The sequence below is a fragment of the Meles meles genome, chromosome 6 (assembly GCF_922984935.1).
Source record: "Meles meles chromosome 6, mMelMel3.1 paternal haplotype, whole genome shotgun sequence".
NCBI classification, from domain to species: domain Eukaryota; kingdom Metazoa; phylum Chordata; class Mammalia; order Carnivora; family Mustelidae; genus Meles; species Meles meles.
The window spans coordinates 68,884,149-68,956,237 of NC_060071.1; positions in this window are offsets into that span (position 1 = coordinate 68,884,149).

Consider the following 72,089-nt stretch of genomic DNA (forward strand, 5'->3'; position numbering starts at 1 on the left):
GCAGAATTTTCAGAGGGAGAAGTTTAACAGTGATGTGGTTGCAATTCTCAATCATTAACACACATTGCTGTGCAGCTGGGATGGCCTTTCAGAGAAGTACCAAACTCACAAAGAGACTAGACCTTTGTGCCTCCATATGGATCAGCTGGGGAAGGAGCGTAACCTTGGTCAAAGCAGATTCTTTTAGCTGAGGGCAGTTCCCCGTGCAGAACACAGTTGTGCGTCTGTAGTAGCAGATATATTTCCAGTGGCTGGGGAAATGAGTGTCTTGGTCTTGATCCATTAGGATCCATTTTTAGTGTCACTTGGATCCACTTGTTCTATATAGTAAGTTCATACCACCTGTGAAGATGTCCTCTAGGATCCTGATTAGTTTATTTTCCTGGGGAAACTTACAAAAATAAAATCAGGGGGATATACTGTAGCTCCTGTTGCTGTAGCTGATCTTGACAACACAAATGATACTCATCATCTCCCTATTCCAATCCCTTTCTAGAAAACCCTCACTCTTGTTTGGTACCTCTGATGCTCTAGATGGCTTAACTGAAGGGGGACCCAGGCCCTAATCCATGGGAAGTGAAGATGACTTGGTTGGTTATTTGGTGGGCCTGGAATGAGAAAGATTAGAAGATTAGAGAAAAGTTGTCTGAGGAAGAGGCAGGGGGTTGTTGGCATGAAATGTGTAGATCTTTATATAACATGTTGGTGTCTACCAGAATATGTGAAGCACAGAAGATTGGTACTGAATAACTGACTACACAGAATGTCTTGACTAGTATTAGCCAGCTTCTGTCATTGACCACCCCTGTGCCTGGGCACTTGTAAAAGTAGCCATGATAGCAGGGATGGAGGCGATGTGGTCCCCATAGCATGAGTTCTGCTTGCCAAGACTAATCTACCTTCTGCTACCACCAAATGCCCACCCTGCCAGCAATGAAGACCAGTGCTAAGCCCCTGATCTAGTGTCCTCTGTTGAGGGATCAACTAGTCACTTGGTATGGAGGATAATACTAGATCCTTTCTTCCATGGAAGGAACAGTGATTCATTGTGGCTAGAATTGGTACATATTCCGGGTATGTTTTCTTTCTTCTTCTCAGGGCCTCAGTCAGCAATGAAATCTGAGAACAGAGTGTTTGATATTTCCCCAAGAGACACTCTTAACAGCAAATAAGCTGTAGCCATGAGCTTATGACTAGGAGTCTGAGCTACCACTTCTGAGCCATCACTCAGAAGCTGGTGGCTTGAATGAAACAGCCTTTGAAGTTGCTTCAGCATGGAGGTACCTGGTGAAGATGAAGTGCCATTTTCTAGACTCAGATCTATTCTGAATCAATGACCCTTACTTGGCATTATGTCAAGCAATGGGCCAAAACATAGAACCCATGAGCTTAGGAACCATGGAATGAAAGTTGGGGTGGCCTCATTTACTATCCTAGTTTCCATTTAGAGAATTTGTGTTTCCTGTTCCACAACTCTACATTCTTTAGACTCCTCAGGGATGAGGGTCTTTAACATGGGAGGAGTGGATAAATTTTAGGTGAATCAAGGGATTCAAGATTTTGAATGCCTTGACCCAGATTTTTCCATGCCTTAGGGTTGACTCTTAATCAGAATGCTGACTTTAAGGTAAAGACTTGACTTTTCTTTTTCTTTCTTTCTAGTTTTAATGAATTAGAGTTGAAATATAATATTACATGAATTTAGGTGTACACAATGATTTGATACATATATATATTATGAAATGATCACCCCAATATGTTTAATAATCCATCATCACACATGGTTACATACTATTTTTTCTTGTGATGAGAACTTTTAGGGTTTACTTTCTTAGTCATAGTAGACTTGTTGATGTCAAGAATTCAACCCCTTTTGGAACTCTTCCATTTTCTTGTTATAAGTAAGACCTAGATCTAAGCCTTAGTTTTTTTCCTGCTCTATGCCTGTAGGAGTTAAGTCTCCTTATGTTATGAGGGAAGGCTTCTGGTTTTGATATTTTGCCTTAAGTTGGTGATTAATGATCCAATTCATTGCTTTTTTCAGTGCTTTGCATGCACCCAGCAACCATAAACAGATTCCATAACCTTATAAAGACTACCTCTCCAATGCCTCCTATGTTCATCTGACAGTGCATTCCCTTCTGCTGATAATCCATTCCATTTCATCACTCATAAAAGTTTTAGACAGTTACACCACTACAACAAGTCAGGAACTATTTATACTCCTCTTGCTACCTACCAATAAGGGCTCCTCTTTACCAGCTGGTTAGTGATAGACCTCCAAAATCCATGAGAGTCTGCTTTGTAGGATCATCCCCAGTACCAAATGTTACACATCAGGTTCCCTAGGAAACACTCAGACACTGATATTTTCATCCAGCATGTCTATTTGGGTGTGCTGTCTATGTGAATACATTTTGAGGGGGCCATGGATTCAAAATTGGGCCAAGGGAGAAGCTGAACTGCGATGTAGTTGTAATAGCCATTTTAGCCAATACGGTGAGGAACTCTAAAACAAGGCCATTCAGCAATTTTCCAATTTAGATAGGGGGCCAGTCTTTTGTACCAGCACATTAGTGTGGGTTGCCCCTGAGGTGGAAATGTAATATGTGCAGCTTCCTTCAGTCAAGGGCAATGTCTAGATAGGGACATTGCTGTGAGCCATCAACAGCCAACACCCCTTGTGGCTGGGGAGATGTGTGTCTTAGTTCTGAAGGGGGATTTCTGTGGTATACCACAGCATCTACCACAAGGCTGATGGAAAATTAAGAGGTATTATTCTGAGACAGAAAGGAATAATGCTACAAGGTTGAAGAAGATTCCCTCTCTTTCTGTGATACTGAGCTCCTCAGGCTTGGGAAAGGATCAGACTATCACACTACCAGGTTCCAAGAGTAGACTTGAGCCTAACCTGAATAGGGCACCTTAGAGGTGGCTGAATCTAAATGTTTGGCCACCATGTATCTTTAAGCTGTGTAGTAAGTGTTTTGTGAGTGTTAATATCCCCTGTGTATAGGGTGATATTGCCATAGAGTACACTTGCCAGCAGAATTGTCTGACTTTGAATGGATCACACTGGACACACATTGACCAGCAGGGTATGCAAGACCCTAGATGAATCACTAGGGCTTGAAAGAGCAGTCTTATCCCATGGCTGTTACACTGCTATTGTTGCTGGAAGTTTCACCTTGTGCTGTTGGGCTATGGCTTCCATCATCCAGGCCCTTATCTAAATACACATGGGCCTTGCTTAAGGATTCTGTGTACCAAAATTGGTGGAAGGTCCAAAATTATTTACTTGGGGAGTTGTTTCATTGGTGATATACAAAGAAATGTTACGTTACTTTGAGTGTGGTGGAGTAATTTACCTTACAGCATTAAGATGAATTATCCATGACCGTTTCTGTTGTTCAGAACATTACTGCTTGCCTATAGGGAAGGATCACATATCCCCACCCACTCATTTGGTATCCGTCTCTGCTATATGTGTTGCATGAAGCAAAAAGGCCAATGAGTAAAATGATGGGTATCACTCCTGAACAGAAGATTTAAAACCATTGCATAGTCTACTACTTGGCCATCCCCAAATCCCCCCAGTCCATTTTAAGTAGCTGCATGCCCAGCATGGAGCCCAATGTGGGGCTTGAACTCAGGACCCTGAGATCAAGATCTGAGCTGAGATCAAGAGTCGAATGCTAAACTAACTGAGCCTTGGCCCCCTTTTTTACTGTTTCATAAGATGGGAAATATTCCAGTGAGGGGTTGCTGTGTCAGTCTGGGCCTCAACACAAAGATCCATGGAGCAGAGCCACAGCTGACTCATGATGAAAATACAGAGTGAGGGAGAAGTAAACCTCTGCTGTTTTAGGACACTGAGATTGTTATCAATGCATGATTTCACCCAAACTGACTGTTAGAGTTGAAATTGCCATAGGTTTCATCTTGTGTATGTTCTGTTTGGAGGCTTGATACTTTCACTTAAAAAGGACTAAGGAACACCAGACTGTGGTAATTCTCTCTCTGGAAGGAATATTGCTAAAGTACAGTTGGCCATTGTATCTCAGATTCCTCTAATCTGGTCATTTTTAGTGTTTTGTTTTGCTTTTATTTTTGTGAAACAGCAAAGGCCAGGAGAGGAAAGGAGGGACATAGGGAAGCTGAACTGGTTCAAAAAAAAAAAAAAAAAAAAAAAAAAAAATCCCTGACTGGAGCTGTGGATGGGTGGGGATAATAGCAGCTCTATAATTAAAAAGAAAAAAAGATAAATTGCCAATTCTGAATTTGCATTTTTGGGAGATATACGTTATTAATTATCTTGAAAGTAGCATTGCAAGTAGTCTGTTCTGAAGTTCTGATAGGATCAAGGGGAAAAACATAAGGCTTTCCTGCTCGGAGCTCTACACTTAAAATTAGTATGCATTTTGTAGATCTAAACACACACACACACACACACACACACACACACACACACACACACAATCAGTGAAGTTAAAGATTTTATTTTCTTCATTGACGTTTAATACTTAAAATAGTAACACAAGCAGTCAAAGTTTTTTTTTAATTTAATTTTTTCAGTGTTCCAAGGATCATTGTTTATGCACCACACCCGGTGCTCCATGCAATATGTGCCCTCCTTAATACTTTTAAAGAAGATTGTTGTGTTTGCCTAATTTATATCTCTTATAAATTTTTATTTTTTTATTGTGTTATGTTAGTCACTGTACAATACACTATTAGTTTTTGATGTAGTGTTCCAAGATTCATTGTTTATGTATAACACCCAGTGCTCTATGCAATACATGCCCTCCTTAACACCCATTACCAGACTCACCCAATCCCCCAACACTCTCCCCTCCAAAACCTTCAGTTTCTTGGGAGTCCACAGTCTCTTGTGGTTTGTCCCCCCTCCGATTCCGCCGCCCCTCACTTTTCCTTTCCTTCTAATATCTTCCATGTTATACCTTATCTTCCATAAGTAAGTGAAACCATATGAGAATTCACTTTTTCTGCTTGACTTACTTCATTCAGCATAATCTCCTCCAGTCCCATCCATGTTGATGCAAAAGTTGGGTATTCATCCTTTCCGATGGCTGAGTAATGTTCCATTTATATATGGACCACATCTTTTTTTTTAATTTTTAAAATTTCTTTTCAGTGCACCAGAATTCATTGTTTATGCACCACACCCAGTGTTCCATGCAATACGTGCCCTCCATAATACCCACCACCAGCTCACCCACCTTCCCACTCCCCACCCCTTCAAAACCCTCAGATTGTTTCTCAGAGCCCATAGTCTCTCATGGTTCATCTCCCCCTCCAATTTCCCTCAACTCCCTTCTCTCCATCTCCCCATGTCCTCCATGTTATTTCTTATGCTCCACAAGTAAGTGAGACCATATGATAATTGACTCTCTCTGCTTGGCTTATTTCACTCAGCATAATCTCTTCCAGTCCCGATCATGTTGATACAAAAGTTGGGTATTCGTCCTTTCTGATGGAGGCATAATACTCCATCGTGTATATGGACCACATCTTCCTTATCCATTCATCTATTGAAGGGCATCTTTGTTCTTTCCACAGTTTGGCGACCGTGGCCATTGCTGCTATGAACATTGGGGGTACAGGTGCCCCTTCTTTTCCCTACACTTGTATTTTTGGGGTAAATACCCAGTGGTGCAATTTCTGGGTCATAGGGTAGCTCTATCTTTAATTTTTTGAGGAATCTCCACACTGTTTTCCTAACTTACATTTTTAATTTTGGGGCAGGCATGGGGATTCTTGTTGGTCCATACATCTTAAATTTTATATAAATATAAAAGTATGATTAGCCAAAAGTGACCTACAACTCTTTATACAACTCTTAATCTAATAGCCACCATTTAAAATATACTTTTATGTGAGTCACTGTTCTAAGTATGGTATAGGGTCTAGAGGTGATAACAAGATGGATAGCCTCAGCTGGAAAATGAAGCTTTGTAGACCACTCCCTGGTTTGTCCAGTGGACAGTTTGTGGAGAGCATGCACAACATAGAGAAAATAAAAATAAGTGATAGCTAATATGTACCCTGACTTAACGCTTCTTCACACCTGAAGTACCAGTTCTTAGCTTTAGTTTTTCTACTTTTCACATGGAGAAAATACTAGCGAAAATTCACTAAGGTCAGTGTATTGAGACAGAAAAAATATACGTGTTCTGTGTCTTCTGGCTTCCTCCTTTCTCTCTTTGGTGCCCCAGCAACCCCTGGCTGCTCTTCCGCTTTTGGAATTGGATGTGGCAGGCAGAATTCTAAGAGCCCAAGATTCTGCTTGTGATATACATGCCCTGTATGTACCTTCCTCTTGCGCATGGACAGAACCTGTGAATATGATGGGGTATCATTCCCATGATTTGTTACTAGCCCACTAATTTTGGTTAATCAAGAGGAAATTACTCTATGTGGGTTTAATCTGATTAGAGGAGTCCTTTTTTCATTTGTTTGAACATGGTTTTTATTTTGTGAACCTAGTATTTGCAGTTTGATAGCCATACTCCCTCCAGTTTGACTATTCACTTTACAACCAAATTGTGATAGGTACTTGGTATTTCTTTATGTAAGTTGAGGGAGTATATCCCTTGAATAAAAAAAACACTCCAGAAACAAATATATAGATACATTATTTATCTACTAACAGTGTTTACTGTAAATGGAAATATCTAAGAAAAAAATAAGAAAACATGAAATGACAACATGTGGTTTCTGGTCTATAACAGACCTAACTTCTCGGCAAAGCTCATCTATGTAGATAAATACATTTTAATTTTAAAAATATGCATTGCTTCATATGAAACCTGAAATGCTGCTTATCTTGACTCAGTCTGGTACCACCATTAAACTGGTTAAAAATATTCTGTGATCCTGAAGACACTGTTGCTTGTCCTGGCCCAGGGTCCTCCAATTAAAGCTCAGAGGTTACCAAGGCCAGCTGGGCTATTGGAAATTACCATCTCCTATCCTTTGCATCTGGAGGGAAGCTTGTCTTTGGCCAGAGTTGGGACTAATAATTCAAACCCTGAGCATAGACATGGGGTTCAGGAAGAGGATGGGCATGACCTTGTTGAGGTTCAGGCAAACAGGTCTCCCCACCCCCTGCCATGGCAGGTTTTCTGGAATAGACCCACCGGAGGGCTTAGTGGGTATGAGGGCTGCATGCCTGTCATGTTGATACTGTCACAGTCAGACTTGGAATGAGAGGATTTCTGGAAACACGCCAATGGCAAGGTACAGAGATTCAAAGCCCCATGACCTGCTGTGTCATTCTTAAGGAAATAGCCATCAGTCAGGTGAGGTTCCTTCACAGGTGGTGAGAGAAACAATTAAGGTGTTTCCTTAAAGCTCACTTCTCCCAACCCCACTCTGAGACCAAACCTGAAAGACAAAAAGCCCTATATCCCCGGGGTCCTACCTGGGTCAGACAAAGGAGAGAGTGAACATTTTCCCTTGTGTGGGGCACTGCTCCAGCTGGCTCCGGCAGTCCTGGGCGTGGGGCCAGTCAGCTGGTTGGCGCCGCTGGAATTGTCTGCAGCAACATTTGGTCGCATGGAGCCAGCGGTGTCTGTTTTCGTGGAAGACTGGAGGCCAGAGTTGCATATAGACCCGTCAGGCATTTTTGGGGATGCTGACTTGCCTTTCTCAAAAACTGAAGTTTGAATTTGAGGTATCAGTACAGTAACAAAGCCCAAAAGCTTGGCAGTGAACTAAAAAAAAAAAAAAAAAAAAAAAATCTGCAGTGCGTTAGAAAGTCCTGGGCTCAGACCCCTTTGCATACAGCTAGTGTGACTTAAAGCTACATCAGGGTCAGTGGTGCCTCATCCAAGAGCCTGGTCTCAGTATCAACTCACAGGACCCGTCACTCCTACTTAAATCACTACACAGGTGCTTACAGTCTGTGGTTGGTTTTCTTGGACTTTCATTTTGCACAGGAACAATTAATGACCTGTAAATGGTGCAGATTAAGGCATACCTATGTGGCTGCCACAGGAACACAACGCCAGAACAGCCTGCGTGTGCAAGGCAGTCCTGGTGGGGGCGGAAATAAAGCATCTAATAAAAGGGCAGGTATCGGTCACTGGTTCTGGGCGTCTTTTCCCAGCCTCACCCACCCATACACTTTCATCCGGTTCTGTGATCCATCTTCCCTCGGAAAACATCAGTAGGGTCCTTTACGAGAAGATGCGGCACCAGATGCTTCCGGCCTCGAAGGAGCAGGCTGCCACACTGTGAGGAGGGAAGCTTGGCAAAGACCCAAGAGCGGTCTCTAGGAACTAAAATAGTCCCCCACAAACAGCTAGCAAGAAAACAGAGACCTCCGTCCTCTGGCTACAAAGAAATGAATTCTGTCAACAAGCCAAAGGAGGATGGAAGCAAATCTTTCCCCAGTCAAGCCTTGAGATAAGGATGCAGCTGGCTGACACCTGGATGTCAGCCTTATAACACCCTGAACAGAAGAGCCGCAGAGACGGAGATAACTTTGACCCACAGAAACAGAGATAACTGTGTTTTATGAAGCTAGGTTGTGGTAATTTGTCATACAGCAACGGAAAAGTAATATAAAATGAGACACACACTGCAGTGCATGGGATCTGGTCTCCCAAGCTGAAGTTAGATGACAACCCAGAAGAACAGGGGAGTCAACTCCCTGGGGTGGGGGGCGTGGGAGGAGTTTCGACAATGGGGAAAGGAAAGATGGGAGGAAGAGGAGAATGAATTCCTAAATTCCCTCCCTCCACTGGCTACTGTAATTATCGCTTTTAATATGTAACTTTTCTAAAGAAGCCCTGGGTATGTGCCGAGGGAACGCACCTACTGCTTATCTTGCTTTGTCTTTTCCCAGCCTGTTGTGAGTAGAAGCCAGTGTGGGAAGGCGTCACATCACGCTTTGCTCCTTTCTTTCCTTTTCATCCTCACCAATATGTCTTGTATCTCCCAAAGAAGATATTATCACTTTAACCCTTCCCCAAGGTTCTGCTTTCCTAAGGACCTGGGCTAAGTCAGTCACGATTAAGTGGCAGATCCAGAATTTGAGTCCAAGTCTGACCCCAAAGCATAAATTCAGGATACCATATTTCACCTTAAGGAAGTTAAATTTTACAGGTGGAAAATATGCACATGGTAGAGGCAGCACACAATTTCTATGCTAAGGACAGCTCAAGGAGACGTGGGATAGGGGTTTTGGATTGTTTTGTTTCAAATAGAGTTGATCTGTTAGAGGTGTAATTTCTGGCTCTTTCATGAAGTTCCATTTAATATATACACATTTGGGAACGAGGCCCTCTGTCGCATATGTGATACCAGGTTACTGTAATGTTTATTGCTAGTACATCTTGGGGCGGTAATACGAAGAGTCGGTTTTTCACAGTGGAGACCATTTCAGTCATACTTTTTCTTCTCTGTTCGGGGGTATTTGTTTTTGTTTTTGTTGTCAATACATTTTCTGAGGTTGAACTGGGGCCTTGAACTATTTCTGAGATGCTCTCTTCTTTGAGTGGCGTTCAATGAGCCTGAGGCAGGGTTTGAGGCAAATAAACAGAAACCGCACCCAAGTGCATTTTTAACACTGAGTTCTGTTGGTAAATGAAAATGTTCCTTTCAGATTGGTTAATGTCTTCAGCCCATTAGGGCCTAATCGGGTGGATATCACACTTGGCAGCTTTAATGGAAGGGCTCAGAGCAGAGGTAAACCCTTATTTCCAGCTTTTTTTTTTTTCTTTTTCTCCCTTTTGATCTCCCTGTTACTCGATGATCACGTTCACAAGTTGAGCATGTTGCTTTTAAATATGCGTCCTTAGGATTCAGTTGCAGACTCCTTGGAGATGTGTGTGCCGCCTTGGTTCTTTGAGATTTTTATGGATCATTTGGGTTGAGTCTTTTGGCAGTCACGGTGATACTCTCGGTCACCTGGGATTGAATGAGAAGTGGATACCTAACTGAAGCCTGGCCAGACATTCTCTGTCCGGAATTTGCAGTTGAGATGGAGCAAGAGCTGATCCCAGGCCGGGTGATCTGTAACCCTGAGAACTACACGGTGGCCATCTGCCCCTGTATGGGGTAGGAGAAGCTCAAAAGCCAACCTGACTTCCTTTCACGTGGCTTCTCTGTTCTTCCCCATCGTTACAGAAATGTGGTATGAAGAGAGAATGACGGCAGGGAGAATACTCACTTTTCCCTTCTTGAATCCATCTTCACTCTTCTTCCTGCTTTGTTTCCCAGAACGCAGCTCTCCATCATCTGACTCAAGGTGACTCCCTCATCCTCTGGCTTCAGGGTGGGTTTGGACAATGTACGGTCTCATGAGGAGATCAAAATGCAGGAAGCGAGGTTGGAGTATTTATTTCCTTGCTTTTTCACTCTCAGGCTGCAGATTGGCAGCAGTTGCCTTTCTGTTGCAAGGTCACAGAACTTGATGGATGATATTTCTCCTCCAGCCATAGCTATAGATGTCACCGTGTTTCAGGAAATGTCCCCTTCTGTCTAGCAACTGGGCAGACACCGTTACCACCTTTAGGCTTGGAGGTTGGCAGGGAAGGTTTCGTCTTGCCCTGTTGGTTTCTCTTTACTCTGCCTCTGACCTTTTTGTAATGAATCTAATTAGGCCCTTTTGAGAATGGCTTCTGTTTCCTGCTGGGATCATGACTGAATGATACATGACCTGTGCTCCTGAGGTTCTCATCCCTTTTGGGTTCCTGAGTGTGAAATAAACCTATGATCTTATAATAAACTTGTTTGGCTCTAACCAGTCAAATATGTCTTAAAACCAAAGAGCTTCAACAAATGAAGATTCCTTGAATTACATGTAATACATGTATAGTAATTAAATATACAAAAGGATCTACATATATATATGTATACACACATGCACACACACATACGTTTACACAGATGTGTGCACACGCACACACATACATATATTTAGACCTGAACAATTTTTCAAAACTGATGAGAAGTTTATCAGTAATGGATTATGATGGTTACTATGCTATACAATGCATTTGTTTGTTCTTTTTGGTTTTATTGAGCTATAAGTGGCACATAACATTGTATCAGTATCCAGTGTACAACACCAGGACTCAGTATATGCATGATCACAAAATGATCACCACGACAAGATTGGTTAACCTCCGTCACCTCACACTGTTACTTTCTTGTGATCAGAAACTTTAAAATTTATCCTTAGGAAAACTTTCAAACATACAAAATAATAACTTTAGTCAACATGCTATGTGTTGTATCCCCAGAACTTAATTATCTTATAGCTGGAAGGTTGTACCTTTTAACCACATTCACCCATTTCACCCACTTCACCCACCACCCCACCTCTGGCAATCCCTAATCTGTTCTATGAGTTCCATTTTCTTTTTGTCCCACATATAAGTGTAATCATACAGTATTTGTCTTTTTCTGTCTGACTTATTTCACTTAATATAATGCCCTCACATTCCATGCAGATTGTTGCAAATGGCAGGATTATCTTTTTAGTGGTTGAAGAAAATACCTCCTTGTGTATATAGACCACATTTTCTATATCCATCTGTTCTTGGACCCATGGTTGGTTGATTCCATGTGTTGGCTTTCATGAACAATGCTACAGTGAACATGGGGATGCAGATATTTCTCCAACACAGTGATTTCTTTTCCTTCAGATATGTACTAGGAAGTGGTAGTTTTCATTTCTAATCCTTGGAGGAACCTCCATAGTGTTTTCTATAGTGGCTGCACAAGGGCTCCCATTTCTCCACAAACTCACCAACATTTACCTCTTGTTTTGTTGGTGAAAGCCACTCTTAAGAGGTGTGAAGTGGTATCTTATTGTGGTTTTGATTTGCATTTCCTTCTCAATTAGCAAAAGCATTTGACCCATTCATGATAAAAATCTCTGCAAACATAGGGAGAATATACCTCAACATAATAAAAGACATTTATGACAAGTCCACAGCTAATACCAAACTTAATAGTGAAAAACTAAAAGGCAAGGATGCCCAATCTCACTTCTTTTATGCAGCATTGTAATGGGAGTCATAGCCAGAGCAATAAAAAGAAGGCATCCAAATTGGGAAAAAAAGTGCATCTATTTGAAGATAGATAGATAGAGAAACACACATACATGCACCCTTAAGGCTCCACCAAAAACTGTTAGAATTAATAAATCCAGTAAAGTGGCAGAATATATAATACCCAATAATCAGTGGTCTTTCCATAAACTAAAAACAAGTTAGAAGAAAACTTCAAACAATGAGCAATGCTGAGCATCTTTTTTCATGTATCTATTGTCCCTTTTGTATGTCATCTTTGAAAAAAAAAGTCTATTCAGTTCCTCTGCCTGTTTTTAATTATGATTTGTTTTGGAGTTGGGTGAGTTCTTCATATACTTTTAATATTAACTGCTTATTATATATATGATTTATAACATATTCTCCCATTCCATAGGTTGCCTTTTCATGTTGTAGATGGCTTCCTTTGCTGTTCAGAAGCTTTTTAGTTCAAAGTAGTCCCACTTGTTTGTTTTTGCTTTTGTTTGCAATCATCACAAGAAATCATTGCTCAGAACACCTGCAAGGAGTTTACCCCCTATGTGTACTTCCAGAAATTTTAGGGTTGTAGCTTTTATGTCCAAGTCTTTAATCAGTTTTGAGTTGCTTTTTATGAATGGTGTAAGATATGCGTCCAGCTCAGTTCTCTTAAATGTAACTGTCATTTTTCCCAGTATCATTTTTGAAGAGACGGTCATTTCCCTATTGTATACTTGGGGCTTCTTTGTCCTATTAGCGGACCATATATGTGGGTTTTATTCTGGCCTCTGCATTTTATTCCATTGATCTGTGTGTCTCTTTTTATGTGGTTACCATGCTGCTCTGATTACCATAGCTTTGTAATATAGTTTGAAATCAGGAAGTGTGGTGCCTTCAGTTTTCTTCTTTTCCTCAAGATTGCATTGATTCTTTGGAGGCTTCTTAAGGTTCTATGCCAATTTTAGGACTGTTTGCTCTAGTTCTGTGAAAAATGCCATTGGAATTTTTATAGGCATCACATTGAATCTGTAGTTTTCTTTGGGTAGTATGGACATTTTAACAATCCATGAACATTGACTATCTTTCCATTTATTTGGTCTTCATTTTCTTTCTTCAGTGTCATAGTTTTCAGTGTGCAGATCTTTCATCTCCATGGATTTATTCATCTCCTTGAAATTTATTCCTAGGTATTCTTTTTGATGCAATTGTAAATGGGATTGTTTGAAGTTTTCTTCTAGCTTATTTTAGTTTATAGAAAGACCACTGATTTTTGGATATTATATATTCTGCCACTTACACTAAATTTATTAATCCTAAGTTTTTGGTGGAGCCTTAAGGGCGCATGTATGTGTGTCTGTCTTCTATCTATCTATATATCTTCAAATAGATGCACTTATTTCCCAGTTTGGATGCCTTCTTTTTATTGCTCTGGCTATGACTCCCATTACAATGCTGTTTGCAGCATTGTAATGGGAGTGAGTGAGATAGTAGTGAGATAGGGCATCATTGCCTTTTAGCTTTTCACTGTTAAGTTTGGTATTAGCTGTGGACTTGTCATAAATGTCTTTTATTATGTTGAGGTACATTCTCCCTATACCCAGTTTGCAGAGATTTTTATCATGAATGGGCCAAATGTTTTTGTTAAATGCTCTTCTTGGATTGATTCAGATGATCATGTGCTTTTTATCCTTCATTTGGTGAATGGGCTGTATCACATTGACTTTTTAACATTGTGTATGTTGTATTGTGTATGTTGAACCATCCTTGCATCCCTGGTATAATTCCCACTTGATTGTGGGATTATGTGTAAAGAATTATAAAATTCTTTACTGTAGAATTCAGTTTGATAATATTTTGTTGAAGACTTTTACATCTATGTTTATCAGGTATATTGGTCTATATGGTTTTCTTGTGTGGTCCTTAGTTAACTTTCCTATCAGGGTAAGGATGACCTTATTAAATGAGTTTGGGATTGTTTCCATTTTTTTTTTTAATTTTAAAATTTTTTTTATTTTGGAAGAATTCAGGAAGGATTGGTATTTTTTAAATGTTAGCTAAAATTTTTACCAGTGAAGCCATCTGGTCCTGCTCTTTTGTTTGTTGGGAGGTTTTAAATTATTGATTTAACATCCTTCCTTCGTTACTGATCTTTTCAGAATTTCTATCTATGATTCAATTTTGGTAGGTTGTTTGTTTCTAATTGTTCCATTTCTTCTAGGTTGTCCAGTTTGACCTGTAATTGCTCATAGTGGTCTCTCATGATCCTTGTATTTGTGTAGTATTAGGTGTAATGTGTCTTTCATTTCTGATTGTATTTTATACAAGTCCTCTTTTTCCTTCTTGGTTAGTGGTTTTGTGATTTCTTGTGATTTTTTACCTTCTTAGAAAACCAACTCATAATTTCATTGCTTTTTTCTATTGTCCCATTAGTCTCATTTTCATTTATTTCTGCTCTCATCTTTGTTGTTTTTTTCCTTCTGCTAACTTGGGGTTTAGTTTGTTCTTTTCCTGGTTCCTTGAAGTGTAAAGTTACATTGTTCATTTATCTTTCATATTTCTTGAAGATGGCATTTATCACTGTGAACTTCCCTCTTTGAAGTGTCTTTGATGCATGCCCTAAGTTTTGGGATGTGGTATTTCCATTTTTGTCACAAAATTTTTTTGATTCTTTTTCTTTGACCCATTGGTTGTTCAGTAGCATATTATTTAATCTCTACGTTTTGGTGAATTTTTCAGTTTTCTTCTTGTAATTGATTTCTAGTTTCATATTACTGTGGTCAGAAAAAATGCTTAATATGATTTCAATCTTAAATTTATTAAGACTTACTTTGTGACCTAACATATGATACAACCTGAAGAATATTTTATGTGCACTTTTATGTGCATTGTACATGTACAATCTGCTGCCTTTGGGTAGAGTGTTTTATAAAGTTCTGTTAAGTCCATCTGGTCTATGTGTAGTTTACATCCAGTGTTTCCTTATTGATTTTATATCTGGATTATCTATCCATTGATGAAACTGAGGTATTGAAATCCTGTATTGTATTTCTCCCTTTATGTCAGTTAAAATTGGCTTTATATATTTGGGTGCAAAAATATTTACAAATGTCCTGTCTTCTTGTTGTTTGATCCTTTTATCCTTATGTAATGAACATCCTTGTCTCTTATTGCAGTCTTTGTCTCAAAGTCCATTTTGTTTGATATAAGTATAGCTAAGATGGATTTCTTTTAGGGATATATTTTCTATCATTTCACTTTTTTTCTTTCAATACTTTGACTATATCCTGGCACTCGCTTCTGGTCTGCAAAGTTTTGGATAAAATTTCTGATGGTCTTATAGGGGTTACCCCTGTATGTAACAACTCGTGTGTGTGTGTGTGTGTGTGTATGTGTGTGTGTGTGTGTGTGTGTGTTTTCTTTCTTCCTTCTTGCTACCTTTAACATTCTCTTCTTGTCTTCAGTTTTTGACAAATAAATTATAATGTGTCTCAGTTGTGTGTCTTTGAGTTCATCTCATTTAGAACTCTGGGTTTCTTGGATTTGGTTGTCTCTTTCTCTCCCCAGGTTAGGGAAAATTTCAGCCATTATTTCTTCAAATAAGCTTTCTGCTTCTTTCCTCCAGCCTTTTCTCCGCCACCCCCCCCACCCCCACCCCAGGATCCTTATCATACAAATATGGGTCCACTCAATGATGTCTCATAAGTACCTTATGCTATATTTATTTTTTTCATCCTGTTTTTATTTTGCTTCTCTGATTGTTGGAATTTCATTGCCCTGTCTTCAAGTTGCTTTATCCTTGTTTCTACTGTTTTAGTCTGTAAGTAAAACTTTTTGTGGAATTTTTCAGTTCAATTACTATATTCTTTGGTTCTGTGATTACTCTGTGGTCCTTTCTTATCTTTTATATTTCTTAAAATTCTTTATGTGTTATTCTCTTGTTATCAGTGAGCACCTTTATGACTACTATTTTGAACTCTTTATCAGATAAATCATTTATCTCTCTTTCATTAAGGTCTGTTTCTGGGGTTTTATTGTTTTTTGGTTTGAAACCTGTTTTCTTCAATTTCTTTGACTCTACATTGGTTAGTGCATTAGGTAAAGCTGCTGCCTCTACCAGGGGGAAGGAGTGGTCCCATATAGAAGAAACTTATTATTTATTCCAGCCCTAGATCTTGGCTATCTCTCAAATTTTGTGATGGCTTAAGCAGCTTTCTTTCTTCTTAGTGGCTCCCACTAATTGAGGTGGTGTCAAGACCATCAGTGTCCTAAAAGGAAGGATCTCAGTCTGCACCTAGATGCAGGCTGATTGGAAGCTGGACCATTGGAAGCAGTTTTAAAAGTATGTAAATATACTACTTCCAGGGAGAAATAGGAGGTTGGTGACTCTTTCAGCTCCCTCTGTGCCCAACTGGGCACATAGCCAAGAACTATCTCTTTCTTCATTGCAGTGCCACTGAACCCATGAACACAAGCCCTGCTGGCCACCAGCCAGGCTCTCAAGGCATGTGTCCTCAGGGCAGCAGCCACAGAAGCTAGGATGCCAGATGTATGCCCAGGCTCCTTTCATGTGGGCACTGCCGATCTGGAATGGGGCAGAAGGTGAATGTGAAGATGGCACCTCCCTCATCTCTGGAGGGTTTTGCAGTCAGCCTTTAAATGTGTGTCAGACTAGAAGACAGACACCCTGCTGCAGTCCCCAAGATAGGAAAATTGGCCTCCCTAGGGAAAGCCTCAGAGTTGAGTGACTCTGTGCTGAGTTCTAGGGAGATAGCCAGTCAAGAACTGTTTCCTTCTTTACTGTGAGACCCATGAACAGAAACTTCACTGGCCACCAAGGGCAGAAGACCAAGGGGGTATGATCTTTTATTTGTAGCCAAAAAAGATGGGATGTCAGACATATGACATTGGTGACCTGGGTCAGGGCAGGGGAACAATGTGAACTGGCACATGCCAGCCTCCTGAGTTTCTGGAGAGGACTGCAGTTGACCCCTAGACCTGTGTCAAATTAGAATCCTGATTCTCAGGCTCCAGCTCTTAAGATATATAAATAAACTGCTTTCAGGGAAAAACTGGGTGTTTTAGTGAGCTGCTGAACTCTGCAGCAGGTGGGTGATTGCCAGAGTAAGTCCTCTCGAGCCTGTTAAGAACTATTTCTTTTTCTTTTTTTTTTAAATATTTTTTAAAGATTTTATTTATTTATTTGGCAGAGAGAGAGATCACAAGTAGGCAGAGAGGCAGGCAGAGAGAGGGGAAGCAGGCTCCCCGCTGAGCAGAAAGCCAAATGTGGGGCTCAATCCCAGGACTCTGAGATCATGACCTGAGCCAAAGGCAGAGGTTCAACCCACTGAGCCACCCAGATGCCCCAAGAACTATTTCTTTGTTTACTATAGTCTTGTGAGTGTTGTAGAGGCAAGCCCTATTGGCTTTCAGAGCTAGGTGATTTGGGAGCCTGCGTCTCAAGTGGAAGTTTCCAAAGTTGGATATCTAGATGTTGGGTGCAAACCCTTCACTCCTCGGGAAAAAGCTGGGGTTGTGTTTCTTTCTGACTGTACTTTGCTGTGGAGGGGGTGAAGTTTATGGGGAGATTGTGTCTCAGCCTCTCCTGCCCATGTTGAAGTGGGATTTTTCTTTTTCTTCCCCCCCTTTTTAAAAACATATTATTACATTATCTTCTTCTTCTTCTTTTTTTTTTTTATGGTTGTATTTACTTATTTGAGAGAGAGAGACCACAAGCAGGAGTGAGGGGTAGAGAGAGAAGCAGACTCCCCACTGAGCAGAGAGCCTGATGTGGGACTCAATCCTAGGACCCTGGCATCATGACCTGAGCTGAAGGCAGACACTTAACTGACTGAGCCACCCAGGCACCTGACAAGGGATTTTTCTTATTTGCCTGATGTGTAGGAGTTGCTCAGCTAGTTTCTGGATTTCTTTCAGAGGGAATTGTTTTGTGTGTAGCTGTAGATTTGGTGCATTCTTGTGGGGAGGTGAGTTCAGAAGCCTTTGTCACTGTCTTAAACTGGACTCTGCACTGTGTTTTACATTTGAATTAGATATGTTAACTCACAAACAGGTGTGGAGGTGTGAGAAAGTAGGCTGTAAAGATGATTAATGGGGGCGCCTGGGTGGCTCAGTTGGTAAGCCTCTGCCTTCGGCCCAGGTCATGATCCTGGGGTCCTGGGATTGAGCCCCACATTGAGCTTCTTCCTTGGTGAGAAGCCTGCTTCCCCCTCTCCCACTCCCTCTGCTTGTGTTCCCTCTCTCACTGTGTCTCTCTCTGTCAAACAAATAAAATCTTAAAAAAAAAAAAGATGATTAATGGATTCTTATAATACAAGGAAGAGTATGGAAAGAACCAGAGAGGTAAAACAAATGCAATGGAACTTCAAAGGAGGGAGACTGCTCTTTGGAGATAGGGTTGATATGGAGGAAAAGCAGGTAACATCTTCACAGAAGTAGGATAATACTGCAGCCATATTAAAGGATGGACTAATAACTTCCTGGAAATACATTTTGTTTACTACACTAGAGAAATATATTGGTCTTTCTAGGTGATGAAGAATCAGGAAGTTTTGAGTTAGGTTGTGAAAATGAGTTTGATTTGAAGTAAGACATACCTGCTTTGTCTGCTGAATGTCCAGGTGGTCCAGGTGGCTCCCTCAGGTCCCTCAGGACCAAGGATAAATGTCTCAGCAAAAAGAGTGACAAGGTCTTGAGCTGATACTGATGTTGGTATGCTGTCTCCTAGGAGACTAACCCTGGGAGCTGGATGTTTCTTTTGCCAGCAAGGCTATTTTCTCTCACCATGTGAGCTCAGGGCCTTTTAATCCTCATTATTAGATAATAATTGGTGTGTTCCTTTTCCTTCTTCCTCTAGTGCTCTATAAATAAATAGAACTAAGGGGGGAAGTGGCTGTGCTTATCTTCTGGAGCCCAACCCCTGGTGTGTTGAGCTATACCCAAGTACTCCTCTCTGGGGGATGGTGAGAAATTGCTATCAAATACATTCTTTTGCTAATTCTAGGACTTCAGGCATCAACAAGTAATCTGCTTTATACCTTCATCATGTGTCATGTGTGGTGTTTACTTCCGTTTCAGATTTGACAGTTTTGTGTTCATTAATTAATTTGGCCTATCCACTGTTACTTGGTAAGAGTGGAGGTGAGATAGGGAGACCAGTTAGAGAACCTGGTGGCTCTGCAAGTGGTTCTGAAGCCTCTGAGAACATCTTAGAAAGAAATGGACACAAATACTCAAGTAGTAGCTACAGAATTGGGTAGCTGAATGTGAGAAGATAGAAAATCCGAGAGTTCTGAACGTAGCTTGCTAGGATAATGGTAGTGGCGGTCAAATAACTGTGGATGTTGGTTTACAGAGATGGATGGGGAATGGTATGGATTTGGAAAGTTAGGTTTGGAATATGTTCAAACCTGATGGAGATATTGATAGGGAAACTGAGTGAATGCTGGAGGCAGTTGTAAATAAGATTCAGCAGAGAAGCCATGATTAGAGTTTTTCCTGATATATATATGAAGCTCATACTTTAAAAGATTTTATTTGTTTATTGACGGATACAGAGAGCCAAAGAGCACAAATAGAATTAAATGGCAGAGGGAGAAGGAGAAGCAGGCTCCTCAGTGAGCAGGGAGGCTGAAGCAGGACTCGATCCCAGGACCCTGGAATCATGACCTGAGCTAAGGGCAGATGCTTAACTGACTGTGCCACCCAGGCACCCCTGAAGCTCCTATTTTAAGGAAGGATTTTGTTTAAAAATTTTAACAAGCTGACAGGTATTGAACAGCATAAGCTATCTGAAACAGATAATTACAAAGCCAAGTTTCTTTTTCCCCCATGCAACATGGTCCAAAAGAAATGAAGTGTAGGGGAGCAAGTGCTTTTGGATTTTGTATTCTCTGCTTTTCATTTTGGCAAGGGAGTGAAGAAGTAGTCACCTGATAGGAGTGCCCCCAAATTGGATTTTCACATTCCATTCAGCATGGACATATTCCTTACTGTTCTTCTCATGACCTTCTGTTCTCTCTTAAACCCTCTGGTGAATGGGCCTTAGGGGAAATGATCTTATTAAAATATGTGGGTTCATAATGAGATAATAAATAATGCAGCAGTTTCACCCCAACTAAAGACACTCTTCATCTCTGTTGACTTCGGCATTTACTTAAAAATCTTCAGAAAAGAATCTTCTGGGTATTGTTTGGGCAAGATTTAGCAGATGTCTTTCTTACCTGAGGTGCATTTAGAGTAAAAATGACAGTTATTCTAAATTGATTTTTTTTTTCTTACAGGTATTTCAAGGATATTTCAGCAAACGGTATAACTAAGTTTGTCTAGAGGCACTAAGTATGTTAATGGAATTTCTTATCTCTCAGTAGAAAACAACAAAACCTGTCCAATGCTCTCAGCTCTGATTCTTTAAGCTTGTTTGAAATTTGTTTCCTCATTCTTGAAATGGAGGAGCTGAGCTACATTTCCCAGGTCTCTTCTTGCTTCAGGTTTCTAGTGACAAGTTCAAAGTCACACAGTAAATGACAGCACCAGACATTATCTTGACTGATATGAGGGGGGAATGCCTGACTATAACAGAAACATGGCTGTTTTGGAAACAGACCAGTTTGAATCCTGCTTCCAGCACCAGTTACTAGTTGTAGATAAGACAGTAAAACTTTTGGTTCCATTTTTACAGATAATCAAAGTCAATCTCAAAAGCCACATATTTTATGACTGTTTTCAGGGACCTGCATACAACAGGTAACTTACTCTGTTCCATTCCTACTATACCAGGAAGCTGCTTTTAGGACAATTTTATGATAATCTTTATGTTGAAACTACTCTTTAAGTCCCCACACTTTAGTTTATAAACAGAGAAATCCCTTAATGGCCCTTTAGAAACTGAATGTCTATGGACATTGACACCAAGTTCTAGCTTTATTTTTACCTATATCACTCATAGTTGTGTTTTTTTTTTTTTTGGTGCAGCTCTGCAGTTTTTTAATTTCTATGTTGGGAGCAACATTTACTATGGTAACAAGAAAAGGAAAAAAGAAACCTAAACAAACACAAAGAACTCTTGAAGCTCTCTGAACGATCATGAGATTTAAGCATAGGGTCCTATCTGCTACAGCTTTTTCTCTCATCCTAGCCCTCAAATACTTTTGCACCAATTCATAGAGAATATGTATCCTCTTATCACAGCTTCTCCATTAGATGATAACCTCCTTTGAGGCACACAGTGCTTTAGTGGTCTTTGTGTTGTGTGCATTTTGTGTAGTGACTAGCATCAGGACAGTCAATTGTTGATTAAATGAATGAACTTCAGTCCTACTCCCATTTCTTATCTAAGACTGAACCTGAAGAGCCACCATCTCAAAGTTCTGACCGTTTGTTCACTCCTGATATTTTCTTTAATAATGTATTTCGTATGTCTTATAGATTGCCTTAATATTTGTGTGATCCAGGATAAGCATAATAAAAAAAAAAAAGGAAAGATACTGTGTGCTTTTTGTGAACACGCAAACTGTTTTTTTTTTTTTTTAAAGATTTTATTTATTTATTTGACAGAGAGAGAGATCACAAGTAGGCAGAGAGGCAGGCAGAGAGAGAGGAGGAAGCAGGCTCCCTGCGGAGCAGAGAGAGCAGAGAGCCCGGGGCTTGATCCCAGGACCCTGAGATCATGACCTGAGCGGAAGGCAGCGGCTTAATCCACTAAGCCACCCAGGCACCCCCAGGCAAACTGTTTTAAGTGTTTTCAATGGATGGCAACAATCTCATTCTATTGGAATGAGAGCAGTGGTCAATGAGGGCTGTAGTTTTCCTCTCCTGCAGAATTTCTACTAGAATTATACTTAAAATCCATCTCCCATGAGCGTTTTCTTGCAGCTACCGTTATGACACAGGCACCAACATGCTGCTTTGGTAAAACCATCACTCTGTTCTGCTGGGCATACTGACAACCTCTTTGCATGGAAGGTTCACGTAAAGCTGACTGAATGATTTTCTAGTAAGGTTTAGCTAATTTATTGAAATTAAATGCACAGTTTTAAAATTAAGTCCTAAGTTTAGTGTATTTCTTCTTTGATCATCTAGAAAGCAGAGTAAGGCTCGGTGCTTATACTGGAGGTCCAAGACCAGGGAGATAAGGCCGAGGAAGAAAAGAGCAGATGACACAAAGAAAGACACCAAACAGTGTGATATTAGGTGATATTAACTGCCTTTACATAAGGAATTAAAGAGACACTTGTCATGTGTGTTCACCTGGCAAGAGGAGAAGGAGTATCACACCCCTCTGTGGGCTGTTGTGAGCAGTAATTATGTTAATCTATGTAATATGCTTAGGATACATCACATAGTGAGAACTGTTTAAGTATTAGCCATTATTTGAGAAACACAATGGTCCTTATTCCAAGGCTGCATGTGAAGTCATCTATTACAACTAGCTTGGATTATATTCTGTTTCTATAATAAAATTCTCACAGAGTTGTTCAGAAAATATTTATTAAAGAATTACAGTGATTGAGAAACAAAGAATAAGATAATATCTTAACCTGGAGCTTCCAGAAATCAGATCTTGAGACAAGGATTTAAGTGTTACCAGCCCAGGGCAGTGAGTGTGAGGGCAGAAGGGAATTGAGCTGGGAAAGATGTGAAGCAATTCGGGAGTTCCCTTAGTGCTCATTGCTACAAATGGCCTGCTGAAGGACATGGTATGTTGCTCTGTAGTTATGTTCACTCAACACATGGGGCTTCTCCAGGAAAGAACCACACCTCAGGAGGTCATAGGGGAGAGAAAGGAGTAGACCTTTACCTGTCTGCCTCTCTTGTCTTATTTCCTCTGGTCCTTGAGGGGAGCTAACTCTCCTGTCTCACCATCTATCAGCAGCTCTTCAGGGAGTCAGATCCTCTGTGATATTTCCTCTGCCTCCAGAAGTGGAGAGGCAACCTTGCATAGGCAGGCTGCTAAGAGAGAAAAAGAAGGAAGCTTTTTTGTCTGCAGGGTTGGAAAGAAGTACCTCCAAATACTTATTCTTCCCTCAGTGACTCCTGGATGGATTTGTGTGCACCTTGTATCTCACGCTAGTTCAAAAATAACCCCAAAACACCCCAGGGCCTTGACAGTGTCTGCTTGACTCAGACTGTAGCCACTTTTCTCCACTCTTATCCAGGCCTTCCTTTGGATTCTTTGCAGGATGAAATGGAATTATTTTTGTGAACGACATGTTCAGAATTGCCTGTTAGCTCAGATATGTCCCTCAGTATAAGAATATGCAAAAATTCTTATCTGCTCACTTAAATCCTAAAATCCCCAAGAATAGGGACCATATATTTTATTCTATGGATTTCTCAAAGCACTCAAAGTGACTGGATGATCATGGATGAATAAATAAAGATCGGTCTTAGTGGTTAACCTTAATGCCTGCCTGCCACATCTGAGGTGATTTCCTTCTCACTTCTACCCTCTATGTCGGGGAGTGGGTCAGTTGTCACCTCAACCAACAGTGACAGTATTTTCTGAGAGATCTTAAATTGCCCATGGCAATGTGTTAAAAAATCTGAATGCATTCTATGATATTTTGCATAGAAATGTAGTTAAGTGCATATTTTAAAATTTCATTTTTACTTCATTTATTTATTTAGTCAACTTTGAGAACCTATGTCTAGGATCTGGGGTTATGGAAATGGGAAGCCCTGGCCATTGTCTTCAAGGAACTTTTGATGCAGTGTGGAGGGATCCATAAAACATTATCTCCATCACAGTCATTATCATGTAATGCTGAAGCTGCCTTGTGAGCAGAAAGGAGAATGGCATTAGTGCAGTTTTCACAGAAGAAATTGTTAGAATTTAAAAATGAGTGATGAATGAATGTGCGTGTGAGAGAGCACGAGAGACCAAAATGAGTCTGGAAGGTAATAGATGTTGAGCAGTTGTGGAGGGTGGGTCTTGCATATACTGCTGGGGTGCATGGATGGAAGATCAGATGTATTCTCGTGAGGCCGTGGCACAGGACAGATAGCGGAGAACTGGACAGATCAGGTGGGGTGGGAAAGCTGGGACGAGAGCATGCTTGGCTATAGACTGTGCTACAGGTATTACCCTAGGGGCAAGGAGGACTCATGGAACCACTATCAGTAGAAGAGAGATTGCAAGCCTCTTGAGGGTCAGGGACTATACCTTAGATGTATTTGTTTCCTTCATGACACCTGGCAGAGCAGCTGCTGCTGCCTTTTTTTTTTTTTTTTAATGATTTTATTTAGTTGAGAGAGAGCAAGCGCAAATGAGAGAGAGTGAGTACAAGCAGGCTGAAGGGCAGAGGAGAAGCGGACTCCCCATTGAGCTGGGAGCCTGATCTAGGTCTCAATCCCAGGCACTCCGGGATTTTGACCTGAGCTGAAGGCAGCCGCTTAACTGACTGAGCCACCCAGGCACCCTAGCAGAGCTAATGTGTAGCAGGCACGCAATGAATTTGGGTTAAATGCTGGAGCTCCTGCAGTTCTGGGACACTACATGACAGGCACAGATCTTAGCAGAATTCATAAGCGAGACAGTAAATGTTTAGAATTCTTTGCTCCTGGAGACAAACTTCTGAAGTATGACCTTGTATTTCATACAACTTTGTTCTTCAAAAATTGCTGCTGTATAATACTTTTTGTCAATTAGTTGGAATTGCATTCAGTTAATGGCATATGTAATTAGCCATCTTATCTTGCTCTGAAGGGCACCTAACAAGAGGTAAAATGAGCTATTTTCAGTGGCTGTAAAACTACTGAGCCACAGAAACAGGTTGAGACCCTTTAAGGGTGGAGAGGAAATGGAGCTGAAACGAAAAAAATACCATCACAAATGGAAACTACTCCATAAAAGCATAAAGAATTCCGTTCTGATATGTTTTAGATTATGCTGCCATATATGTTTAATTCTCAGGAATTGGTTAAACTTTTTTCCCCCACACTCCCAAGCTCCATTTTCCTCTACCCATGCAGATAAATATTGAACCAAAGGAGATAATTGCTTAGAGTTTTATAAATCTATTGTTTATCTTATCAAACTACAAAAAAATAAGCTGGTTAGTAATTAAAATTTAACAGCCAGCTACATAAAATAAGAGTATTAACAGAAAAACTAACATTTATTTTGTGCTTACTGTGGGCCAGGTATTGTTTGAAGTTCTCTACATGTATTCTTGTTTAATCCTTGTAACAATGAATTAAAAAAAATGGAACAACTGATTACACATTAGTAAGGAAATAATTATTGTCTCTACCCATGCATGTGTCTCTAGGGTGGTGCTATCCAGTACAGTAGGCCCTACCCTCGTGTGGCTATTTAAATTTAATTAAAGTCATTTCCTCAGTTACACTACCCCAGCCCAACTGTTCAGTAGCCACAGGTGGCTAGTGGTTACCATATTGGATAGCACAGAGAAAGTATACTTCCAGCACTGGAGAGATGGTTGTGCTGTTTTACAGAGACCTGACAAAACTGTCACAGAGCTTGGGACACTGAGAATTAGATGAGAACGATGAAGTCGTCTGGTTCAGTATCATTATGTCCAGTTGAACAACTATTTGCCAGGGGAGTTAAGGGACTTGATTAAGATCACACAATTTGTAATCAGTCGAGCCAGGACAGAAAGCTAGACGTCATTATCCATCGCATGCATGAATCTAGCCTTCCTGCTGCTTCTTTTTAAAATTTAATTTAATTTAAGTAGGCAGAGAGGCAGGTAGAGAGAGGGGTAAGCAGGCTCCCCGCTGAGCAGAGAGCCCAATGTGGGGCTCAGTCCCAGGACCCTGAGATCATGACCCGAGTTGAAGGCAGAGGCTCAATCCACTGAGCCACACAGGCGCCCTAGACTTCCTGCTTCTAAGGCACAGCAGGAAGAGGGCAGTGAGGACACAGTTGTAACCATAGCACTGGCCGTAAATGCTTCTGTTAAGAGTAATCTCAGGGGTATGACTATGAGAGACTTGAAGCCCAAAGAGTGCAGGCTAGAGTTTAGCACTCTCCTTCAGACACCTGAATGCTAACTCCGGTAAAAGAGGAACACCAAGTAACAACAGGAAGTCCTGTACTATGGGGCAGACCCAGAGGTAGCAGATACAGAATTGAACCTCTGTTCCTCCTTTCAAGGTCCAGGGAAGTCTGGAGGCTTCAGTGACCCCTGCTTTTTCTGCTATGATAACATTGTGGCATTCTTGCCATGACCTTTGCTCACCTCAGTTGATGGTTTGTGCCAAAAACGGGGTTGGGGTCTGGATCCTGGGAATATGTTAGAAAGTTTTCTGATTTGTATTTTCACTGTGACTTTCTTTGATGTTAAATATTTAAGGAAAAAAACTTCATTATAAAACCATAATTAACATTAAAGAAGTCTTTCATACATTTGCTACAAGTATTATGCCCATGTTATATAGTCTTAACCTTTTTCATTTGTATCTAATATTTTAAGCACCTTTAAAAGAATAGGTGTTTAAAATATTATAAAATATTAAGAATTTGTTATCCCTCCTCCACCTCTATTTTAACTTTTCGAGACTTCTCTGCTTAATAGCAGTCAGCAGGTGCTCTAGTGGGCAGCTGACTTCCCATCAGCCTTGGACATTCTCAGACAGACGGAGGGTTTCTTATGTCAAACTCATGGGACTCTCTGGTCTAGGGCTTCCTCTGAATGCAGGGACACTTTTCTTAGCCCCTTGTGGAGAAGGCTGGGAATTAGCAGATAAGCACCATCCTCATTCTGCAAGTGGGACAATTCTTCTGCAAGAGTTCCATTTTAGCCTCTACGGGAAGCCACAACAAATCCCGTCATTGGATGATCCCATTCACATGGCTGTGGACAGAACCTGAGACTTGCTTCTACCCAATGACTATGGCATATGTGATGGGAGAGTTAATCCTGTGATGATGATATAGAAGACCTAATCTTAGCAGACCAGAGTGAGAGATTCTCCTGCTGGCCTTGGGGAAGTAAGCTGCCATGTTGAGAAGGCTGCATGGCAAGAAACTGCCAGTTATCACTAGGAGCTGAGGGCTTCAGTCACGTAGTCTTAAGGAACCGAACACTGTCATCAATGCCAAGACAACAGGCTCCAGAAAGAAATGCAGCCCCATTGACATGTTGTTTGAAATCTTGTGACACCCTGAATAGAGGATCCAGCTGTTATCCGATCCCAAATTTGTCTACCCTGTCACTTGAAAGGCCAATACTGAAGAGACAGTTTTTTTTGTTTTTTTTTTTTCAAGAGACAAATTTTGATTGGAAAAGAATTTTAGCTTTATTCAGGAGGCTGGATTCCTGGGGAGAAGACAGACTCTTGTCCAAAGCCAACTGTGAGTTTTCTCCCTGACCCAGGGTTTTTTTTTTTTTTTTTTTTAAATATTTTATTTATTTGACAGAGAGAAATCACAACTAGGCAGAGAGGCAGGCAGAGAGAGAGAGAGGAGGAAGCAGGCTCCCCCAGAGCAGAGAGTCTGATGTGGGGCTCGATCCCAGGACCCTGGGATCATGACCTGAGCTGAAGGCAGAGGCTTTAACCCACTGAGCCACCCAGGTGCCCCGACCCAGGGGTTTTTAAAGGGGTTTAGTGTAATCAGTAAAGGGAGTGCTGTGGTCTTCAATATTTGATTATGTGAGACTCGATGGTGCCAGCCACAAATATCATCTCAATGCTCGTGGGTTGTGCAAATGGGTTCGGTTCTTGTTTTGTGATGCACAGGAGGACCCTTGTATTGCTGCAAAGGAAGGCAAGGGCTACAGATACACAAAGGGAGGTTAATGAAATCATTTGGGTGACCTAAGAAAGGAAAAATATTTTGATAAAAAAATTGCCAGGCTAATCAAAAAGTCAACGTGGCTTCAAACAGTCTTGCTGGCCCCTGTGGCCTCTTTGTCCTCCTCAAGGCCTGTTATCTGTCTGTTACAGATCCAGGGACCTAGGTCAGCTAGTAAGGAGTGTGTTAACTTGAAGCAGATTAACCCTTAAGACTGGTTGGAGTGCTGTTACACAGGTAAGTTGTGCCCAGACTTGTGATCCATGGAAAACTGAGGTAATAAACATGTGTTGTTTTTAAACTATGCGGCAATTTGTTACATAGCAATACAAAACTAATGCAAGATTCTTACATCACTTCCCAAAGGTGCTCAGTGGGATTGAGCCCCACTTGCTCTCCGGGGAAACTTGCTCTGTACTGTACTCTATCTAGGTTGCCTTTTATTTTCTTTCTAACTTCCTTATTCTCCTGCTGCTCTTGGAGTCTCCTAAAGTTTTTGAACTTAAATGCTTTGTTTAGGATCTGCTTTGGGGAGAACCGTAAGAGAACCTAAGAGTAGCACTTTGATGCCTTTTATGAACCAGTCCTTTTTTTCTTTTTGAAATCTGCCTCATGCAGATTCATCCATTTAAAGTGTGCAACTCGGGGCAGGAGTCAAGATGGCGGAGAAGTAGCAGGTTGAGGGGCGCCTGGGTGGCTCAGTGGATTAAGCTGCTGCCTTCGGCTCAGGTCATGATCTCAGGGTCCTGGGATCGAGCCCCACGTCAGGCTCTCTGCATCGCAGGGAGCCTGCTTCCTCATCTCTCTCTGCCTACCTCCCTGCCTACTTGTGATCTCTCTCTCTGTCAAATAAAAAAAAAAATTAAAAAAAAAAAAGAAGTAGCAGGTTGAGACTACATCAGGTAGCAGGAGATCAGCTTGATAGCTTATCTAAACATTGCAAACACCTACAAATCCAACGAGAGATCAAAGAGAACAAGAACAGCAATTCTAGAAACAGAAAATCAACCACATTCTGAAAGGTAGGACTGGCGGAGAAGAGAATCCAAAGCGACGGGAAGATAGACCATGGGGAGAGGGGCCAGCTCCCAGCAAGCGGCAGAGCAATGGAGCACAAAATCAGGACTTTTAAAAGTCTGTTCCACTGAGGGACATCGCTCCAGAGGCTAAACCGGGGTGAAGCCCACGTGGGGTCAGCATCGCCCCAGGTCCCGCAGGGTCACAGAAGGATCGGGGGTGTTGGAGTGCTGCAGAGCTTGCCGGTATTAGAACGGGAAGCCGGCTACAGAAACAGAGCCAAGGAGTGAGCTCTCAGCTCGGGGTTACCTTGAACCGGTCGCAGGCTGGGTGAGCTCAGAGCACGGCCAGAGGCCGGGGATGTGGGAGTGTTTGGGCGCTGTCCTCTGGGGGTGCACTGAGGAGTGGGGCCCCAGGCTCTTGGCCCCTCCAGGCCGGAGACTGGGAGGCTGCCATTTTCAGTCTGGTCCTCTGGAACTCTACAGAAAGCATTCGGGGAACAAAAGCTCCCGAAAGCAAACCCGAGCGGATTACTTAGCCTGGCCCTGGTAAGGGTGGTGCAATTGTGCCTCGGGCAAAGACACTTGAGAATCACTACAAGAGTCCCCTCCGCCAGAATATCAACAAGAAATCCAGCCAGGACCAAGTTCACCTACCAAGGAGAGTAGGTTCAATACCAAGGACAGCAGTGGAATTCCAGAGGAGGAGAAAGCAAAGCATGGAACTCATGGCTTTCTCCACATGATTCTTTAGCTTTGCGGTTGAATTTTTTTTTTTCAATTTTTTTTTCTTCTGCTAAATTTTTTTTAACTTTTACCCTTTTCTTTTTTAACATTTTAAACTAGTTTATCTAATATATGTGTGTGTGTGTGTGTGTGTGTGTGTATATATATATTTCTTTTTTGTATTTTTTCTTTATTTGTTTTCTTTTTTTAAATTTTTTTTTTTATGAACCACTTTTTATCCCCTTTCTCCCCCCCACGATTTGGGGTCTTTTCTGATTTGGTTAAAGAGCATTTCTCTACACCAACAATAAGACAGAAGAAAGAGAAATTAAGGAGTCAATCCCATTTACAATTGCACCCAAAGCTATAAGATACCTAGGAATAAACCTAACCAAAGATGCTAAGAATCTATATGCAGAAAACTATAAAGTACTCATGAAAGAAATTTAGGAAGACACAAAGAAATGGAAAAATGTTCCATGCTCCTGGATTGGAAGAATAAATATTGTGAAAATGTCTATGCTACCTAAAGCAATCTACACATTTAATGCAATCCCTATCAAAATACCATCCATTTTTTTCAAAGAAATGGAACAAATAATCCTAAAATTTATATGGAACCAGAAAAGACCTCGAATAGCCAAAGGAATATTGAAAAAGAAAGCCAAAGTTGGTGGCATCACAATTCCGGACTTCAAGCTCTATTACAAAGCTGTCATCATCAAGACAGCATGGTACTGGCACAAAAACAGACACATAGATCAATGGAACAGAATAGAGAGCCCAGAAAGAGACCCTCAACTCTATGGTCAACTAATCTTCGACAAAGCAGGAAAGAATGTCCAATGGAAAAAAGACAGCCTCTTCCATAAATGGTGCTGGGAAAATTGGACAGCCACATGCAGACAAATGAAATTGGACCACTTCCTTACACCACACATGAAAATAGACTCAAAATGGATGGAGGACCTCAATGTGAGAAAGGAATCCATCAAAATCCTTGAGGAGAACGCAGGCAGCAACCTCTTTGACCTCAGCTGCAGCAACATCTTCCTAGGAACATCGGCAAAGGCAAGGGAAGCAAGGGCAAAAATGAACTATTGGGATTTCATCAAGATCAAAAGCTTTTGCACAGCAAAGGAAACAGTTCACAAAACCAAAAGACAGCTGACAGAATGGGAGAAGATATTTGCAAATGACATATCAGATAAAGGGCTAGTATCCAAAATTTATAAGGAACTTAGCAAACTCAACACCCAAAGAACAAATACTCCAATCAAGAAATGGGCTGAAGACATGAACAGACATTTCTGCAAAGAAGACATCCATATGGCCAACAGGCACATGAAAAAGTGTTCCACATCACTTGGCATCAGGGAAATACAAATCAAAACCACAATGAGATACCACCTCACACCAGTCAGAATGGCTAAAATGAACAAGTCAGGAAATGAGAGATGCTGGCGAGGATGCGGAGACAGGGGAACCCTCCTACACTGTTGGTGGGAATGCAAGTTGGTGCAACCACTCTGGAAAACAGCATGGAGGTTCCTCAAAATGTTGAAAATAGAACTACCCTATGACCCAGCGATTGCACTACTGAGTATTTACCCTAAAGGTACAAATGCAGTGATCCAAAGGGGCATGTGCACCCGATTGTTTATAGCAGCAATGTCTACAATAGCCAAACTATGGAAAGAACCTAGATGTCCATCAACAGATGAATGGATAAAGAAGAAGTGGTAAATATACACAATGGAATACTATGCAGCCATCAAAAGAAATGAAATCTTGCCATTTGGGATGACGTGGATGGAACTAGAGGGTATCATGCTTAGTGAAATAAGTCAATCAGAGAAGGACAACTATCATATGATCTCCCTGATATGAGGAAGAGGAGATGCAACATGGGGGGTCGTGGGATAGGAGAAGAATAAATGAAACAAGATGATATTGGGAGGGAGATTAAACCATAAGTGACTCTTAATCTCACAAAACAAACTGAGGGTTGCTGGGGGGAGGGGGAGGTTGGGAGAGGGAGAGTGGGGTTATGGACATTGGGGAGGGTATTTGCTATGGTAAGTGCTTTGAAGTGTGTAAACCCAGCGATTCACAGACCTGTACCCCTGGGGATAAAAATATATGTTTATAAAAAAATAAAAAATAGGGGCGCCTGGGTGGCTCAGTGAGTTAAAGCCTCTGCTTTCGACTCGGGTCATGATCCCAGGGTCTCGGGATCGAGCCCCATGTCGGGCTCTCTCCTCGGCGGGGAGCCTGCTTCCCTCCTCTCTCTCTCTGCCTACTTGTGATCTCTCTCTGTCAAATAAATAAATAAAAAATCTTTAAAAAAAAATAAAAAATAAAAAAAATGTAAGAACACACACACAAAAAATAAAGTGTACAACTCCATTTTTTTCTGTATACAATCATGCAGCTGTCACCACAGTCAATTGTAGAACATTTGTTACCCCATAAAGACACTCACACACATTAGTAGTCATTCTTCATTCCTTTTGACCCCTCTCCCCTGCAACCCAAGGCAACTCTTGTCTACTTTTTTTTTTTTTTTTATTTGACAGAGAGAAATCACAACTAGGCAGAGAGAGAAGAGGAAGCAGGCTCCTTGCGGAGCAGAGAACCCGATGTGGGGCTCAATCCCAGGACCCTGAGATCATGACCTGAGCCAAAGGCAGAGGCTTTAACCCACTGAGCCACCCAGGCGCCCCTCTTGTCTACTTTTTGTCTGTAGAGATTTGTCTGTTCTGGGTATGTCATGGAAATAGAATCATAAAATACACGATCACTTGAGACTTTCACTTAGCATAATATTTTCAAGGTTCATCAATAGTGCAGCATGTATCAGTACTTTCTTTTTATTGTCCAGTTTTCCATTATAAGTATATACCACGTTTTATTTATTCATCGATTTTATTTACCCATTGATGGGTATTGGGGTGCTGTCGATATTTTGTTTATGAATAATGGTGCTATGAACTTTTGTGGTTAAGTTTTCCTTAGACATGTTTTCATTTCTCTTGGGTACTTCCCTAGGAGTGGAATTGCTGTTCATATGGTAATTTTGTTTAATATTTTAAGGAACTGCCAAACTATTTTCCAAAGCAGTCATATCATTTTACATTGCCACTGGCAATGTGTGAGGGTTATAATTTTTCACCTAACTTGCTAACACTTGTCATCTCTTTTTGATTATAGCCATCCTAGTAGATGTGAAGTGGTATCTTGTGGTTTTGATTTGCATTTTCCTAATGACTAATGATGTTTGACATGTTTTGATGTGCTTATTGGTTATTTGTATATATTTTATGTTGAAATCATTATTCATATACCCTGCCCATTTTTAATTTTCTTATTTATAATTTTTAAACTGAAGCATAATTAGCCGACACTGTTAGTTCCATGTGTATGATATAATGATTCCACAATTCTGTACCTTTCTCAGTGCTCATCACAAGTGTACTCTTAATCCTCTTTATCTATTTTGCTTCCCTTCTGGCAACCACCAGTTTGTTTTCTGTATTTGTCTTTTTTTTTTTTTTTTTTTGGTCTCTTTGTCTTTGTTCATTTGTTATGCTTCTTAAAATTCCACATATGAAATTATATACTATGTCATTTTGTGTTTGACTTATTTCACTTAGCATTACATCCTCAAAAAAGATTTTGTCCTTTTTTATGCCTGAGTAATATTCTAATATTCCATATACATAGTTTATATACCTGTATATATGTATGTGTGGATCTCTCTCTCTCTCTCTCTCTCTTTCTCTCTCTCTCTCTCTATATATATATATATATATATATATTCATCTGTTGGTGTACAGTTGTGTTGCTTCCATATCTTGGCTATTGTAAATAATGCTGCAGTGAACATAGGGGTGTGTATATCTTTTAGAATTAATGTTTTTATTTTCTTTGGATAAATACCCAGTAGTAGAATTACTGGATCAGATGGAAATTCTATTTTAATTTTTAAAAGGAATCTCTATACTGTTTTCCACAGTGACTGCATTATTTGTCTTTTCAGCTTTGAGTTACAAGTATTCCTTGTATAATCTGGATATAGGTCCCCTATCAGACATGTGATCTGGAACTAGTTCCACTCTGAGTTATTTTTCACTTTTTTTAAAAAAAAATTGTTTTTACTTTAATTGACATGTAGCATTGTATAAGTTTAAGGTGTATACTGATTTGATGTGTTTATACATTGCAATATAACTCTCACCATAGCATTAGCTAACACCTCTATCATACCACATAATTTTTCCCAATAATACAGATCTAAGTGCTTGGGAACTTCGCAAATTTGTCCCCTTAAACACTTCTCCAATTCCCCCATTCCTGATAAGTACCGTTCTACTGTGTTTTTACAAGTTTGGCTTTTTTGGATTCCACATACAAGTGATATAATACAACGTTTGTCTTTCTTTGACTTATGTCACTTACCATAATGCCCCAAATTCTATCCATGTTGTTGCAAATGGCAGGATTTTTAAAAAATATGGCTGAATAATATTCCATTGTATATACCACATCTTTTTTTTTAATGATTTCATTTATTTGTCAGAGACAGAGAGAGCACAAGCAGGGTGAACAGCAGGTAGAAGGAGAAGCAGGCTCTCCTCTGAGCAAGGAGTCCAATGTGGGACTCCATCCCAGGACCCTGGGATCGTGACCTGCCAAAGGCAGATGCTTAACCGACTATGCCACCCAGGCATCCCATCCACATCTTCTTTATTCATTTGTTGATGGACATTTAGGTTGTTTCCATGTCTTTGTTACTATGAATAGTTCTGTGATTAAACAGGAGAATGCATTTATCTCTTCAATATCCTGTTTTCATTTCCTTTTATATATCCAGGAGTGGAATTATTTGATCATATGGTAGTTCTGTATTTAATTTTTTGAGGAACCTCAATACTGTTTTTCATAATGCCCGAACCAATTTGCAATCCCACCAACAGTGTATAAATCTTCCCTTTCTTCCATCTTCTCACCAACACTTTTTTCACTTGTTTTCTTGATGAGCACCATTCTAATAGGTATGAGATATCACATAGTTTTGGTTTGTGTTTCCCTGATGATTAGTTATGTTGAGCACCGTTTCATGTACCTGTTAGCCATTTGTATATCTTCAGAAAAATGTCTACTTAGTTCCTCTGTCCATTTTTTAATTAGTTTGTTTTTTGTTGTTATTGAGTTGTATGAATTCTTTCTGTATTTTGGATATTGATCCCTTGTAGGATATATGGTTTGAAAATATTTTATGCCATGTGGTAGGTTGTTTTTCTTTTTCTTTCTTTCTTTTTTTTTTTTTTTTCAGTGTCTTTTGAGGTATAAAAGTTCCTCAGTTTAATGTAGTCCTGTTTATTGATTTTTGCTTTTGGAGCTTGTGCTTTTGGTGTCATGTGTAAAATGCCAAGGAGCTTCTTTCCTATGGTTTCTCTAGGCAGTTTATGATACTAAGTCTTATGTTCAAGTCTTTAATTCATTTTGAGTTAATTTTTGTCAGTCATGGAAGACAGGTGTCCAGTTTCATTCTTCTGCAGATAGTTTGCAACTCTCTAGACTGGCTACTGGAAATTTCTCTTGTTTTCCAGAAGGTGGCATTATAGCTTGTTTGTTGTTTCTTCCATGTCCTCGGACCCTGGCCTAATGTCAGAGTGCAGCCTTTGGCTACTGGAGTTTGCTCTCACCTGAACTCCAATCCACATAAAAGGTGCTAGACACAGAGTGGAGAAGTGTAGGTTTAATGGCTGGAGTGTTAGGGGTGACCACAGACCTGGTAGGGAGATTCCCAGGTCTCCCAGAAGCCCATCAGGAAACTTCCTGCTGTGCACAGACAGCAGGAATTCCATCTCTTTAATGCTCTTTGATATTATCTCTTTCCTGAGCTCCTCCCAGTTAGGGACATCCTACCTCAGTACTCTGGGTGCTACTGGAGAGAAATGGGTTTCTCCAGCTGCATCCCATGCCACTAGGGTAGCTGGGCACTCACCACTCTCCTTTTTCTTGGTTTGTGTTTCCTACAGTAGAGGTTACTGCTGCCTGAGAGTTTAGCCCTTGTGCATGCCAGTGTTGCCTTGAGGTTAGTAGTGGTGGTGCTGGTTCTTCTTATTTTCCAATTCATTCTTTTTCCATTCTGTGGCATGCTGGAATCTCCCCTTGGCAAGCCTGTATGTCAGAAATTGCTCTCTCTTCTGTGGCTCTCTGCCTTCTCCAGGTTTTTTCCTGATAGTGGCAAGAGGTATTGGAATAGGTTTGTTAACTCTCCTAGTTCCACAGCCCATACCAAGGTCTATCTGGCTATTACTAGATGCATATGTAGGTAAGACTCCTTTCAGGTTCTTTGGCATTTGGTCTGGATCCCTCAGCTCTCACTTTTATCTGTAGATGGATATCTAATTCTTTGTCGAAAAAGATAATTAAAAAGGAGGAGTGTCTTATGCTGCAATGATGATTTTTTTTTTTACTTAAATGATGTCTTTGAAACATAAGTTTTTAATTTTGATGAAGTCCACTTTATAAATTTGTTGCTTATGTTTTCAGCATCATATCTAAAATAACCCAAGGTCACAAAGATTTATTCTTCTGTTTTTTTCTAAGAATTTATAGTTTTAGCTCTTGCCAAAATAGATCATAGATCTAAAATATATATTTGCATATGACATAAGGAAGGTGTCCAGTTTCACTTATTTATTTTTGCATGTGGCTTCTAGTTTTCCTGGCATTTTTTGAGAAGACTGTATTTTTCTCATTGAATTATCATAGAATCCTTGTAGAAAATTGACCATAAATATAAGTATTAATTCTGGCCCCTCAATTCAGTTCTGTTTTTCTGTATTTCTAATCTTACACCCATATCACATTATCTTTTTTTCCCCCCCAACACTGTCTTGGTTGCTTATATTTTGTAGTAAGTTTTGAAATTGGGAAGCCTGAGTCCTCTGACTTCTTTTTAAATTTTTTCATGATTGTGTTGGTTATTCAATGTCCCCTGTATTTCCATATGAATTTCAGAATGAACTTGTAAATTTCTGTAAAAAAAAAAAGCAGCTATAAATTTGATAAGGAGGGTATTGTATTGAATCTGATGATTCACCTAGGGAATAGTGCCATTTCAATAATATTAAATCTTCTAGTCAATGGGTATGGGTGTCTTTCTAACTATATCTTTAAATGTTTTGATGAAGTTTTATAGTTTTTGGTGTAAAAGTATTGCATTCTTTTTTTAATCCTTTTTACATAATTTATTCTTCTTGATGCTATTGTAAATGGAATTGATTTATTTTTATTCAATGCTAGCGTATAGGTACATAATCAATTATAGTATTTTGACCTTAGCTCTTACAAAGTTTCTGAACTCATTTATTCATTACAATAGTATTTTGGTGAATTCCTAATGTTTCTTTACATACAAAATCATGTCATCAACAAATATAGTTTACTTCTTCCTTTTCAATCTGAGTGTCTTTATTTCTTTTCTTTTCTTCTTCCTCTTTTTTTTTTCTTGCTTTATACCATCACTAGATTCTCCAGTGCAAATCTAAATCAGAGTGGCCAGAGCAGATATTCTTGTCTTATTCCTGATCACAAGGGATGAGCATCCATTCTTTTATTACTAAGTATGATGTTATCTTTAGGTTTTTAAAACATAATAAATATACTTTGTCATGGATTGAATTGTCTTCCAAAAGATTTTCTAAAGTCTAACTTCTGGTAGTTGTGACTTTATTTTAAAATAGGGTCTTTGGGGCGCCTGGGTGGCTCAGTGGATTAGGCCGCTGCCTTCGGCTCAGGTCATGATCTCAGGGTCCTGGGATCGAGCCCCGCATCAGGCTCTCTGCTCCACAGGGAGCCTGCTTCCTCCTCTCTCTCTGCCTGCTTGTGATCTCTCTCTCCGTCAAATAAATAAATAAAATCTTAAAAAAAAAAAAAATAGGGTCTTTGCAGATGTAATTGAGTTAAGATGAGGTTATTATGATGGGCCCTAATCCAGTATGACTGGTGTTCTTATAGGGAAAAGAGAAGAGATAGGGAGCCAAACTTATGGAAGGAAGATGGTTGTGTATGACAAGGGCAGTGATTGGAGCTATGTTGCCACATGAATGGCGGGTGCTACAAGAAGCTAGAACAGGTAAAGCCTAGAGGCTTCTCAGGGAGGATAGCCATTCCCCACATGGCCCCCACCCAACATCTTGGTTGCAGACCTCTGATCTTACACTGAGAGAATGAATTTTTTGTGGTTTTAAGTATTGTATTTTGTTACAGCAGACTTAGTAAAATAATATTTTAAAGATCAGGTTGAGGAAGTTCACTTTCTTACCTTTAATAGGCCTACTCAAGTTTTCTCTTCTTGAGTCAGTTTTGAATAGTGTGAGTTCTTCAAGGAGATTTTTTTTTTTCTTCAAGGAGATTTTGTATTTTATCTGAGTTACCTAATTTGTTGGCATAGTTATTTATGATATTATTATGTAATTTAAAAAAATTTCATAAGTCATAGTCCTGTACCCTTTTCATTCATATTTTTATTAATTTGAGTCTTTTTTCTTGGTAACTCTAACAAATACTTGTCAATTTATTTTCAAAGAACTAACTTTGGGGGGCGCCTGGGTGGCTCAGTGGGTTAAAGCCTCTGCCTTCGGCTCAGGTCATGATCCCAGAGTCCTGGGATCGAGCCCCGCGTCGGGCTCTCTGCTCAGCAGGGAGCCTGCTTCCTTCTCTCTCTGCCTGCCTGCCTCTCCACCTACTTGTAATTTCTGTCTTTCAAATAAATAAATAAAATCTTTAAAAAAAAAAAAAAAAAAAGAACTAACTTTGGGTCTTGATTTTTTCTCTACTCATTCTCTATTTCAGTACTTTTCTATGTAACCTTTATTTATTTTTTCCTTTCTTCTGTTTGATTTAGATTTAGTTTGCTCTTCTTTCTCAGTGTCTTCTGGTGGAAGATTAAGTGACTGATTTGAAAGTTTCTCTTTTTTTGTTATATCTATGTATCTATATATCTCATAAATTTCCCATCTAAGGACTGCTTTAGCTAGCCCCCATATATTTTGGTATAGTGTATATTCACTTACATTTGTCTCCGTCTGATTAAATATAATAACTTTAGTACAGTTTCATTCCTTTCCTTTTGCTATTATTGTTACATATTATTTTTTTGTTAGATATTTCTGTTTAAGTTAATAATATAATTTTATTATTTTTTAACCTTATATACTTTAAATCAGTGAAAAGACAGAGGAAGATATATTTATATAGTCTATTATAGTTACCTATGCATATACCTGTTCCTGTGCTCCTTTTGTTTTCATAAGAATTTGAATTGCCATTTGATGTTATTTCCTTTCAGAATTAAGGACTTGCTTCTCTTGCATTTCTTTTTTTTTAAAGATTTTATTTATTTGACAGAGAGAGATCACAAGTAGACAGAGAGGCAGGCAGAGAGAGAGAGAGGAAAGCAGGCTCGCTGCTGAGCAGAGAGCCTGATGCGGGACTCGATCCCAGGACCCTGAGATCATGACCTGAGCCGAACAGCGGCTTAACCCACTGAGCCACCCAGTCGCCCCAACTTCTCTTGCATTTCTTATAAGAAAGATGTGTTGGCAACAAATTGTCTCAGGTTTTGTTTATTTAGAAATGTTTTTATTGCACTTTTCTTTTATAGTTTTAAATTAATAGACTTTATTTTTAGAGCAGTTTTAGGTTTATAGAAATATTGAACAGAAAATGCAAAAAGTTCAACATATTCCTTTTCTCCCTACCCACAATTTCCTCCATTATTAACATCTCGCATTGATGCTGTACATTTTTGACAATTGATAAATTAATACTGATACATTTTTTAAAGATTTTTAAAAATTTATTTATGTGACAGACAAAGATCACAAGTAGGCAGAGAAGCAGGCAGAGAGAGAGGAGGAAGCAGGCTCCCTGCTGAGCAGAGAGCCCGATGTGGGGCTCAATCCCGGGACCCTGCGATCATGACCTGAGCCGAAGGCAGAGACTTTAACCCACTGAGCCACCCAGGCACCCCTATTGATGTATCATTTTAACTAAGGTCCATAGATTACAATTCTATAATTTTTGCCAATGCATAATGTCATTTTTCCACCATTACAGTAACATGAACTAATTTTACTGCCTTATAAATCCTCTGTCCTATACCTGTTCAGTTTTCCTCTCTTATCCTTCCCTGGCAATGACTATTTTTTACTGTCTTTATAGTTTTGCCTTTTTCAGAATGTCATATATTTGGAATCATGCTATAGGCTTTTCATACTGGCTTCTTTCACTTAGCAATATACAGGTAAGGCCCCTCTGTGGCTCTGCATTGCTTGAAAGCTCATTTCTTTTTATTGCTGACTAATATTCCATTGCATGGATGTTCCAGTTTGTTTATCCATTCACCTACTAAAGGACATCTTGGGTTGCTTTCAGGTTTTGGCAGTTATGAGCAAAGCTACTGTAAAAATTTATGTGCAAGTTTTTGTGTAGAGATTTTCAGTTTATTTGGGTAAATACTTAGGAGCAGGATTGCTAGAATGTATAGTAAGACTGTGTTTATCATTGTAAAAAAAAAAAAATGCCAAACTGTCTTCCAAAGGGGTTTTATCAATTTGCAATCCCACTGGCAGGGAATAAAAATTCCTGTTGTACCACCTTCTCACCAGCATTTGGTGTAGTCAGTGTTTTAGATTTTAGCCATTCTAATAGGTATGCAGTGGTATCTCTTCGCTATTTTAATTTGCAGTTCCCTAATTACATATAATTTAAAGCGTTTTTTTCACATTTACTTGCTGTATGTGTATCTTTTTTGAGGTTATCTATGTTCTTTTGCCTACTTTTTAATTTGGTTGTTTACTTATTGTTAGATTTTTAGAGTTCTTTGTATATTCCGGATCCAGATTCTTTATCAGAGATGTGTTTTGCGAACATTTTCTCCCAGTTTGTCATTTATCTTCTCATTCTCTCTCTCTCTCTCTCTCTTTTTTTAGATTTTATTTATTTGAGAGCACAATCAGGGCAAGGGGTAGGCAGAGGGAGAAGTAGGGCCCCCACTGAACAAGGAGCCCAATATGGGACTTGATCTCAGGACCCCGGGATCATGACCTGAGCCGAAGGCAAACACTTACTGACTGAGCCACCCAGATGCCCCTTATCCTTTCATTCTCTTAATGATACGTTAAATAGAGTAGAAGTTTTGAATTTTAATGAATTGCAACTTAATGTTTTTTTCATGGATTGTGCTTTTGGTATTATATTTAAAAACTCCAGTTCACCTAGATTTTCTCTTATCTTCTAGAAGTTTTATAACATTGTGTTTTATATCTACTATCCATACTGAGTTAATATTTCTCAAATGTGTAAAGTCAATGGGTAGATGCATTTTTTTTCTTTTTTTTACATGTGGATGTCCAGTTGTTCCTTTATTTCTTCCTTCTTTGGATTGCTATTGCTTCTTTTCAAAGATTGGTTTATTATATGTGAGTTTTGGATTGCCATTGCTTTTCAAAGATTGATTTACTGTATGTGAGTTTATTCCTAGGCTCTCTATTATGTTCCATTTATCTATTTGCCTATTCTTTCATTAATACCACACAATCTTGATTACTGTGGCTTTATAGTAAATCTTGAAGTGGGTAGTATTTGTCTTCTGATTTTTACAGGAATTCTTACCAAATGGCCATTCTGAGTCTTTTGCCTCTCTCTATAAACTCTGGAATCACTGGAGTTACCTTACAATTTGGGCACCTCTAGACTATTTGGAAACCTGTGTGAGTACAGGCCTCCCAGGATTGTATTTGTTAGAAAAAAATGAGAATGTCCCCTGAGAAAAAAATGAGAATGTCCACCTGGGGGTGGAGAATTAAACAATTATGCTTCAGTCATGGGGCAGATGGAAGGTGTCCATGACAGTGATTTGATAGTGTGCAACAAAGTTGGAGAAAAGAGAGTCTCCCTGTGAATGTATGAGTGTGGAATAGTGTATTCATCAGGTATGAAAAGATATATCAGGCAGTGGGCTTTGTGAGTGGCCCTCTAGTAGGAGGCATGGATGGGCTGCTTAGGAATGTTAGGGCATCATTTCTGTATTCTCTCCTCAGATGCAGATATAGAATTACTTGCCTAGAATTTAGTTTAAGAACTAGTAGATCTCGATGTTGGGCAGCACTCCCATCATTAGAAGCATCAAGATCATCAGTTATTTGTGTTTTCCTCACAGAGTAAACCATCTGTGATTTAGTATATCGTTAAGCTTTCGGATCTGGTCTTTCAGTCATGTCTCATGTTCACACTGCTACTTTATAGCTGTGAGCTGGTTGGTGTTGGGTGTGGAGAACTGTATAAAATCCCGTGAGCCTAGGGGATGGTGCTTTCTGCTCAGAATTCCCACATATTTATGTTACTTTGAGTTGGACAGAAAGGAAAAACTTGTGTGCTTTATTATGTTGTCTTTCCTCTGACCATTGCCACTCTGTCATACGAGTTTATGGGATCTATATTTCTTGGCACGATGAAATTAAGGTGTCATCAGCATGGGCCATTAACAATAGAGGTGGTATTGGCATCTTGGGAATGTTAGCACTGATTTGACTCCCTGGTAGGAAGTCTGCCAATGGTTTGTTTTGTTTCCTGGCAAGTTCTGAGGGCAGAATTGAGACACCCATGTGGCTTTGCACAGTCCTTTCCAGGTAAATGATAGTAAATAAAACTTCAAAATAAAAGACTTTGAAAAAAAGAGATTTACAGCAAGATCAAGAAGATATGGAGATTTCCTCTATACCTTCTACCTACACACATGAATTACTCCCCCTTTATCAGTGTCCCCCCTGGAGTGATACATATGTTACAATTTATGTTAATACATCAAAATTACTCAAAGTCCATAGTTTACTTTAGGATTTATTCTTGGTCTTTTACATTCTATGGTTTTGGGTAAATGTATAATGACATGCATCTGGTATAGTATCATACAGAGTATTTTCACTGTCCTGTAAATGCTCTGTGTTCTGCCAATTCCTCTCTCAGCTCTCCTCCAACCCTGCCATTTTTGAAAGCTTACTGTGTGCCAGTAAACACTTGGCTGTATCACTGAGAAGTAGATCTTTTCATTAACTTCATTTCACAAGTGAGAAGACTGAGAGAGAAGTTGAGAGGCTTGCACATATCTTGATGAGGTCTAACAAGTGGAGGAAGAAGGAATCTAACTCCCAGATCAACATATTTGATCAGTACCTTGTATTCCCTTTGCAGAAGGTCATAGAAGGAAATATGGATGACCCTGATAGGCAGAAGGAGGACAAATACCAGGGAAAACTCATTTACTACTTAGAATGATCTGTTCTTTTTTTCCCCCCAGGCTAGAGTGTCCTTGAAAAATGCTGTTCACTCTTAGTGTTTTATGGTTTTTTTTACTTTGTTTTTTATTCACATAAAATATAGCATTTAATAGATAGTATTTCATATTTTTGTTTCAAATTGCTATACTTGTCATGAGTATTAAAAACCATATTTTCTTTAATCACATATTTATAGATGTTATCTAATATCAAAATGAAGTTTACAGAAAAATTGGGTAATTTCTTTTGCTATGATTCTCATATACACCAAGAGAAACATTTATCCTTACTATGTGTTTATGTTCCTCATAACATTTCTACTATTTTACTTATCCACCTTTGAAACAAAACAATTAAGCTACATTTCTCTACATTTTATTGTCAACAGGTAATGTATAACCTGCTATATAGTGTTCTGATGACTTTATTTCCATCCTTTCTGAGCAGTGATAATAATCATTATTTACCAGAGTAATCATATTAGAAGTGTTTCAGAAAGAAATTTTTGTTCTATTCCATCTGCCAAATTTACCTATTAACACTGGCCAATGTTCCAAATACGTTGCTAGCCCAGATTTTTTTTTCTGTGCACTAAACCCTTGCATTAATTACCAATTGAACCCTTCTGATTTTAATAGTCTCTGTGAATGGACACTGTAATGCATTTACCAGATGCCTGTTTAGGAATGAAATACCTCTTACTCTAACTATGATGGTATTCACAACTGTCAGCCCTTTTCAGGGATTGCTCTGGTTGAGGAGAGGTACCTATTTCAATCTCATGCCTCCCTTCCTGGGGCAGATTCCTTCCAGTGACTGACAGATAAAGGGTTATAGACACCTGACCCTCACACTCAAATAGTGACAACTCAGGGTTATTCTGTCTTGAAAACTCCCTACTGCATCGCTGCCCACATTTTCTCTCTGCCCAATCCTGCTTCCTTTTCTTTCCTTCCCTTCATCATGAGTTAATTCGAAAGGCACTCTCTAATAAAACACCTATACATGCTAAACTCCACCCCAGGGTCAACTTCCCGGGAAACTGAGTTTGAGATACTGACAGTTATCTCAAATTTGGTATGTCTGAAACTCAACATGGATTTAGGGAAGAAGATAAGGGCTTTTGTTGTATTTCCTAAACCAGTCAATGGCACCACCAACCGCTCTAACACCCAAGCTAGAGATCAGTGATTTGCTCTGGACTCTTTTCTTCATCACTATTATTTCTTTATGTTATCAATTCTTTATCTTATCAATTTTTTATCATTATCAAGCTGGTTGACTCTCTGAAATTCCTGTCTGAATACACCTTCTTCTCTTCCTTCCTACTGCCACTGTTATGGCTCAAGCCCCCATTATTTCTTGCCTGTTTAGAGCAGCAGCCTTATAACTTAAAGATTTGTAGCAGGTGCTGTCAGTGCTCTGCTATATCCCTTGACACTCACTATTCCCAGATTTGCCAAAGGTTTGTTACAGCAAGCACCTGCAACTCTCTGCCTGAGGGCTTTCTTTGACCTGTGGAGACTGCTGAGTTTGTGCCATGGACAGACAAGGGAGTTAACTCTGCCAGGAGCAGCTCTCAATCATTGGCAGATGGGACTTGGTGGATAGATACTGATCGGAAACTGAACTGTGCTCTATATGGTCTCCCAGAGGTGACCTGTGGATTTAAAACTTTCAGTTGTCTATAGTAACCTTCTCAGTAATATAAATTTCTGTGACACCCTTCCTTTCCGAATCTTACTTCTTCACTCTGGTATCAGTGTTTCCTGGTATCCCTTCCCTTAGGAACTGGCTGTAAAGCTTTTACCTTTGGCTAGGTTGCCTCAGCAGCAAACCCTGAGATGAAGGTTTGAGTGCAGGAAGAGTTACCTGAATGAAACACAAATGTGATCACTTAATGGTCTTTTCTTCTTCTTTTTTTCTATTTAAATTCAATTAGCCAATGTTTAGTACATCTTGAGGTTTTTAAAAAAAATTTTTTTTTAATATTTTTATTTATTTATTTATTTGACAGAGAGAGATCACAAGTAGACAGAGAGGCAGGCAGAGAGAGAAGCAGGCTCCCCGTTGAGCAGAGAGCCCGAAGCGGGACTCGATCCCAGGACCCTGAGATCATGACCTGAGCCGAAGGCAGCGGCTTAACCCACTGAGCCACCCAGACGCCCCACATCTTGAGTTTTTGAAAAGATTTATTTTTGAGACAGAGAGAGGAAGTTAGGGAAGGAAGGGCAAAACGACTTATTTGAGAGAGAGAGAGGGAGAGGAATTTGGGGGAGGGGAAGAGGGAGAGAATCTTTAAGCAGACTTCGCACTGACTGGGAAACCAAATGCAGGGTTTGATCTCATGACCCATGAAATCATGATGTGAGCTGAAACCAAGAGTTGGCCACTTACCTGACTGAACCACCCAGGCACTGTTTAATGGTTTTATATAAAAATTTAAGTTGCTAAATGTAATGTCCAAAGTCCTTGGCCTGTCATCCAAGACCTTTCATTACTGAGAGCAGGATTTTTGGTAATCCATTGAGCTGGACAATCAGAATCATGGCCTTCCTGAAAAATCCAATCACCTCTCAGCCAGATAGAAGATAAGGTCTTAATCTACCAAGTCTACCGGGTTCAGGTTAAATGTAGGATACATCAAATAGCTCTAAGAATAGTTAAATAAAACTTCACTGCACGAAGAAATAAAAATATGGGCTTCTCAATAGCACTTAAATGATTACATTTTCCCACCTTTACCCCATGTTAGTGGGATTTGAACTAAAATCCTTTGTTAGTTTCCCACAGTTAAACATGTCTACATTGTTAAGATTGACAGCATTTTAGAGCTCACAGGAAAACTAGAGTAGGAAAACAGACATTCTTATTTGTGCCTTTAGCTTTGCCACTGGGGTCCAGATGGAAATGAAGCCCAAAGTTTAATTCATTGGATTTGAAACCAAGGCAAGATGCTATCATTAAGGGAACATTAATGGAGCACCTACTGTATGTACAGTGTGATGTGAAAAATACAGGAGAGATAGTAGAGACAAGTGAGAAGGCTTGAAAGAGAAGGGACTATGTTTGATGCTTGAATGAACTTAAAAATTGAGTCCTTCCCCAAAGCCTTTTGTTGAACTGTTCTTTGATCCTCTGCACACTGTAAAGCTGTCCATTTTACGCATTGGCAGTGATCTTAAATTGAATAACTAGGCTGCAGTCACAAACTTAAACACAACTTCCCCAGAAAGACTTTCTGACTCCCTAATCAATTTTTTAGAGTGTCTTAGAGTTCTTGTTTATAGCCATTACAATTTATAACTGTTCAATTAAATTACATCTTCCTCACTGGACTGCAAGTTCCAGGAAGGTAGGGACCACATCTATATTATATACTACCATATTTTTAGTACATTTTGCATGACACATGTAAGTGCCTGTAAGTATTTATTGAATAAATGAATACTCAAATGTGGCAGAACAAGGAATTGGCCTCAGGTCTGACTTCCCACCGTCATGTTTTTTACAATGCATACTTTCAGCAGGTTAAAAGGCAGAGATAGTACAATACCTATTTATAAAATTGGTACTTAATTACATATTGATTGGCAATGTAAAAGTGAGTAGTCCTTGAGCACTCTGACCAGACTGTGTCATTTTAAAAAATGTTATTCATGCTTCATGGACCATAGGGGCAGCAGAGACTCTGAGTTAACCCAAGTATATGGAAAATTCAGGACGTAGTCTTCTCAGTGATAGACTTTATGTATAAGCTAAGTTTATGGACTGCTATCTAAAGCCATTCATCTAATACTTCATTTATTTATCCCTGCCTTAGCTCATGAGACAATTTTTTTTCCCCATGACAATTGTTAGCATTGTGGTTTTTAAGCCATTCCGTTCATGGGAACAAGATGGCTGCCATAATTCCAGGTAGGGCATGTGGACAATACCTGGCCAAAAAATTTGTTGTTTTTTTGCCATAGGTTCTTTGATTTTTAATTTGGAAGAGAAAAATTTCCGGGAGCCCTCTGTAAATATTTTGCTTCAGGGAAATTCGGCCTGGATTTTGTCACATGTTTTAGTGTAAAGAGAGATGGCAGAAATGCAGAGCTGGCATTTTTACCATTTTCACTCACATTCTTGTCGGTTCCCTCCTCTATTAGATAATAGCTGGAGCATAGAAAACCCAAGGGTGTGTCCCATAAGAGCTCTTACTCAGTGGAATGGACCAACTTAAGTTTTTATCAAATGTTTAATAGTTGGTTTTCATAAGAGCTAAAGGAAGATTTGATAACTTAAATAATTCAGTGACTTAAAAACAACCCTACTCCTGAAAATTTCTGTCTGTAGATGCCCTAATTTTTTCCCTAAAAATTAGTTATGGTAATTCCAGTTCTTTCCTTTCAGCAGATGGAGATTCAGATGTTGCTGGTTTCTATAAGAGAAAATGTTGTTGTTTTCTATAAGCTGGAAAATCAGGAGTTAAATTGAAGCCCCTCCAGTAAAATGCTACTTTCCCCATCCTCCATGTACTTGGGTTCTTGGATTTCCTGAATGCATCATGTACTTTTTAACCTTGTGCCTTTGCTCCTTGCAGCCTATTAAAAGCTCACTATCCTCTTACAGGAGAAGAGCCTGAATGACTGGATCTTCAAGTCTTCATGATCCCTCTGCCCCATACTTCTCTCTTAGCACTTACCACCTCATGACCTGCATCATTATAGTTATGTTCCTAATTTCCTTGCAATCTAGGACCTTGAGGATTCTAAAATAGTGTCTTATTTATCATGGTACTGTTATGGCCTAATACCCAGCATAAAGTCAATGCTTAAAGCAGATTCTCCCTCTTCCTTATAGCCACACTCTGCAATACTACTTAGAAACTCTACTTTTGATGGAAGGAATTTCTGTTTCTCTACTCTTTGAAACAGAGCTGACTCATGGCCTGCCACAATCATTGGCCAAAACAGAAGAGAGAATGTTAATTCTGAACCTAGGCTTTAAGAGGCTTTGTATGATTCTGTTCTCATTTTCTATCAGATTATCCTGGGCTTGTTGTCACAGCATAGCAGAAAAGAAGGGGGTGGAGGAGGGAGAGTGAGTGATGATGTAGAGAACTGAGATTATCCTAGACAAGCTGATAGCCAGGTGAGCCCAAAGAAAGTTGAAGAGACAAGTCAAGTTTAGCAGAGATGCCTATTTAAGTTATAGATGACTATAGAAAATTTATGAGTCCACCAGAAACCAGAAAATATACCCATCTAACATTTAAACACATGAACAATATAAAATTCTTTTAAGCTACCCTGCTTTGGGGTTATTTACATAACAATGACCTTCTGATACATTCAATAATTTATTGCATTGAAACCATTTTTTTGTAATTGAATAAGAATTTTCATCCTTCATGAAGACAGGTCTAATGAGTAAATGGCCCAAATTCTTCATGGTAAAATTACCATAGAGAGTGAATAACCTAACACAAGTTGAGAAGCAAGTCAATAAGAAGATAACTTTTAAAAAGTGAAGATGTATGGATTTGTGTAATATATGGATTCGTATATTACATATGAAAGACAAGATGAAAAAGTCCAAGTAAAAAAGGACTTAATTCTAGGTATTTTCATTCTTTCAAAGATTTTGATGTGCCTAGAGAGAGGGTACTAATAGTCAAAAGTCTAATTTATTTAAAATGCCTTTTTCAAGCTCTCCTTTATTATGCTAATTAAACTTAATTCATAAATAAAATATCAAGTTGAGATGTAATTGGCAAATGTGGTCTATTAAGGAACACTTAGGTTCATAACTCCTCCCAGTTGGCTGAGCTCTTAATACTGCATGGTTCTCTGCCAGGCTATGGGGCTTATTCTAATGTTAAATAAACAGGCATTTGCCAAGAATCCTGATTTAAGTGTGTCTTCATACCACTGTGAACAGATACTGATGAAGTCTCAGCAATCTGTATGTAGACAGGAATCATCCTAGCTCAGAACTTCAGATTTTATGTGACTGGGGTCAGAATGCAAAAGATTTTCTTAGACTCCCACATTTGAAACCAGTTAAGGAAGAAAAAAATTATTCTACTTTAATCAGAATAGGAACATGTGAAGGTTTGCACTGTATCTGTTCTGTGCCTGGTACAATCAGCTTTTGTGTAACTATATGAAGATGAGTCAAAGAGAAACTCAGTAAAAGGACTAGGCACTGGTTTCATGCCCAGCTCTTCTGCACCAGAGGCAAGGTAGATGGAAGAGTGTGCACAGGGTTCAGGTGCACAGGGTTGACCTACCTTGTTAGAATTCAAGGAAGAGGTAAATGCTTAAGCACTGGTTCCTACTCAAAGGTCTATCTGTGGTTTCAGAGAAGATATCTGCTTGGAGGTATGACCTGGGACTGGGAAGTGAATCTAGAAATACTCACAGTTGGAGGTGATATTACTGTAATATTTCTTTGATACATTCCCTCAGCGTCTGGCTTTCCACTGAATGCTAGTGAATTAAAATTCAATTAACAGTATTTACTATCAGGCACTTCTGCAGTGTGTGTGCGCGTGTGCGTGTGTGTTGGGTGGGAGGGGCAGGGAAGGAAAGGACATTATTTTATCCCTACTCAATCTTTTTTTTTCCCCCAGTGGACTTTAAATACTTACTGAGTAGCTCTGTGCCCTCTGCCATGCATCTGTCTTTACAATTAACTGCCCCCACTGTCTTCCCAAACAGTAGACATGACAGACAAAGACTCTGAGAAGGTATGTAACTTGCCCATGGTCGGTAGTAAAGCAAGGATTGGAAATCAGGTGTAACTGCCAAATCCATGTTCTTTCCACTATAAGACACTACAGAAGAGCTGGAAGAGTAATTTTGGTGACTTTGGTACTGTATCTGTGAGAAACAACATAAACCTGTACATTTATATAAGGGCTGTTCCAGAGCAGATTGCCTCTACCAGAAGTACAATTTCCTGAGGCCAGGCTGCTATGTTTTGTTGAGTGTAATTATATCTAATCTCTTTTTATAGGAAAATGACATTTTCATTTAAAAAAACCTGTAAAAATACTATAATGCTTACAGTTTTAGAGATGTAGGAGAATCAGTGGTAGAGGAAGGGAGAGATTTTTTTCAATTCACTTTTATGGAGTCTAAAATGATAGAATCCCTCTGGACTTAAAAGCAATTATATCCGACCCATTGATCTCTGAGCATTGTTAAGGTGTGTCATTGCCCTAAGGTATATTAATGATGGAATATGTAGTTGGTGAAGGCAAATTTCCCAAGCAGAGGATGCTCTGATTACCTCTAAGGAGATGTCCCTCAGAGACCATTCTAGGGTAAAGATAATTTATAATAAACATTTTGCTTTATGGAGTTTGTGGCAATTTAAGATTTTATTTATTTATTTGACAGAGAGAGAGAGATCACAAGTAGGCAAAGAGAGAGAGGGGAAGCAGGCTCCCTGCTGAGCAGAGAGTCAGACACAGGGCTCAATTCCAGGACCCTGAGACCATGACCTGAGCCAAAGGCAGAGGCTTAACCCACTGAGACACCCAGGCACCCCAGTTTGTGGCAATTTAAAACTGCTTTCATGTATGGCCTGATTTAAAAAAAATTGTCTGTATTGAGATATAATTCATATGCTATAAAATTAATCCAATTAAAAAGTGTACAGTTCAGTAGTTTTTTAATATATTCAGTTATGTGACTATCAGCACAATCTAGTTTTAGAACATTTTGTCATCTTTTGTTTTCTTTTTAAAGATTTTCATTTATTTTTATTTCATTTTAAAGATTTTATTTATTTATTTATTTACTTGTTTATTTATTTATTACTGTCAAATAAAAGCAGGGGGAGTGGCAGAGGGAGGGAGAGAGTAGCAGGCTTTCTGCTGAGCAGGGAGCCTGACATGGTGCTTGTTCCCAGGAACCCAGGATCATGACCTGAGCCGAAGGCAGATGCTTAACCCACTGAGCCACCCAGGCGCCCTGAACATTTTTGTCATCTTAGGATGAATCCTGTACCAGATTTTAAAATACATTCTTTAGTTGAGGAATATCTGAGTCATTTTAACATTTTGACTATTATGAATAATGTTTCTGTGTGCATTTGTTTTTGCATGGACATATTTTCATTTTTGTGTATGTACCTAGGAATGAAATATCTGGTTCATATGCCAACTCGATATCATTTTTAAGGAACTACCAAGCAATTTTTCAAATTGATGCTATATTTTACATTACCACTACCAATGAACGAGGGTTGCACTTTCCCCATGTCTTCATCAACGCTTGTTATTGTTGTTTTGCTTTTAGCTCTCTAGCCCAGTGAAGTGTTATCTCATTGTGGTTGATTTGCATTTTCCTAGTAACTAATAATGTTGAGCATCTTCTAATGCGCATATTGGCCATTTGTATATCTTCAAAGAAATATCTTTTCAAATCTTTGCCCATTTCTAAATTGGGTTATCTATCTTTTTATTATTGGATTGTAAAAGTGTTTAATGTATTCTGGTTACAAGTTTCTTATCAAATATATAGTTTTCAAATATCCTCTCCCATTGTGTGATTATTTTCTCACTTTATTGGTGGTGTTTCCTGTAGCACAAAAGTTTCATTTTGATAAAGTCTAGTTTATATAGGCATACCTCATAGATAGTGCAGGTTTGGTCCCAGACCACCCCAATAAAGCAAATATTGTAAAAAAAGAGAGGCAAATGAGTTTTTGGTTTTACACTGCTTATAAAAGTTATGTTTACATTATACTGTAATCAATTAAGTATGTAATAACATTGTCTAAAAAATTGCATATGCTTTAATTGGGGCGCCTGGGTGGCTCAGTGGGTTAAAGCCTCTGCCTTTTGCTCAGGTCATGATCCCAGGGTCCTGGGATTGAGCCCCGCATCGGGCTCTCTGCTTGGTGGGGAGCCTGCTTCCTCCTCTCTCTCTCTCTGCCTGCCTCTCTCTCTACTTGTGATCTCTATCTGTCAAATAAATAAATAAAATCTTTAAAAAAAAATTGCATATGCTTTAATTAGGAAATGGTTTACTGCCTTTAAAAAAAAAAAAGCTAACCGGGGTGCCTGGGTGGCTCAGTGGGTTAAAGCCTCTGCCTTAGGCTCAGGTCATGATCCCAGGGTGCTGGGATCTAGCCCCGCATCGGGCTCTCTGCTCACTGGGGAGGCTGCTTCCCCCTCTCTCTCTGCCTGCCTCTCTGCCTACTTGTGATCTCTCTCTCTGTCAAATAAATAAATAAAGTCTTTGAAAAATAAATAAATTAAAAAAATTTTAAAAAGCTAACCATTGAGCTTTCAGTGAGTAAGTCTTTTGCTGATGGAGGTTTTGTTTTGATATTGATGACTCATCAGTGTGGTGTTGATGATGAAATACCAATTATAGGCTGGGAGATTTTATTTCTAGGGTCCTTTATAGATCTAAGCAAACTCCTCTGAATATGTGTATTTTTATATTTTGTGTGAAAATTAGAAATGTTTATTGTGTTCTTTCCAAGTGTTCAGTCATGAAAATTTGACCTATAGGCCTGCTTTTCATTTATTTTTATTTAATTTAATTTTAAATTTTAGTGTTTTATTCAAATGTAATTACTACAGTGTTTCAGTTGTACAACATAGTTCAATAATTCTGTACATTACTCAGTGCTCATTGAGAGAAGTGTACTGATAATCCCATTTATCTAATTCACCCATTTGCCTACCCACTACCCCATGGCAATCACCAGTGTACTCTCTATATTCAGTCTAGGGTTTTTTTTTGTCTTTTTTTTCTTTGTTTCTTAATTTTCATATGAGTTAAATTGTATATTTGTCTTTCTCTGATTTATTTCAGTTAGCATTAGCCTATTTAGATCCATCCATGTTGCAAATGGCAAGGTTTCATTCTTTTTTATGGCAGTGTCCTGGTGTGTGTGTGTGTGTGTGTGTGTGTGTGTGTATTCTTTATTCATCTGTTGATGGACACTCAGGCTGTTTCCATATCTTGGCTCTATAAAATGGTGCAATAAACACAGGAGTGCATATATCAAATTAGTGTTTTTGTTTTCTTTGGGTAAATACCCAGCAGTGGAACTAATGGATCATATTGTAATCTTTAAGTTTTTGAGGAGTCTCTATACTGTTTACCACATTGTCTGTACCAGCTTGCATTTCCACAAACAGTGCACAAGGATTCCTTTACTCCACAACTTTTCTAGCACTTGTCATTTCTTGTCTTTTTGAGTTAGCCTTTCTGAAAGGTGTGAGGTGATACCTCATTATGGTTTTGACTTGCATTTCCTTGTTGATTAGTGATGTTGAGTTTCCTTTCTTGTGTTTATTGGCCATCTGCATATCTTCAGAAAAATGTCTATTCAGGTGCACTGTACATTCTTTTAACTGGATAATTTAGGGGTATTTTGGTGTTGAGTGGTATACTTTCTTTATACATTTTGGATATGAACCACTTGGCAGATATATCATTTGCCAATATCTTCTCTCACTTACTATATTGTCTTTATGTGTGTTGATGGTTTCCTTCCTGTGCAAAAGTTTTCTATTTTTGTTGTAGTACCCATAGTTTTTGTTTTCATTTCCCTTGCCAAGGGAGACATGTAGAAAAATGTACCTATTGCCCATGTCAGAGGAATTAGGGACAATGTTTTCTTTTAGGAACTTTATGGTTTTAAGCCTTACATTTAAGGCTTTAATCCATTTTGAGTTTATTTTTGTGTCTGGTGTAAGAAAGTGGTCCAGTTTTGTTCTTTTGCACATAGCTGTCTGGTTTTCCCCAGCCCCATTTTTCTTGATACTATCTTTTCCCCATTTTCTTTTTTAAGATCTTATTTATTTTAGAGAGAGAACATGGGCAAAGGGAGTGGCAGAGGGGAGAGAGTCGCAAACATATTCTGTTTTGTGTGCCAAGCCTGATGTGGGCCTCCATCTCAGGACCCTGAGATCATGACCTGAGCTGAAACCAAGAGTCAGACCCTTAAACAACTGAGCCACCCAGGTACCCCTCCCCCTTTTCTATTCTTGTCTCATTTGTTGTAGATTAATTGCTCATAAAGTGTGTTTATTTCTTAGCTCTCTATTCTGTTCCATTGATCTGTGTGTCTATTTTGGTGCCAGTACCACACTGTTTTGATTATAGCTTTGTAAAATATGGAATTGTGGTATTTCCAGCTTTGTTCTTCTTAGGATTGCTTTGGCTGTTCAAGGTCTTTTGTGGCTCCATACAACTTTTAGGATTATTTGTTCTAGTTCTGTGAAGAATGTTGTTGTTGTTGTTGTTTTCATTTTATTTTAATTTTATTTCTTTTCAGTGTTCCAGAATTCATTATTTATGCACCACCCCCAGTGCTCCATGCAATACATGCCCTCCATAGTACCCACCACCAGGCTCACCCAACCCCCACCCCCGCACCCCTCCAAAACCCTCAGTTTGTTATTATTTTGATAGGAATTGCATTACATTTGCATTTTGCTTTGGGTAGCATGGGCATTTTAACAATATTGGTTCTTCCAACCCATGAGCATGGAATATCTTCCCATTTGTTTGTGTCATCTGAAATTTCTTTCATCAGTGTTTTATAGTTTTTAAGTATAGGGTTTCACCTTTTTGACTGAGTTTATTCCAAGGTATTTTTATTCTTTTTGGTGCAATTGTAAATAGGATTGTTTTCTTGAATTCTCTTTTTGTAACTTGATCATTATGTATAGAAATGTAACATTTCTGTATTTTAATTTTGTATTCTGTGACGACTCAATTCATTTATCACTTCTAATAGTTTTTTGGTGGCGTTGTTAGAGTTTTCTATAGATAGTATCATGTCATTTGCAATTGGTGAAAATTTTAATATTTCTTTGCCAATGTGCATACTGTTTTTCTTTTCTGATTGCTATGACTAGAATTTACAGTACTATGTTGAATAAAAGTGGTAAGAATGGACATATTTGTCTTATTCCTGATCTTAGAGCAAAAGCTCTGTTTTTCACCATTGAATATGATATTAGCTGTGGGTTTTTCGTATATGGCCTTTATTGTGTTGAGGTATGTTCCCCTTAAACCTTATCTATTGAGAGTTTTTATCATGAAAGGATGTCGTATTTTGTGGAATGCTTTTGTTGCCTCTAGTGAGATGATCATATACATTTTATCTTTTCTCTTGTTAATGTGAAGGATTGTTAATTGATTTGTGAATATTGAATACCACCCTGGAATAAATCCCATTTGACCATGGTGATTTTTTTGATACATTGTTAGATTTTGTTTGCTAGTATCTTGTGGAGAATTTTTGCATCAATGTTCATCAGAAATATTGGCCTGTAGTGTGAGGTGCTTTTTTTGTAGTGTCTTTACTGGTTTTTGTATCATGATAACACTGGCCTCATAGAATGAATTTGAAAGATCTCCTTCCTCTTCTTCTTCTTTTTTTTTTTTTTTTTTGAGTACTTTGGGAAGAATAGGAATTAAATCTTCTTTAATTTTTGCTAAAATTCACCTGTGAAGCCATCTGGTCCTGGATTTTTGTTTGTTGGAAGTTTTTGATTATTGATTCAGTTTCACTGCCATTAATCAGTTAAATTATCCATTTCTTTCTGATTCAGTTTTGAAGGTTATATTTCTAGGAATTTGTCCATTTCCTCTTGGTGATTCAACTGTTGGCATATAATTTTTCATACTTTTATAATCTTTTATAATCCTTTATATATCTGTGTTGTCAGTTATTTCTCCTCTTTCTTGTCTGAATTTGAGTTCCTATTTTTTGATGACTCTGGTTAAAAGTTTATCAATTTTGTTCTTTTCAAAGAACAAGCTCCTGGTTTCATTGATCTGTTCTATTGTTTTGTTTTGTTTTTTTTAGATCTTGGTTTCATTTATTTTGCTTCAGTTTTTATTATTTACTTCCTTCTCTTGGCTTTGGGTTTTGTTTGTTCTTTTTGTAGCTTCTTTAGGTGTAAGTTCAGGTTATTTATTTGAGATTGTTTGTTTCTTGAGGCAGGCCTGTATTGCTATAACATTCCCTCTTAGAACAGATTTTTGCTGGGACACCTGGGTCCCTCAGTCATTAAGCGTCTGCTTCAGCTCAGGTCATGATCCCAGCGTCCTGGCATCAAGTCTTGCATCGAGTCCTGTATCAGGTGCCCTGCTTGGCAGGAAGCCTGCTTCTCCATCTCCTACTCCCCCTGCTTATGTCCCCTCTCTCACTGTGTCTCTCTTTGTCAAATAAATAAATAGAATCTAAAAAAAAGAAAAAAAAAAGAACAACTTCTGCTGCATCCCAAAGATTTTGGACTTTTGTATTTCCATTTTCATCTGTTTCCATGTATTTCTTGATTTCCTCTTTGATTTCTTGATTGACCCATTTATTGATTAATAGCATTGTTTAGTTATTTAGCCTTTGTATGTTTGTGTGTTTTCCAGATTTTTTTTTCTTGTTTTATGCTTTACACTGTTGTGGTTGGAAAAGATCCATGATAATGGTTTTAGTGTTTGTGAATTTATTAAGACTTGTTTTGTGGCCCAACTTATGATCAGTTCTTGAGAGTGTTCCATGTGCCCTTGAAAACAATGAAATTCTGTTCATTCTGCTGTTTTTGGATGGAATGTTCTGAATTTATCTGTTAGGTCCCACTGGTCTACTGTGTCATTCAAAGCCACTGTTTCCTTGTTGCTTTTCTGTCTGGATGATCTATCCAGTGATGTAAGTGGGGTGTTAAAGTCCCTTACTATTACTATATTACTATCAATTTATTCCTTTATATCTGTTAATTGTTGTTTTCTGTGTTTTGGTGCTGCCACATTGGGTGCATAAATATTTATAATTATTTTATCTTCGTCTTTGATCATTACCTTTATGATTATGTAGTGTTCTTTTTGTCTTTTGTATAGTCTTTATTTTAAAGTCTATTTTGTCCAATATAAGTATTGGTATCCTAGCTTATTTTGCTTCATCTGAATGATAAATTGTTTTTCAATCCCTTCACTTTCAATCTGCATGTGTTTTTAGGTATGAAATGATTCTCTTATATAGATGGGTCTTGATTTTTTTTTAATATCCATTCTGTCATCCTATGTCTTTTGATTGAAACCTTCATTTGCTTTCAAAGTAATTAGGTATACACTTAATGACATTTTGTTACCTTTTTTATGGTTGTTTTTGCAATTCTTTTCTGTTCCTTTCTTCTCTTGCCATCCTATCATGTTTGTTGGTTTTCTTTAGTAATATGTTTGGATTCCTTTCTCTTTACTTTTCATATCTCTTACAGGTTTTTGGTTGTGTTTATCATTAGGTTTATATATACACCATCCTATGGATTTAGCATTCTATATTGGGTTGATAGTCACTTAAATTTGAACCCATTTTAAAAGCACTAAAATTTTACTTCTAACATGTTTTATGTATATATCATATTTTATATTTTATTTTCTGAATCCCTTGACTAATTATTATAGATGTATTTGATATTACTCTTTTGGTACTTTAATTTTTATCCTGGTTTTATAAGTAATTAATTGACTTTCACTGCTTTTATGTACCTGTGAAATTTTTTTCCTTTCTTAATTTTCTTACTCCTCATTATGCCCTTTTCTTTCCACTTAAAGAATTGCCTTTAACCTTTCTTATTAGTCTGTTTTTATCAGTCATGAACTCCTTTAACTTTTGTTTGTCTGGGAAGCTCTTTATCGTCTTCATTTCAAACAGTTTTTTTTTTTAAACTTTTTTTTAAAAATATTTTATTTATTTGACAGAGAGAAATCACAAGTAGGCAGAGAGGCAGGCAGAGAGAGAGGAGGAAGCAGGCTCCCCGCAGAGCAGAGAGCCCGATGTGGGGCTCGATCCCAGGACCCCGGGATCATGACCTGAGCTGAAGGCAGAGGCTTTAACCCACTGAGCCACCCAGGCGCCCCTCTCCTCTTCATTTCAGAATGATAACCATGCTGCGCAGAGTATTCTTGATTGCAGGTTTTTATTTTCTGTTCAGTACTTTGAATACATCATGCCTCTCTCTTCTAGCCTGCAAAATTCCTGCTGAAAAATCAGCTGATAAACTTATGAGGTTTCTCTTTTATGTAGCTGTTTTCTTTTCTCTTGTCACTTATAAAATTCTCTCTTCGTCACTACATTTTGCTATATTTTTATGTGTCTTGGTGTGGACCTCCTTGGGATGATTTTGTTAGGGGCTCTCTGTGCCTTCTGGAACTGGATATCTATTTCCTTCACCAGATTACATAAATATTCAGCTATTATTTCTTGAAGTAAATTTTCTTCCCCCTATTCTCTCTCTGCCCCTTCTAGGATATCTATAATGTGAATGTCATTATGCTTGATGATGTTGCTGAGTTCACTTAACCTATTCTCATTTTTAAAAAATTTTTGCTGTTCAGCTTGATTGCTTTTCATTAACCTGTTGTACAGATCACTGATCCAGTTTTCTGCATCCTCTAATCTATTGTTGATTCCTTCAGTTTATTTTATTTTATTATTATTTTTTAAAAGATTTTATTTATTTGTCAGAGAGAGAGATTGGGAGAGAGCACACAAGCAACCTGAGTGGCAGGCAGAGGCAGAGAGAGAAGCAGGCTCCTGGCTGAGCAAGGAGCCTGATGCGGGACTCAATCTCAGGACCCTGGGATCATGACCTGAGCTAAAGCCAGTTTTACTGACAGAGCCACCAGGAGTCACCCTTCCAGTTTATTTTAAATTTTATCTCTTCAGTTCTTCATCTCTGATTGGTTCTTTTTCATATTTTCTCTTTGTTGAAGGTCTCACGGAGATCTTCCGCTCTTTTCAGATTCAGTGAGTATTTTTTTGACCATTACTTTGAGTTCTCCATCAGACATTTCATATAGCTCTTTAGTGTTTTTGTCCTGTTTTTTTCATTTGTGACATGTGCCTCTGTCTCCTCATTTTGTCTAACTCTCTGTGTCTGTTTCTTTGTGTTAGGAAAGTCAGCTATGTCTTTTGATTTGGAAAGCAATGGCCTATGAAGTAGGGGTCTCATACTACCATGTAGTGTAATGTCTTTATTACCAGAACCAGGCACTTCAGGTGTGTCTCTTATATGTATTACATCCTCCTACTGTTGTGACTGAGCCTCATTTGCCTTCAGTCAGCTGCAGTGGCCCTCTTTGCTTGTTGTAGGCAGCATTTGGTCCCTGTGCTCTTAAGGGACATTATGGGCCCACTACAGCTTGTGGTTGGGTCAGATCAGATGTTTGCTCTTAACCCATTTTCTGGGACTGTGGTTGCACTGAACTCGAGTATGGTCTCCCTGTGTTGTCCCCTCAGAAGCTTTGTTGGTTGGAGGTGTCAGTAGTCAGATCAGATGTCTTCTCCCTGTCCAGTACTGGGGCTGCAGTCAAACATGTGTGTGTTATTATCTTCCCCTCTCCCCACGGCAAGTGGCACATTGGCATGGTATTGGTCACTGTTGGGGCTGCTTGAAGAATGAGACTTATCAGGCATCACTTTTGAGTCACTTCTGCCAAATATGGCAAGTTGGATGGGGTGCGTCCCCAGAAGAACTTAGGGCAAGGAGTGTGGTGCTAGCAAACTATGTTAAATGTTCATGCCAGTCCCTGTAATTGTCTGGGTGTCTAGGCTAGGGTGGGAGTGGGGAGAGAATAGGTGCCTACCAGCTCTTTCATTCTTGGAGAAGTGTCCTAAAGATCCCTGCTTCTCCAGTGCACATTCTGATATTAGTAAATCAAACTCCTTCCCATATACCCCTGAAGATTTTGAAATTGCTCTTTCTATGCTGTATTTGGCCGTATTATTGTTATGCTGGCTCTTGAAAGATGATATTTCAGTTTTCTATCACCCTCTGGTTCTCCCAGAGCCAAGCCTACTGGTTTTTAAAATTCCTGGCATTAAGACCTACGGGTTGTAAAAACAAATAAACAAACAACAACAACAAAAAACAAACAAAACAACAACAACAAAAAACTAGTGTAGTTAAGTGTCTTTGGTTTTTCAAAGTCAAGTTTTATGGAGACTTGTCTTACCAATGCAGGTCCTTTGTGTCTGAGATGCCTGATGTGAGATCGATTCCTCTCCCTTCTCTGTGCTTGTGATGTGCTGCCCCTTTGTGATTAGCCTCACAGGTTAGTTTGGTTCCTGACTGGGACTCTACCCTTCCTGCTCTTTTTGATGTAGCCTTCTCTCTACAATTGATTGGGAAGTCTGTTCTGGCAGATTTTGGTTTTTTTCTGAGTTAGTCGCACTGATGTGGCTGTTACCTAGGTGTATTTGTGGGACAATGTGAGCTTAGATTCTTCTACTGTCTTCCCAGGCTCTTCCAGGAAAAAAGCCTCACAGTCCTGCTTTTAAAATGTAAATACTGTTAATTTACATGCAGAAGATCATTTGCTTTTTAAAAAATTTTTAGAACACTCTCAAATGATCATTCAGTTTTTTACAATAATATTTCTTAAAATGGATTATTTACTATAACATAAAAATGCACATTCTTCACAGCAAATGACAAATCAGTGGGGTGGCAGGAACCCATCTTTACCATAAAGATGGCTTAGGTCATAATGTATATTACCAGTGAGATTACTGTGATGTCATCAAGATTTTCAAAAGTTTGATTATTCAATACAAAATGTTAAAATAATCATTTCAGTGCATTAAATTAAAGCTGAGAAAGTACATGATGCCTCAATTAAATCGTATATTGGGGAAAAAACCCAAGAGAATGCATGTTGATATTGAGGCTTGGGTCACTTTGGGCAGTTGTACATATGACTTTTATTAGGGAAAATACCTGTGAAGGCTGAAGAGGAGAGAAAGCAGAAGTGGAAGAGGAAAATTTTTATTTTGTAATGTAGGTCTGACAAGCATGAAAGGAGAGAGGGAAGGGAGACTTGGGGATGGGGGAACCTCAGACCACATTGCATCTCTGAGAAATCTTTGGAAAGGCTGTAGCAAATCCCAAGATGCACCAGAACCTTTTGGGTTAAAATACATGAACTTTGGATATATTGCTTATTTGGAAGTCTTTTCCAAATGTTTTAGAAAAGTGTTTCACTATGTTTTTTAAAGCTTAAAAACTTTATATATAATATACAGCAACAAAATAACTTGTATCTCATTATATGCGCCAAACAAAAATATAAGCACTCTGGTGAGTTTATTCCTTTACCACTGGGGTGTGTGTTTCTCTTGTGCATAATTTAATGAATTATTGGATTCTCTTTTTATTCCAGCTACTACTGAAATGACTAATTCCATACAAGTTAGCTTAGTGTAGGTGTAGTTCCAATGAACTTCACCTCTTGTCTCCTATCCTGGGAGTCCTGGTGCACATATGGGATGCCCATGACTACCTGTTTGATACTTCCAGAAGTGCATGCCTACAAGCAAAACCTAAAAGTACAGGAAAGTTAATGTCTGTGGTCCTATTTTGAGCAAAAGAGGAAAGACTTGATGTATAAATGCCACCACTTTTGTCCACTGGGTAGATAGCTTTGAAAGTTGGGTGGGTGCAAACATCAGTTGTCTATTATGGTGGCTAACTAGATAATGTATTTCTGTGTTGCCTTTCCCCGCTTTTTTGTTTTATTTTTCTGTCCTAAAATTCTGTTCTCTGTATCATACTCCTTAATTCCTGCATTCAGGAACTTCTTTCAAGGAAACCCAGGCCAAGTCTTGAGATAAATACAGCCTCATTTAATGGTAGCATGACTTTAATTTTTAGGACTATGACTATGCTATTGATTCAATTTATATGAAAATGGATATTTAGAAAAATAGAAAAATGTCAAACATTGGGACAAATCTTCCTGTATAAATATTTCTCAATCAGGTGGAGCCTGATTTTCTTTAAGGTTTATAAATACTATGGCTTTCTTTCCAGGACTTGGTAGGATTATACATCTCTATGATCTTTGAAGTTAACATGGCCATGAAATTGACTTTAGCCAATGAAATGTGGGTGGGATTGAGAAGGATCAGGCAAAAGTTTTATGAACCAAAGTATAATTTTCTGTATTTTGCCTCTCTTTCCATGGTGATTTTGAAATATTGAGAATATTTTTTAATTAACCTGGATTTGAGTGACAATAATGAGCAGATCTCTTTGAACATGTAACTTTATCAAGAAATACACTTTATCCTGTTAAACCATTGAGTTTTTTGGTAGTTTCCTATGATTTACAAGTCAGGATGGGCTAGGTTATTATGAAGTATATAACACATATGTGTGTACGCATGCAATATGTACCAAGCATTACTCTAAGGATAAAAACAAAACAATCATGTAACAGCCACTGAAGCAGCTCAACTGTAAAATGGGAGATCATCATAGTGTCTAAAGTTAAGACATGTAATAACTTGGTGAAAATCACCTAAGTACTAAGTATAAAAACCAGGTTTCAAAATCAGAACCCTCTTTCTCACACCTAGACCAGTGTTTTTTGGTTTGGATATACTTTGTTGATGATCCATGGTGGCCTGTCAAGTGGTACATAAGGGACTTTTATATATTTTTTTAATGCAAATTCAATTAGCCAATGTATAGTACATTAGTTTTTGATACAATGTCCACTGATTCATTAGTTGTGTATAACACCCAGTGCTCATCACATCATGTGCCCTCCTTATTGCCTGTCACTCAGTTACCCCTTCCCCCATCCACCTCTTTTCCACAACCCTCAGTTTGTTTGAGTCAAGAGTCTCATATGTTTGTCTCCATTTCTTATTTCTTCCCCTTCAGTTTTCCCTCCCTTCCCCTATTGTCCTCTGCACTATTCCTTATGTTCCACACGAGTGAAACCATATGATAACTGTCTTTTTCTAATTAACTTATTTCATTTAGCATAATACTACTTCCAATTCCATCCATGTTGATGTAAATGAATACTCATCTTTTCTGATGGCTGAGAAATATTCCATTATATATATGAACTACATCTTCTTTATTCAGTATTTTCTCCTGTATTTCACAAATTTTACATTTAAGTTTATTAATTGTAAACAGTTATTAATTGTAAACATATAAAATGCATCCTATTAACTAACAACCTGAATGTGTGCTACAACAAACAGCATTTAAGAACACAATTATGAAGGACATTAGATATCTGTGAAAATAAATGGCAATTTCTCTTTACTGTTATATTTACAACTCACTAAAGTTTATAATTCCATAGCAATACAAAAATAGTTCATAAAGAAATGGAAGCAAATAAAGTGTGATAAAATAGGACAATTAATGCAACTCAAAATAATTTGTATGTATATACTGTAAAAAGCGATTTGGCTAATGTGATTTTCTATAAGCAACTAAGAAAGATGAAGAATCTGAATGTTGATTTTATTGGATGGAACATTACAGTCATATGAAATTGCTGTGAGACACAAAGCTTTTTTTTTTTTTTTAAAGATTTTATTTATCCACTTGACAGACAGAGATCACAAGTAGGCAGAGAGGCAGACAGAGAAAGAGGGGGAAGAAGCAGGCTCCCTGATGAGCAGAGAGCCTGAGGTAGAGCTCGATTCCAGGACCCTGGGATCATGACCTGAGCTAAAGTCAGAGGCTTTTAACCCACTGAGCCACCCAGGTGCCCCAGAGCTTTTTTTTTTTTTTTTAAATATTTTATTTATTTATTTATTTATTTGGAGAGAGAGAGTGTGTGTATGTGAGTGAGCGAGCAAGCTTGAGTGGGGGAAGTGGCAGAGGTAGAGAATCTCAAGCAGACTCCATGCTGAGCATGGAGCCCAATGCAGGGCTCAGTCTCACGATGCTGAGATTATAACCTGAGTCAAAATTAAGAGTTGGTCACTGAAGGGACTGAGCCCCCAGGCACCCTGAAACCCTTAAAGATTTTATGTGATGTCCTAATCAAAACACAATGACCACTCTGCCAGAACATTTTTTTCTTTTTTAGGAAAAGCATAAAATAACACTTTCAGGTACACAAGATTGTCACTAAGAAAGGAGACCAAAATATCAGAAGCATCATTCAAAGTTATAATACTTAGGGAAAATACAAATACAATACCCACTCTTGCTAAGAAGCTTATAAAATCGCCCATAAAATTGATAAATATAGCTCATACAGGAAGGACAAGCTATAGGCACAATTTCTTTATTAAAAAGACATTTTGGGCATTGCCTTTTATCAATGGTATACAATATGGAAAAGCAATTACTGTCACATACACACTAGCAGATAATTTGCTTTTATAGTTGGACAAAACCAATTCTAATATATATGTATTACATGAGGAAGAAATGCCAGGTACTGCTTTTTAACTCAGTTGTCACTAAAAACTCATTTTGTGAGCTGTGTTATCAAGAAGAAATCTTTTCAATAATAACAAAGTGGGAGAAAAAGTGTGTTGGAATCAGTATTGTCAGAAGACCAGGTTTGAGTACAGCAGATCATTGCTTCATGAGAAAAGTTGCACTTGAATCAGACCCACCCAATACTCTATTCATAGGGATCACTGTAGCTCAATGCATGTGTGAAGGATAGTCTCCATTTGTTTTAGCAGAACAATACTTTCTTGAATCAGGATCCCAACAAAAATTGGATGATATGCTCAAAGTAGGATAATTTGATAATTTGAGGAGAGTTTGTTTACAAAGGACCTTTTTACAAATGTATGGTAGAGAACCACAAGGAATATAGCACCACCTCAGGGCTTAGTAGAAAGCCAAGTCATTACAGTTTCTTTACTCCTTTGTGTAAGTCTAACAGACTTTACATGATGAGTACATAAATATTGTTGACACAGAGTTAAGGAATGTTTTCCCCTATCAGACTCCTCATGTGTAAAGTCTCACATCATCTCTGCTTCACCTGATTCCAGCAATGTCTGTTATCAGTAATTTCACACTGATTCTGGTCTGCTTTGAACCAACATCATCTCTCCCTAATCTTGATATGTGAGTCTCCTGGTGTCCTACCTGGATCTTCTGATACCATGTGGGTCCCTGTGAGAACCCACTGGACATTCACATACCCAGAAGTGTGGGGGTGTTAATGACTTAAGAAGCAATCTTTAGCCAAATGAGGTATAGAAATCAATGGATAAATGCTTTTCATCTCTTGGGGGGATGTTCTGAGATATACTCCACACATTCCTCAAAATGTTCATAATGGTCCACAGTCATTCCCCTCCAGGCCCAGAATTCCCAAACATAAAGGTGGAGTGGTCCTGCATATAGAGTGAGAGGTTCTAAGCCCATGTGAGGTAGTCTCAGCACATACTCAGGTTAGGCTGATTAATTCAATGTATAATGTGACTGCAAGGTGCAATGGTCTCCTAAAGTCTCCTTTATTTTCCACATTCCACAAAATCTTCATTTTTTATCATCCTGAGATTCTCCTGGACATTTGCATCTGATTCAAAAATATTCCTCAAATCAAAGTAGGAGTTAGTATCCTAATAATTTTTGGAGTTGTGCTAACAAGTAACAGCTCTAAAATTCACTTTGTAGTAAATGACCAGGGCTCCCCCCAACCCCCTGGCAGTTTGTAGAGTCTTGTGTTTATCCTCATATGGTATTTCAGTGTGGATCACCTTCCCATCAAGGTCTTCAGTTGAAAAATCTTTTCTTTTGTTTTTGATAACTTCCTCCTACTTGGCTTATCTCTTTTCTGAAACTCCGTTTATCCAAAGGAATAATCATAAAGATTTAACACACATGTCTCATCTTATGTTTAGATAATATGATAGATAATAGGAGATTTTTAAAATGTAATTTTATCAGATAATATCTTCAAGGGGTCATTTTTTAGGTAGAAAATAAAATAACTTTTAAAAGACTAGAGTTTAGGGGGTCATTTTAGACATATCTTATTTGAAACATAATTGGATTTCGTTTGCTTGATTTTCATTTGATAGTCTTAATCGGTGAGTTTAATCCATTTTTGTTATGATTACTGGTACATATAAACATTTCTAACAGCTTTTGTCTTATCTATTATATTTTTCTTCCTTGCTTTCTCTTGATTTGCTAAAACTGTTTCTCCCCCTCATCATTTTAAATTTTAAACAGACATTCTAAAGTTATATTTAGTAATAAAATTTATGATTGTACAGTACATAATTAATGTGCTAAGTGTTTTCTGCTTGTGAGAAGACCAAAAATACGGAAATCATCTCCTCTGTGTTTCTGTTAATGTTTTTAAACTTAATTCTGCCTTTCAAATAATATTTGTCATTAGTTAGAGTTACCAATATTTGTTTTCTGTTCACCATTTGTTTTGCATTCTAGTCTACTCTTTTTACAATAGAATTTACCATCCACAGATCCCTATTGAAAACACTTTGTCCTGTTGAATCTGGAAATGCCTATTGTTCCCTTACTCTTGAGTAGTAATCTAAGTGGGTTAAAAAAATTTGTACGTTTTATAATTCTCTCAGAATTTTGAGAATTTTAGTCTATTTTATCCTGTAATTTATGTGGACAGCTTGCGTTCTGTCAGTCTATGAAAGAAGTAAGACAGAATATGTATAAAATGACAGATAATCTACAGATGAAATAAGGTGAAGTCTATAATTTTGCAAGATGAGGATTTATTTTTATTTTACTTAGATGTTAAAATTGATCTGGAACTGGGGGAGGGGAACCTGCATCTTCAGATCGAAAGTGCATAACATTGCTTTTGAATATTACTTTAATTTTCATTTCCTGGAACTTCTGTTAGACATGTTGGGGCTTCTATTAAGTTCCCACTTCTTTTACATGTTTTCTACATTATTTCCGGGCTGCTCTCTGAATGAAATTCTCAGGATTAATTTTTTGCTCAACTGTCTTGATCTGGAGCTTATCCCATATGTGTGACTTTGAGATAGACCTGTTAAGGCTATTTCTCAAGAAAATCAAATTAATAACAATCACACTACCCATCACAGAAATATCCCCCAATTTATGGCGAATTATACTGGTAAGAAATAGATATGATCAGTATTTAAAAATATGTTTTTACTACAGTTGTAATTTTAAAATCTTGATTACATGTATTTAAGCATTGGTCTTTTCGTTTCACTTAGAATTGAAAGAATTTCACTTAGAATTTAATACCATATGAAGGTTTTCATCCCAGGAAAGCCACCCCAGGTGGCTGTTCTTATTGTTGCCATATTATTCACAAAGATCTGTAATTATAAAAATAGAAAACAAAAAATGGATATCCACTCTTTCCCGTCATCTTGACATTTACTTTGACTCATTTCCTCACATTTAAGGAGAACTTGTCAAGTGTGTTATGCTGTATCACTGCCTCTATCATCTGTGGTTTGAATGCTATTTGGGTCTTTCAAAGCAGATTCAAATTATTGTACATTTTTAGGTCTTTTCCTTCATTCTTTTTTCCCATCTCACCTATTGAATTTCTTATAACTTTTTGTTTCCATTCCGTAGGGACCACATTTTCATGCATTTTAGGGAGGATGAAAAGCCGTTTTTCTAAAGTAATTTTCTAAGTTTCATAGTATTTTTTTTTTTTTTTTTGGAAGTTTGCTTCTCTTGAGTTTATAATGGTGTATCTTTTTTTTTTTTTTTTTTTTTTTTTTTTACAATATACTTTTACTGGTTAGAAGAAAGCCAATATGAGACATTTCTTGACTAAACGTGTTTAAATATATTGTGTGGATTGTACTCACTTCTACTCAAATCCCTGTCAAAAGTGCACCTGGAAAGGAAGCAGTCTTGCCTAGCTCCCTGATGAGTTATTAGTGTTTCAGGATATTTGTCTTTACTTCAGTAATGCTGGAAGTGTTTTCTACACTCACTGTGTGGTTCTAGAACATTTTTTATTCAGAGAAATGTTACTTCTAGGAGAATGCTGTGGCAAGAGAGGAAAGAACCCAGCTGGTGGCAAACGATGGGATAATCATTTTATAATTGGGTTAAAAGCTTCCATTTTCTATTATTTTCTTGAAGTTCTTAAATATTTGTAGGAAGAGGTACCATTGGAGTTCAAGGGGGAATCACTACTTGGAGGTAATGATTTTTGAGGCCAGGAGTTGGCTGCCTCTAGATTATAAAAGGTTTATATAGCAAGATTACTTAGCAGTAACCAGAGGGGAGGGGTTAAGCATATATGTACTTCCATAGTGGTGGACTCCCTCTCTAAGTAGACTTTGTGCCTTCACAGATAGGTTTTTTTTTTTTTTTTTAAAGATTTTATTTATTTGACAGAGATCACAAGTAGGCAGAGAGGCAGGCAGAGAGAGAAGGGGAAGCAGGCTTCCCGCTGAACAGAGAGCCCGATGTGGGACTGGATCCCAGGACCCTGGGACCACGACCCAAGCTGAAGGCAGAGGCCCAACAATAGTTTTCTTTTTTTTTTTTTTAATTGGGAAGTTGAGAAGAATTATTTCAGAGACTGTTAGAAATCACCATAAGCCCTTATTACTGGTCTAAAGCCTGCTTATTCTCTACTTTTTTTGTTCCCCTATGGAACTTTTCCATTATGGCTTAAATTAATGTCTCTAAAGAGCAGTTATGATCATCACTACTTTTTTCAAAGCCTCTAGTAATTATACTTCTGTAGGCAATGGGAAACTACTTATACTTGTGTTCAGTGTCTTGTATAACAGTGGAAGGGTAGGTTAGAGAAATCTCTTCATAGTACTTTTATATTGGAGCTTATGTTCTGGTTCAACTAGCCTATACACACTCAAAAGCTTTAGGTATTTTTACAGTTATTCATACCATTTGATCCATGCAGAATGCCTTCTCTTTTATTCAGTAAATTCTTGTCCATCTTTCAATACCCATATCAGATATTATCTGTATTTTAACATAGACTTTGAATGTCACACAGCTGAATGCCAAAGCCCTCATGGCCCTTTGCATTTCTTTTATAATATTTATGCCACCAGTTAATTTTTGAGCAGGGACCAAATCTTAAATTTTTAATTAGTTTCTCTGCATGATACCTAGTGATCAGTGTCTTAATATTCTATAGGGCTTTACAAATGCTCTTCAGTACTTTTGGTCTTTGGGTCCAGTTGCATATTGGGAAGTTTTAAAGTTTTCACTTTTGGTTATAACCACATAATCCAAGGTCTTGCATTCTGTGTCTGATGTATGTTCTTTATCTTCAAAAGAATTGCACCTTCAGAACTGTATAGAATGAATTTTTCTCCCTTTCATAGGCTGGTAAATATGTCATGCAAGTATTTTTTTCAGTAAGTGTAAAACTAATCCTACATACATAGAAGGGCTCAGAAAGTAAGCTTCAAAAACCCTGGGTCTCTCTTGCAAATGTCCAGTACATTTCTAGATTATAGCTAAGATAGCTAAGATACAAATTAAATTGTCCTCATATACAGAACTATCAGCAAAAAGAACAGAAATATAAGCTGTTGTAAACAGGATTGAGGATCCTAAAGTTCTGAGCAAGAGGAAAAAAAAAAAAAGGTCATAGTTAACTCTCAAGATTAAATAGCATTCTGCTAGCAAATATTACAGGCATAGTTTGACTTTGTAAAATATTCTGGGAATTGATAGATTGGGGATCATAATTTATCTAAATTAGTAGCGTGAAATTAACCCTCAAAAGCTTCACAGAGATAGTGCTTATTTACTGGCAGCAGGAATAGAAAGTTGTTTTGCCAAGCAAGGTAGATGTGAATTAAGTTGAGAAAGATCGCTCTGACAGCCACTTGGAGGCTGGGCTGGAAAGACCAGAAAGTACATGCCAAAAGATGGGTGTAAAGATTATTGAAATAGCGCAAATGATTATAGCCTAAAGTAATCTCGGACAATGAGACTGGAAGCTAAAGAATACATGAGAGGGATGCCTGGGTAGCTCAGTCAGTTAAGCATCTCCTTCAGCTCGGGTCATGATCCCAGGGTACTGGGATCAAGTCCTGCATTGGGATCCTTGTTCTGCGGGGAGCCTGCTTCTACCTCTGCCTGCTGTTCCCCTGTTTGTGTGCTCACTTGTTCTCTGACAAATAAATAGAATCTTTAAAAAGAAGAAATGTATTAGAAAGGTGAGCTGGACTAAAACAATGCTTCCTTCTCTGTCTCACCTTTTTATTTGTCATTTTTGATTTTTTAAATTTTAAGTTAGTTAACATAGTGTATTATTAATTTTGGAGTAGAATTTAGTGATTCATCAGTTGCATATAACACCCAGTGCTCATTACATCAGGTACCCTCCTTAATGTCCATTACTCAGTTACCCCATTCCACCCACCCTTCTACCCTCCAGCAACTCTCAGTTTGTTTCCTAGAGTTAGAAGTTTCTTATGGTTTGCCTCCCCCTCTGTTTTCATCTTATTTTTCCTTCCCTTTCTCTGTGTCCATCTGTTTTGTTTCTTAAATTCCACATATGAGTGAAATTATGATATTTATCTTTCTCTGACTTATTTCACTTAGCATAATGCCCTCTAGTTCCATCCACAATCATTGCAAATGGCAAGATTTCATTCTTTTTGATGGCTCAGTAATATTCCAGTGTGTGGGCATGTTAGGCTCTTTCCATAGTTTGGCTATTGTAGACATTACTGTTGTAAACATTGGGGTCCAGATGCCCCTTTAGATCACTGCATTTGTATTTTTGGAGTAAATATCCAGTACAGCAATTGCTGGGTGGTCGTAGGGTAGCTCTATTTTCAACTTTCCGAGGAAACTTCATACTGTTTTCCAGAGTGGCTGCACAGTTTGTATTCCCACCAACAGTGTAAGATGGTTCCCTTTTCTCTGAATCCTCAACAACATGTATTATTTTCTGACTTGTTAATTTTAGCCATTCTGACTGGTATGAGGGGGTTGCTTATTGTGGTTTTGGTTTGTATTTCCCTGATGCTAAGTGATGTTGAGCATGTTTTCATGTGTCTGTTGGTCATTTGTATGACTTCTTTGGAGAAGTGTCTGTTCATGTCTTCTGCCCATTTCTTGACTAGATTTTTTGGGTTTTTTTGGAGGGGGGTGTTGGGGTTGATATGTTCTTTATAGATTTGGGGTACTAGCCCTTGATCTGATAAGTCATTTGCAAATATCTTCTCCCATTCCATAGGTTGCCTTTTAGTTTTGTTGACTATTTCCTTTGCTGTGCAAAAGATATGTAACCCAATTAATTCCCAATAGTTCATTTTTGCCTTTGTTTCCCTTGCCTTTGAAAACAGGTATTGCAGGAAGTTGTGACAAAGTTAAAGAGGTTTCTGTCTGCATTCTCCTCTAGGATTTGGTTGGATTCCTTGCCTCCCATTTAGGTCTTTCATCCATATTGAGTTTATTCTTGTGGATGGTGTAAGAAAGTGGAGTAGTTTCATTCTTCTCTATGTGGCTGTGCAATTTTTCCAACACCGTTTGTTGAAGAGACTGTCTTTTTCCATTGGATATCCTTTCCTGCTCTGTTGAAGATTAGTTGACCATAGAATTGAGGGTCCTTTTCCAGGTTCTCTATTCTGTTCTATTGATTGGTGTGTCTGGTTTTGTACCAGTACCTTACTGTCTTGATGATTACAGCTTTGTAATACAGCTTGTAATCCGGAATTGTCATGCCTTCTGCTTTGGTTTTCTTTTTCAGCATTCCTTTGGCTATTTGGGGTCTATTCTGATTTCATGCAAACTTTAGGATTATTTGTTCCAGCTTTGTGAAAAGTGCTAATGCTATTTTGATAGAGGTTGCATTAAATGTGTAGATTGTTTTGAGTAGCATAGACATTTTAACAATATTCTTCCAGTCCCTGATCATGGAATGTTTTCCACTTCTTTGTGTTTTCCCCAGTTTCTCTCATAAGTGGTCTATAGTTTCCAGAGTACATATTCTTTCCCTCTGAGGTTAGGTTTATTCCTATGTATCATATGGTTTTTGGTGCAATTGTAAATGGGATCAATTCCTTGATTTCTCTTTCTTCTGCTTCATTGTTAGTGTACAGAGATTCAGCTGACTTCTGTGCATTGATTTTATATCCTGCCACTTTGCTAAATTCCTGTATCAATTTTAGCAATTTTTTGGTGGAGTATTTTGGTTTTTTTTTGTTTTTTGTTTTTTGTTTTTTTTTGTTTTTTTTTTAAAGATTTATTTATTTGACAGATAGAGATTACAAGTAGGCAAGTAGGCAGAAAGGCAGGCAGAGAGAGAGAGAGGAGGAAGCAGGCTCCCAGCCAAGCAGAGAGCCCGATGCCGGGCTCGATCCCAGGACCCTGGGATCATGACCTGAGCTGAAGGCAGAGGCTTTAACCCGCTGAGCCACCCAGGCGCCC